This window comes from Elephas maximus, chromosome 7, assembly GCF_024166365.1.
Source record: "Elephas maximus indicus isolate mEleMax1 chromosome 7, mEleMax1 primary haplotype, whole genome shotgun sequence".
NCBI classification, from domain to species: Eukaryota; Metazoa; Chordata; class Mammalia; order Proboscidea; family Elephantidae; genus Elephas; species Elephas maximus.
In genome coordinates, this window is record NC_064825.1 from 50,623,885 (window position 1) to 50,695,973 (window position 72,089).

The 72,089-nt window shown below is 39.6% G+C and overlaps 1 long non-coding RNA gene across 1 annotated transcript; it reads right to left on the minus strand.

Annotated features, from left to right (window-relative positions):
* Positions 1-26,949: 26,949 nt before the first annotated feature.
* LOC126079406 (uncharacterized) lies at positions 26,950-47,265 on the minus strand. Its single transcript, XR_007518208.1, has 3 exons — positions 47,189-47,265; positions 28,868-28,988; positions 26,950-27,146 (listed from the first exon to the last, which is right to left on the minus strand). It is a non-coding gene; the product is annotated as an uncharacterized LOC126079406 (long non-coding RNA).
* Between the last annotated feature and the right edge of the window lie 24,824 nt (positions 47,266-72,089).

The following is a 72,089-nucleotide window of genomic DNA, read 5'->3' on the forward strand; positions in this document are numbered from 1 at the left end:
TAATTGTAAGCCAGATAACAGAACAGTTTTCCTGGGAGGGCTTTGTAAAAATTGGCTGCATAAAATCTACCTGAGATCCTTAAAGGTGTCTGGTCATGTGTGATTCTCAGGGAATCATTTTTAAAATATGCCATTCTAGTCAAAGCTTGATGATATAACCAGCTTTCCCAATTATGTCCTCTTAACCATGATGACAGATTCTTATTCAACTTATGTTTATAACTACATTGCCAAGAAAATATGAATACTCATTAAGCGTTTTCCATTTCTGGAGTAATCAGGCAGAGAGAAAAAGATATATGTCTAATAAATTCTTCTGAGAAGTTATTTAAGATAAAAGAAAGAGATTCCTTATATCTGGAAATGAGAACATTGAATATTAGCAATACTGCAGACAAAACCCATACTAATCCCTCAGATCACCCAGGCCTATGTAACTGTTTTCTGTTGCCCTCCATCTTGGGTTTGCAATCTTGTGAATCCATTAGCTCCTCCACCATAGTTCTGAAAATCAAGTGCCTCTACCAGTGCATAGTATCTCATTTGGAACCTTTATTATGCTAATGAGAACATATCCCTGTAGAGCTTGTCTTAAACTTAATCACTTTGAGATAGAAAGAGCAGCATGGACACAGACAGGAGTGAGCACCAAAGGAGGAAAGATAGATGCCATGTGGAAATCTCCAAGGAAAGACGAATGCCAGAGCTAGAGAAGCTGAGACAAGGATTTTCCTCCAGGATGTATAGAGAGGGAGACTTCCCCTCGAGCCGATTCTCTGAATTTACACTTTTAGTCTCCAAAACAGTGAGGGAATAAATTTGAATTTATTAAGGCCACACTCTTGTACTATTTCTGTTATAGCAACACTAAGAATCTAAGATACTAGTGCAACTACTTAAGTATAAACTCCTCATTTGGCATTCAAGACTCCCCCCAAATTGGCCTTCATCATCTACCCCCGAGTACTCCTATTACTTTAACCAACGTCATGTTTATATCTCTCTCAGCATGGGCTGCATATTTCCCCGTGTATACTTTTAAAAACCTCTAAATGGCTTCCTATGATCTGGGCCTGACAGAATCCCGCCCATCTTCTAGGGAAGGTTTTTCTGCTTCTGGCAGTATTGGCATTCTGGGCCACAGGGTTCTTTGTAGTGGGCCAAAATCATATGCATTGTATGATGTTTAGCAGCATCCTTGGCCTCCTTTATCTGTTGTTGTTAGGTGCTGACAAGTCAGTTCTGATACGTAGTGACTTTATGTACAACACAATCAAACACTGCCCAGTCCTGTGCCATCCTCAAATCATTGCTATGTTTGAGCCCACTGTTGCAGTCACCGTGTGATTTCCTCTCATTGAGAGTCTTCATTTTGTATGCTGACCTACCACCTTTTCAAGCATGATGCCCTTCTTCAGGGACTGGTCCCTCCTGATAACATGTCCAAAGTACTTCAGATGAAATCTCACCAAACTTGCTTGTAAGGTTGTAGTACTTTCTTCCAAGACAGGTTTGTTCATTCTCTCCCTCTACTGGATAGCAGTAATAAGCCCTCTCCCTAGTTGTGACGAACAGAAATGTCTCAAGACATTGCCAAATTCTCACCCCAAGTTGAGAATCTCTGTTCTAGTCCCATCCCAAACGACATCTTGATAAAAACTTTTTGGTACAATTCTCTCCTCTCCCTACTTAAAATATTTTCTGTGGTTTTTTATTTTCCTTTGTATTTGAATCATACTGTGCCTTATTATTATCGTTATATTTGACCACGAATTCTTTTCACTTTCTTTTACTTGTGTTTTTGTACTTTGGAGTCCAAGGTGTGCAATTTAAAAAGAAACCAAAAGAAAAATACCTTAGGCTCTGCAGTCAAACACCTGTGCATTAGAACCTCGGAGCTTATTCAGTGTATGACCCTGGATAGGGTATTTAATCTCTCTTATCCTGTTTTCACAAGTAAAAAGAGGATAAAATGTTCAAGTGGAGATGAATTAGGTATTAATTTTAAGCACAGCACCTGTCAGAAGCTGGCAACTGGAAGCAGTTTAACAGAGAGATTTGAGTCGGGCCTTGGGGTTTTGATCAGCGGATCCCTCCCTATGCCCTGGGAAGATGTTGCTCATCCCTGTGTCTCTAAGCCAGGTATGGAGCAGTGGAGATTAGAAATTGTGAGGAAGGGGTGTTTGTGCTTACGGGTCAGGTTGGGGAGTGGTGGGTAGAGGTTGCAGTTAGATGCTGGCCTCAGGCATGTGAAGAGCTGTTTCCTGGAGGTCTAGGCTCCTCTTCCATGCCAGCCACCTTCCCAGTCATTCTCCAGAACTGTGGCCCTGAAATGTGTTCACTGTACGTTATCATCAGCCATAGCCTGGAGTCACAACAACTATAGGCTATGGAGACAAAAAACTGGGCTAACCAGATATAATGTCTCAGAACCTCCTCTTTTCTGTCAAACGGGGGTGAGATACATGTCTATTAAAGAAAATTCACACCCTCCCCTATTTAAACTTAACGCTTGCCCTTCCCATAATCTAAAAACTTATGATTACAACATAAGCTTTGGGAATAATTTAAAAGACTGGATATATTGTAACTAGCCCACAGAATGCAGACACACAAACTTAATAAAACAATCCAAGATAAAGCACTAATTTTAATAACCTAGATCTTGCTGATTAAGTGAATGACAACAATTAATTTTAAATTTCACTTTAGGAAAATTCCTCACAACTTATACTGTGTATAAGCTGATCAAAATTGTAATGTGAAGAGCTCATGTCATTGCAGGAGTGGTTTGTATTTGGAAATGTTTTTTGGGCCTAATATAATCTTTTAAGTCTAACTGACTTATTGATCAGGTTTTTAAAATAATATTTTACTAAGTTTTTGGTGCAAGTTTACACAGCAAGTTAGGTTCCCATTCGAAATTGTGCAGAAATTGTTCAGTGGAATTAGTTATACTTATCACAATATGTCAGCAATTTCTTTAATTGTGTTCTGTTCAATTTCAAGTACTCCTGTTTCTCTGCCCCCTAATCTTTTCATCTTTCTTTTTGAGTAATTGATGACATTTGGTCTCATGCTGATGGTTGTTAAGTACAGCACCCGTCTTATGGCTAATATCCTTTATTTTGTGTACCACTCTGCTATTTCACTACAAGGTGATCTCAGAGGACAGGCTCGGCTCTAGGTTTAAAGAGTGTCTCAGGGAGTTCTCTCTTCTCTACTCTTCCAGTTTGTCTGTTTTTTTTACTTTTTTATTTTTATCTTTTAATAAGAATTGTAGTTCTGCTCCACTTTTTTCTCCCATTGTATCTGGGACCTGCTACTGTGGCTCCTGTCAGAATGGTCAGTGGTTATAGCTGGACACAATTTAGTTCTTCTGCTCTCAAGGTACATGAGGTCATGGCTCTGTAAACTTGTTTCATCTCTGAGCTTTTGGTTACCTTCTTACTCTGTTGCTCCTGGTGAGTAAGACACTTAGATATGTCTTAGATGACCAGTTTCAAGCTTTTAACACCCCAGAGAGTACTCGTTTCTCTGTGATGTAGCTCATGATTTTGTGAACTGCGCTATGCCAATTGACTGATCTATCCCATGAGATGATGGTCCTAAACTTTCAAACTCAGAAAACCAATCTTGGAAACTGTTTGATTATGTCTGTGAAGTATCTGTATTAGTGTCTTCAATGAATATTTGTACCTGAACCCACATATTTCTATGAACATGTACCTATAGAGATAGGTCTATCTATTCTCACCTATGTGCACACCTGTATCTACCTGTATACCAATATGCTTGTATCATCTATATGTGCTCAAACACTCAATTTTTCTTTCTTCTGTGCTCATTGCATCGATGTTCCTTACCACTTTTCCAATAATCAAAAAATAGTAAAAATAACAAGTCTCTTACCTAATGCTTAGTTTCTCCTCCCTCCCCCCCTCCCTGGTAACCCCTAATGAACTTTGGTCTCTCTCTATATATCTATTCTTGTCTTCTTATAAAAGAGGAATCAAACAAAGCTTATGCTTCTATGCTTGACTTATTTCACTTAGCATTATACCCTCCAAATCCATTCATTTTATAATGTTTTGCAGACTCATCATTATTCTTTAGGTTGCATAGAATTCCATTGTATGTATTTACCACAGTTTGCTTATCCATACATCCATTGATGGGCACTTCAGTTGTTTCCATTTATTTCCTATTGTGAATGAAATGATAATGAACATATGTGTGCATATATCTGTTTGTGTCATTGTTTTTCAGTCTCTAGGGTCGGAATCCACTCAACAGCAACAGGTTTGGTTTCAATTTGGTTAGGGTTATAACTAGGAGTGGGATTGCTAATTTTGTGTTGAAATAGTCCTAGTTTTGAGAAAATGCCATGCCATTTTCCAAAATGACTGTAATGGTATCTTTGGCTGGGTTCTCTAGATAAGCAAAACCAGTAAAGTGTATAAATATGTACATAGAGAGATTTATATCAAGGAAACAGTTCAAGTGATTGTAGAGGCTGGAGCATCCCAAGTCCATGTGTCATGGATTGGATTGTGTCCCCCCAAAAAGGTGTCAACTTGGTTAGGCCATGATTCCCAGTATTCTGTGTTTGTCCTCCATTTTGTGATTGTAATTTCATGTTAAAGAGGATTAGGGTGGGACTGTAACACCACCCTTATTTAGGTCACCTCCGTGAGCCAAAGTAAAGGGAGTTTCCCTGGTGTGGAGCCTGTACCACCTTCTAACTCTCAAGAGATAAAAGAAAGGGAAGCAAGCAGAGAGTTGGGGACCATATACCACCAATAAAGAAACACCAGGAGCAGAGAGTGTCCTTTGGACCCAGGGTCCCTGGCACCTGAGAAGCTCCTCAGTTAGGGGAAGATTGAGGACAAGGACCTTCCTCCAGAGCTGACAAAGAGAGAAAGGCTTCTGCTGGAGCTGACACCCAGATTTTGGACTTTTAGCCTACTTTACTGTGAAGGAATAAATTTCTGTTTGTTAAAGCCATCTACTTGTGGCATTTCTGCTATAGCAGCACTAGATGATTAAGACACCATGGATCAGGATAGAGGTTTCTCTGGATTTATGTAGCTGCAGGAACTGGCAAACCCAAGATCAGCAGGTCAGAGAGCAGGTCTCCTGCTCTCAGGCTGGAGATGGATGAATCTGAAGATCTGCAGATAACCTGATAGCTTATGTCCCAAGAGCCAGAGGTCAGATGAACAGGAGGCAGCTGCAGGATCCAGAGTGAGCAAAAAAGCTAGAACATCTGCTTATATTTGGATGTAGGCCACACCCCCAAGGAAACTCCCTTTCAACTCACTGGCTAGTCACAGCAGATTCTATCATGGGAGTGATCACATATAAACACTGAGAATCATGGCCCAGTCAAATTGACACAATCTTAATGATCACAGTCTACCCCTTGTCAACATGGCACAGGTAAACATATCCTTAAACCATACATAATCTCTGAATAAAGACAATGATAAATCATACTTGCCCCTAAGATGATACAACTAACACAAACACAAATAAAAATGCACTAGCAGTTTTACATCTTATATTTTATAAGTGAAGAAAAAAATATTTGATGCATACATGGTGACAGGGAAAATGGTAAAACCAGTGAATTCTTTGAGCATGGGACCATTGCCACACTTCATTTGCTGTGAAGTGTGTCCCTTGATCTGAGGCAATGCTGTGTGGTATACTATGTTGGTGGATAAGAATTCTGTAAGTCCACGAATGGTAGTTTTGACAGAAGCATTGTGGGCAGGGAAGGAAAATCCATATCCAGAGTAAATACCTATTCCAGTAAGGACAAAACACTGCCCTTTCCATGAACAAAGTGGTCCAATGTAATCAACTTGCCACCAAGTTGCTGGCTGATCTCCTCAAGAGATGGTGCCATATCAGCAAATTAGTGTTGCTTTCTGTTGCTGGCAGATTGGGCACTTAGGGGTGACTGTAGCCAAGTTAGCCTTGGTGAATGGAAGTCTATATTGCTGGGCCCATGCATAACCTCCAGCCCTGCCACCATGGACACTTCGTTCATGAGCCCATTGAGCAATGATAGGAGTAGCTGGGAAAAGAAGATGACTGGTTTCCACAGAACATGTTATTCTATCCACTTGATTGTTGAAATCATCCGCTGCTGAGGTCACCCTTTGGTGAGCATTCACATGAGACACAAATACCTTCACTTCTTTGGCCCATTCAGAGAGGTGTATTCACATACCACTTCCCCATAAATCCTTGGCTCCCATTTTCCAATCATGTTCTTTCCAAGTCCCTGATCATCCAGTCGGACCATTGGGCACAGCCCATGAATTAGTAAATAATCACCATCCGGCCAGTCCTTGTTCCAAATGAAGTGAATAACCAGGTGCACTGCTTGAAGTTCTGCCCATTAAGAGGATTTTCCTTCACCACTGTCCTTCAGGGAAGTCCCAGAAAGGGGGTGTAATGTTATTGCTGTGCACTTTCAAGTGGTGCCTGAGTATTGCACAGAGCCATCTGTAACCAGGCAGGGGTTTTCTCTTCCTCAGTCAACTTATAATAACGATCTCCCCATGAGGCCATAGGTGCACACATGGAGATGGAAGGTAATGTGACAGGAGTTGGGACCATGGGCTTTTAGGTCACTTCCTCATGCAACTTGTACCTTCAGGTCCTGCTCAGGCCTGATCTCATATATACCACTTGAATTTAATGATGGAGTGCTGCTGTGCATGTTCAAATTTATGACTCTGTTATTCAGACAACACCCAGTTTATGATGGGCAGAACAGGCTGCATGGTGAGTTGGTTTCCCATAGTTAAGTGTTCAGTCTCTACTAAGGCCAGGTAACAAGCCAAAAGCTGTTTCTCAAAAGGAGAATAGTTATCTGCAGAGCATGGCAGGGATTTGCTCTAAAATTTGCACTGAGATTTCACCAATAGAGGCCTGCCAAAGACTCCAAACAGCATCTCTATTTGCCACTAACACTACAAGCACCATTGGATCAGCTGGATCATATGGCCCAAGTGGCAGAGTGGCTTGTACAGCAGCCCGGACCTGTTGCAGAGCATTCTCTTGTTTTGGGCCCCACTCAAAACTAACAGCCTTTTGAGTCACCTGATAAATAGGCTGGGGTGGCACACCCAAATGAGGAATGTGTTGCCTCCAAAATCCAAAGAGGCACACTAGATGTTGCACCTCTTTTTTAGTTGTGGGAGTAGCCAGTTGCAATCACTTATCCTTCAGTTTAGAAGGAATATCTCAACATGCCCCACACCACTGGACCCCTGCAAATTTCACTGAGGTGGAATGTGCCTGATTTTTATGGGATTAATTCCCCACCGTCTAGCACACAAATGTTTTACCAATAAGTCCAGAGTCATTGATACCTCTTCCTTACTAGGTCCAATCAGCATAATGTCATCAATGTAATGGACCAGTGTGACGTCCAGTGGAGGGGAAAAGTGATCAAATTCCCTTTGGACTAAATTATGACTTGAAGCTGGAGAGATGATGTAGCGCTGAGGTAAGCAAGTGAAGGAGTACTGCTGTCCTTGCCAGCTGAAAGCAAACTGCTCCTGATGGTCCTTTGAAAGAAATACGGAGAAAAAGGCATTAGCCTGATCAATAGCTGCATACCAGGTACCAAGACCTGTATTAATTTGGTCAAGCAATGCAACTACATCCGGAACAGCAACTGCAATTGGAGTCACCACCTGATTAAGTTTTCGATTATCTACTGTCATTCTCAAAGATCCATCTGTGTTTTCATAGGCCAAATAGGTGAGTTGAATTGGGATGTTGTGGGGATCACCACCTCTGCATACTTCAAATGGCACTAATCTCTGCAATCACTCCAGGGATGTGGTTTTTTTTTTTTTTGGTTTACTATTTTCCTAGGTATACGCAGTTCTAATGGCTTCCATTTGGCCTTTCCTGCTGTAATAGCCCTTACTCTATTTGTCAGGGATCCCATGTGGTGGTTCTACCAGTTGCCGCGTATATCTATTTCAATTATGCATTCTGGAACTGGGTAAATCGCTGCCAGATGGGTTCAGTGACCCAATGAACCTTCTATGGGTTGGACTTGAGCCAAGACTCCATTAATGCCCTGACCTCCACATGCCCTAACTCTGACTGGTGGGCCAGAATGACTTTGGTTCTCCTGGATTAGTGTCACTCCAAGCCAATATCCAGTGTTGTTGTTGTTGTTAGGTGCCCTGAAATCAGTTCCGATTCACAGGAACCCTATGTATCACAGAACAAAACATTGTCTGGTCCTGGACCATCCTCACAATCATTGTTATGCTTGAGCCCATTGTTGCAGTCACTGTGTCAATCCATCTCTTTGAAGGTCTTCCTCTTTTTCACTGACCCTGTAGTTTACCAAGCCTGATGCCCTCCAAGAATGATATCTTCTTACACCATGTCTAAAGTATGCAAGACTCAATCTCGCCATCCTTGCTTCTAAGGAGCATTCTGGATGCACTTCTTCCAAGACAGATTTGTTCCCTTTTTTTGACAGTCCGTGGCATACTTAATATTCTTCGCCAGCATCACAATTCAAAGGTGTCAATTCTTCTTTGGTCTTACTTATTCATTATCCAGTTTTCACATGCATATTATGCAATTGAAAATACCCTAGCTTGGGTCAGGCACACCTTAGTCTTCAATGTGATATCTTTGCTTTCAACACTTTAAAGAGGTCCTTTGTAGCAGATTTGCCCAATGCAATGTGTCCTATTATTTCCTGACTGTTGCTCAGATGGCTCTTGATTGCGGATCCAAGAAAAATGAAATCCTTAACAACTTCAACCTTTTCTCCATTTATCATGTTGTGGCTTATTTGTCCAGTTGTGAGGATTTTTGATTTCTTTATGTAGAGATGCAATCCATACTGAAGGCTGTTGTCTTTAATCTTCATCAGGACGTGCCTCAAGCCCTCTTCTCTTTCAGCAAGCAAGGTTGTGTCATCTTCATAATGCATGTTGTTAATGAGTCTTCCTCCAATCCTGATGTCCCATTCGTCTTCATATACTCCAGCTTCTCAGATCTTTTCCTCAGTATACAGATTGGGTAAGGTGAAAGGATATACCCTAATGCACACCTTTCCTGACTTGAAACCAATCAGTACCCCTTGTTCTGTCTGAATAACTCCCCCTTGATCTACCTACAGTTCCACATGAGCACAATTAAGTGTTCTGGAATTTCCATTCTTTGCAATGTTATCCATAATTTGTTATGACCCACACAGTCGAATGCCTTCCCATAATCAATAACACACCGGTAAACATCCTTCTGGTATTCTCTGCTTTAAGCCAGGATCCATCTGATATCAGCAATGATATCCCTGGCTCCTCATCTTCTTCTGAATCTGCCCTGAATTTATGGCAGTTCCCTGTTGATATACTGCTGCAGCTGCTTTTAAATGATCTTCAGCGAAATTTTGCTTGCATGTGATATTAATGACATTGGTGGATATTTTCTGCATTCGGTTGGGTTACCTTTCCTGGGAATAGGCATAAATATGGATCTTTTCCAGTCAATTAGCCAGGTAGCTGTCTTTCAAATTTCTTGGCATAGAGGAGTGAGCAGTTCCAGTCATGTGTCTGTAGCATCTCAATTGATATTTTGTCAATTCCTGGAGAATTGTTTTTCAACAATGCCTTCAGTGCAGCTTGACTTCTTCCTTCAGTACCATCAGTTCCTGATCACATGCTATCCCCTGAAATGTATGAACATCGACTAATTCTTTTTGGTATAACGACACTATGTATTCCTTCTATCTTGTTTTGATTCTTCCTGTGTTGTTTAATATTTCCCCTGTAGAATCCTTCAATATTGAAATTTGACTCTTGAATTTTTTCTTCAGTTCTTTTAGCTTGAGAAATGCCAAGCATTTTCTTTCCTTTTGGTTTTCTATATCCAGGTCTCTGTATGGGTACTTGTCATTAGAATATTTTATTTTGAAATATTCTGTTCAGCTCTTTTACTTCATCATTTCTTCCTTTTGCTTTAGCTACTCAACCTTAAAGAGCAGGTTTCAGTGTCTTCTCACACCCATTTGGTGTTTTCTTTCTTTTTAATGACCTCTTGTTTTCTTCACATATGATGTTCTGGATGTCATTTGACAACTGGCCTGTCGTTGGTCATTAGCCAATATAGATGTAAAAATTCTCAAAAAAAAAAAAAATTCTAGCTAATAGAATTCAACATCATACAAATAATAATAATAATACACCTCAATCAAGTAGGGTTCATACCAGGTATGCAAGGATGATTCAACATTAGAAAATCAAAGTAACCACATGAATAAAATAAAAGATAAGAATCATCTCAATCAATGTAGAAAGGCACTTGATAATGTCCAATACACATTCTGGAGAAAAACTCTCAATAAAATAATAATAAAAGGGTAATTCCTCAACATTATAAAGGCATTTGTACAGAACCAACAACCAACATCATTCTCAATGGAGAGAGGCTGAAAAGATGCCCCTGGAGAACAAGAACAAGACAAAGATATCCTTTATCATCACTTCTACTTAATATTGGGCTGGAAGTCTTAACTAGAGCAATAAGGCTAGAAAAAGAAATAAAGTGCATTCAAATTGGTGAGGAAGAAGTAAAACTATCCTTATTTGTGAATGATAAGATATGATACGTACAGAACCCAAAAGATTCTACAAGAAAATTGTTGGAACTAATAGATTCAGCAGACTAGCAGGATACAAGATAAACATAAAAAAATCAGTTGGATTCCTATACACCTGTAAAGAGAACTACAAAAAGGAAATCAGGAAAGCAATGTTATTTATAATAGTCCCTAAAAAAGTAAAATACTTAAGAATAAATCTAACCAGGACTGTAAAAGTCCTATACAAAGAAAACTATCACTACTACATGAAACCAAAAGAGACCTACATAAATGGAAAATCATGCCATGCTCATGGATAGGTAGACTCGACATGGTGAAAATGTCAATTCCACCTAAAGCAATCTACAAATACAGTGCAATCTTGACCCAAATACCAATGATGTTCTTTGACTAGATGGAAAAACTAATCATTACTTTTATATGGAAAGGAGAAAGGCCCTGGATAAATTAAGCACTACTGAAGAAGAATAAGTAGGAGAACCCACACTACCTGACTTCAGAACCTACTATACAACTATGACAATCAAAAGATCCTGGTACTGGAACAACAGACATATTGACCAATGGAACAGAATCAAAAACCCAGATGTAAATCCATCCACCTAAGGCTACCCGACCTTCAACAAAGGCCCAAAGCCAATTAAATGGTGATAAGACAGTCTTTTTAACAAATGTTCCTGGAAAAACTGAGTGTCCATCTTTAAGAAAATGAAACAGGACCCAGGATCCATACCTCCTGCTATATACAAAAACTAATTTGAAATGGATCGAAGACCTAAATATAAAATCAGAAACTATAAAGATTGTAGAAGAAACCATAGGGTCAATGCTAGAGGCCATAATATAAAGCATTAATAGCTTACAAACCATAACTAACAATACACCAACCCAGAAGATAAACTAGATAACTGGGATCTTCTAAAAATTAAAAACCTATGCTCATAAAAGACTTAACTAAAACTGTTAAAAGAGACCTACAGACTAGAAAAAAAATTCACTATGACATTTCCAACAAAGGTCTAATATCTGTAGTATATACAAAAGTCCTACACCTCAACAACAAAAAAGACAATCCACTTAAGAAATGGGCAAAGGGTATGAACAGACACTTCACCAAAGACGTTCAGGCAGCTAACAGACACATGAGGAAATGCCATTAGCCATTAGAAAAATGCAAATCAAAATTGCAATGAGATACTGTCTCACCCCAAAAGTACCAGCACAAATTAAAAAAAAGAAAAGAACAAATGTTGGAAAGGTTGCTAGGAGTTTGGAACTCCTAGGCACTGATGGAGAAATTGTAAAATGGTAGAACCATTTTGGATAAGTATATACCAAAAAAAGACAAACCCGTTGCCATTGAGTTAATTCTGACTCAAAGAGACCCTACAGTATCGAGTAGAACTGCTCCATAGGGTTTCCAAGGAGCGCCTGGTGGATTCCAACTGCTGATCTTTTGGTTAGCAGCTGTAGCTCTTAACAACTACACCAGCAAGGTTTACGGGAAAATGATACAGCACTTCCTTAAAAAGCTAGAAATAGAAATACCATAAAATCCAGCAATCATACTCCTAGGAATATATCCTAGAGAAATAAAAACCACCGTATGAATAGGCATATGCACCCTCATGTTCACTGCAACATTATCCACGATAGCAAAAAGAAGGAAATAACCTAAATGCCCATCAACAAATGAATGGATATTGGAAGTATGGAACATACACACAATAGCGTACTACCTAAGATAAACAATGCTGAATCTGCAAAATATCTCACAACATGGATGAATCTGAAGGGCATTATGCTGAGTGAAATAAGTCAACCACAAAAGGATAAACACTGTTTGAGATGACTATTATAAAAACTTATGAGAAGGTTTATACACAGAAAGCAACAATCTTTGATGGTTATGAGGTAGCAGAGTGGTGTAGAGGAAACAACACTAACTAGGCAATAGGTAAGTGGTAACTTTGATGAAGGGTAAGACAGTACACAATACTGGGAAAGTCAGCACAACTTGATCATGGCAAAGTCATAGAAGCTACATAGACATATCCGAAGTCCTGTGGGACTGAATTACTGGCCTGAAGACTGGGGCCATGGTCTCAACAGACATCTAGCTCAATTGCCGTAAAGTAGTTTATGAAGAAAATACTTCGTGTCTTACTTTGGTGAGTAACCTCTTGGCCATGTAAAGCTTTTGAGCAGCTGCCTAAAATAACTTCACTTGTTCTGCCCCGTCTGGAGCAAGGCAGAATGAAGAAAGCCAAAGACACAAGGGAAAGATTAGTCCAAAGGACTAATGGACCACAACTACCACATCCTCCTCTAGACTGAGTCCAGCACAACTAGATGGTGCCCAGCTACCACCACTGATTGCTCTGACAGGGATCACAACAGAAGGTCCCGGACAGAGCTGGGGAAAAATATAGAACAAACTTCAAACTCCCAAAAAAAGACACTTACTCAACTGAGAGAGACTGGAGAAACTGTAAGATTATGGTCCCCAGGCACCCTTTTAACTCAGTATTTAAGTCACTCCTCAGGTTCACCCTTCAGTCAAACATTAGACAGGCCCATAAAACAAACAGTGCTACATGTAGCTCAGCCATGTAAAAAAAGAAAAAAAAGCCATGTATACGAGGGTAAATGGGCAGATCAGCACCGGGGCAAGCATGAGAAGGCTGGAAGCAACCTGGAAGCTGGACAAATAGAAGTGGGGATCCCAAGGTTAAGAATGGGAAAATGTTGATAAGTTACAGGGTTGGCAACCAATGTTACAAAATAATATTGTATTAATTATTTAATGAGAAACTAATTTGCTCTGTAATCTTTCATATAAAGCAGAATAAAAAATTAAAAAAAAACACATAGTCTAATAAATTGTTATGAGAAATAGTTTAAGATGAAAGATTCCTTTTATCTGGAAATGAGAACACTGAATATTAGAAATACTATAAACAAAACCCACAGTAATCTTCCAGAACCCAGACGTGCATGTAATTATTTTCTGTTGCACTCCATCTTGGATTTGTAGTCTTGTGAACCAATTAGGTTCTCCACCACAGTTCTGAAAACCAAGAACCTCTACCAATGCATATTACCTTTGTTGGGAATCTTTGTTATGCTAATTAGAACACATCCCTGTAGAGTGTGTCTTAAATTTAATGGCTTTTGAGATATAAAGGGCAGCATAAGCACAGAGACAAGTGAGCACAAAAGGAGGAAAGATGATGCCATGTGAAAATATCCAAGAAGAAGGAATGCCAGAGCTAGAGAAGCTGAGACAAGGATTTTCCTCCAGGGTGGATACAGAGGGAACCCTTCTGTAGAACCAGTTCCCTGAATTTAGACTTTTAGTCTCCAAAAGAGTAAGGAGATAAATTTCCGTTTATTAAAGCCACCCACTTGTAGTATTTCTATTAGAGCAGCACTAAGAAACTAAGGTACTGCTACAACTAATTAAGTACAATCTCCTCTGTTTGACATTCAAGACTTTGCTCAAATTTGGCTTCATCCTCTACTCCAGTACTCCCACTACTTTAACCAATGCCAGTTTTATTTCATTCTCAGAACGCACTGCACTTTTCCCTATTTATACCTCTAGAAACCTCTAAATCGTTTCCTCTGGTTTGGTCCTGACAGAATCCTACCCTTCTTCTAGATCAGCATTTGTCTACCTTGGCATTCTTGGCATTCCAGGTCATATGATTCTTTATTGTGGGCAGGTGGTCTGTGCACTGTATGATGTTTAGCAGCATCCCAGGTCTCCTTTCGCATTTGTTAGGTGCCGTGGAGTCAGTTCTGTTGTTGTTGTTGTTAGGTGCTGTCCAGTTGGTTCCAACTCATAGTGACCCTGTGCACAAGAGAAGGAAACAATGCCCAGGTATGCACCAACCTCAAAATTGTTGCTAGGATTGAACCCATTGTTGCAACCACTGTGTCAATCCATCTCATTGAGGGTCTTGCTCTTTTTCAGTGACCCTTAACCGAGTATGATGTCCTTCTCCAGGGACTGATCCCTCCTGATAACACGTACAAAGTATGTGAGACGTCGTCTTGCCATCCTTGCTTCTAAGGTGGTACTTCTTTCAAAACAGATTTGTTCATTCTTTTTGGCAGTTCATGGTATATTCAATATTTCTTTGCCAACACGACAGTTCAAAGGCAGATCTTCTTCCTTCTTCCTTAGTCATTATCCAGTTTTGGCATGCATATGAGGTGACTGAAAACAGCACGGCTTGGGTTAGGTGCATGTTAGCCTTCAAGGTGACATCTTTGTTTTTTTAACACTTTAAAGAGGTCTTTCACAGCCAATTTGCTCAGTGCAATGGGTCTTTAGATTTCTTGGCTTCTTCCATGAGTGTTGATTGTAGATCCAAGTAAAATGAAATCCTTGACAACCTCAATCTTTTCTCCGTTTATCATGTGTTTTGCTTATTGGACCAGTTGTGAGGATTTTTGTTTTCTTTAAGTTCAGGTGCAATCCATACGGAAGGCTGTGGTTTTTGATCTTCATCAGTAAGTGCCTCAAGCCCTCTTCCCTTTCAGCAAGCAGGGTTGTGTTATCTGCATAATGCAGGTTGTTAATGAGTCTTCCTGCAATTCTGATGTCCCGTTCTTCTTCATACAGTCCAGCTTCCCAGACACATAGCTCTGACACATAGCAACTCTATGTACAACAGAACAAAATACTGCCAAGTCCTGTGCCATCCTCAAAATCGTTAGTATGTGTGAGCCCATTGTTGCAGCCACGGCTCAATTCATCTCATTGAGGGTCTTCCCCTTTTTAACTGAACCATTACCTTTCTAAGCTTGATGTCCTTCTCCAGGGACTGGTCCCTCTTGATAACATGTTCTAAGTACATGCATGAGAGGAAATATCACCATCCTCAATTCTAAGGTGCATTTTGAATTTAGTTCTCCCAAGACAGATTTGTTCATTCTCTCCAGTAGGTAGCCATTACAAACTCTCTCCCAATTGTGACAACTAAAAATGTCTCCATACATTGGCAATAATCCCCTGGGGTGGTATCACACCCAGTTGAGAATCACTCTTCCAGTCACCTCCCAAATAAAACCTTTACAAAAAATTTTAGATACGGTCCTTTCCTCTCCCTATGTACAATGTTTTCTTCTTTTTTTTTTTTTTTTAATTTACTCTACCTTAGGGTTGCTATGAGTTGGAACTGCCTCAATGGCACTGGGTTTGTTATTGGGTTTACCTTGTAATTGAATCATATACTGCTGTATTATTGTCATTATTTGTGACCAGGAATCCTTTTCATTTCCCTTTAGAAGGTGTTTGTGTCCTTTGGAGACTGTAGTGTGCAATTTAAAAAGTCACCAGATAAAAAAAATACCTCAGGTGCATTAGACCCTCAGAGCTTATTCACTGTATGACTCTGGATGGGGTATGTAATCTCTCTTATCCTTTTTTCACTTGTAAAAAGAAGATAAAATGTTAAAGTGAAGATTAATTTGGTAATAATTTTAAGCACAGTACCTGTCAAAAGTTGGCAACTGAAAACAGTTTACCAGAGAGAATAGAGTTGGGCCTTGGGGTTTTTAACAAAGTCCACCCTACGCTCTTAGAAAAAAAAAAAAAAAAAAAAACGCTCTTAGAAGACGATGCTTATCCCTGTGTCTCTGAGCCAAGTGAAAAGCAGCTGAGATTAGACCTTGTGAGGAAGGGGTGTGTGCATTTACAGGTCAGGGTGGGGGTGGTGGATAGAGGCTGCAGTTAGGTGCTGGCCTAAGGCACATGAAGAGGAGTTTCCTGGAGGTCTAGACTCCTGTTCCATGCCAGCCACCTTTCTAGTCATTCCTCAGAGCTGAGCCCCTGAAATGTGTCCAGTGTACATTATCACCTCCCATAGCATGGAGTCACAAGAACTATGGAATATTGAGTCAAAATAAACTGGGGGAATAAGATATAATTTCTCAGAACCTCCTCTTCTCTTCTGCAAAATAGGGGTGATAACAGATGTCTATTAAAGACAATTGACCCCAACCCATTTATATTTACCTCTTAAACTTTCCCAGAAACTAACAACTTGTGATGAAGACAAAAGTTGTGGGGAAAGTTTAAATAATTAGATAAACCATAACTAGCCCACAGAATGCAGACACACAAACTTAATAAACCAGTCCTTGTAAAGCCCCACTTTTAATAGCCCGTATCATGTTGATAAGTGAATAACAATCATTCATTTAAAATTTTCTTTTTAGAAAATATCCTATTTGTACTGTATATAAGCTGATCAAAACTGTAATGTGAAGAGCTCATCTCATTGAAAGAATATTCTGTGTTTGGGGAAAGTTTTTGGACTCAAGAAAACTTTTTAACTCTAACTGAGCTATTGATCAGATTTTTTAAAATAATATTTTAGAGTTTTTGGTGAAAGTTTACAAAGCGAGGTAGGTTCCCAGTTGGCAATGTCTGCACAAGTTGTTGAGTGACATAAGTTACATTAAGCATAATGTGTCACATTTTCTTTCACTGTGTTTTGTTTGTTCCATTTTCAGTAGCATGTTTCCTTGCCTCCTCATCTTCTTATCTTTGCCTTTGAGTAATTGTTGACCTTCGGGTCTCCTACTGATTGTGGTTAAGTAGAGCACCCATCTTACAGGTAATGTCCTTTATTCTGTGGACCACTCTGCTATTTTGCTAAAAGGTGATCCCAGAGCATAGGCTCAGTTCTAAGTTTAAAGAATATCTCAGGGCAATAGTCTCAGGGAGTCCTCTGCTCTCTACTGTTCCATTTTGTCTGACTTTTAATTAAGAATTTGAGCGCTGCTTCACATTTTTCTCCCACTCTATCTGGGACTCCAGTCAGAACAGTCAGTGGTGGTAGCCAGGAACAAGTTAGTTCTTCTGTTCTCAGGGTAGAAGTATTTCTGGCTCCTAAAGACTTGTTTCTTCTCTGACCCGTTGGTTAACATTTTACTCTTTGCTTCTGGCAAGTAGAGACCCGTAGATATGTTTTACATGGCAGCTCACAAGGTTTCAAGATCCCAGATGCTACTCACTTCACTAGGATGCTGATCAAGTTTTTTGTGAACTGTGTTATGCCATTTGGCTGAGTTGTCCCATGAGACAATAATCCTAAGTTTTCAAACCCAGGAAACCAATCTTGGAAGGTGTTTGGTTATGTCTGTGAAGGATCTGTGTTTGTGTCTTCAGTGCATATAGGTGTCTGCACCCACATATTTGTATTTACATGCAGTGGTTATGTGTTCGATTGCTAATCAAAAGGTAAAAAAAAAAAAAAAAAAAGTAGGCTGTTCAAATCCACCAGCTGCTCCTTGGAAACCCTATGGGGTAGTTCTATTCTACCCATAGGGTTACTCTGAGTCAGAATAGACTGGACGGCAATGTGTTTTTCGGAGGTTATATACCTAGCAGTGGGATTGGTAGATCATTGGGTAGATCTGTTTCCTATTTTAAGAAAGCACCATAGTGTTTTCCTTGGTTTTTGTACTATTGTATAGTCACATCAACAAAGGATCAGTGTTCCGATCTCCCCACCTCCAGGCAACATTTGTTGTTTTTACGTGCTTTTTTTTTCCTATCAGTGCCATGTCAGTAGGGGTAAATAATAGCACCATTTTTTTTTTTTTTATGGTTAATGATCATGAATATCTTTTCATAAGTTTGTTAACTGCTTAGATGTTCTCTTTGGTGAAGGTTCTGTTCATGTTCTTTGCCCATTTTGTGATTGGGTTCTTTGTCTTTTTGTTGTTGAGTTGTTGCAATTATTTTTAGATTTTACACTTTTATGTTGATCGGGTTTTTATACTGACATGTCTCACAGTGTGGTTGTAAATGGGAATCTATAAAAGTACTATATGCATAACATATAAATTAAGTGTATTTGATAATACCTGCAAAACTTAATCCTTCAAAGGAAGGGAAACCTCAATTACTCATTACTATTCTTTGTTAAATACCTGCTTTGTTCCTGGCATTGTGTTGAGTATGTTAACCTACATTATCTCATTGAAATCTCAGAAGGCTAAAACATAGCAAGTGATGGTGTTGTTGTCATTTGTTCCTGTGGAGTGGTTCTGACCTAGTGTCACCTTATGTATAACATTGTCTGAGGACATATTTTCCAACTACCAATGCTTCTTCTTTGTTCCCTACTTTCACATTGCAATCACCAATAATTATCAATGCATCCTGATTGTATTTTTGATTAATTTCCAACTGCAGAAGTTGGTAAAAATCTTCAATTTCTGTACCTTTGGCCTTAGCGGGTGGTGTGTAAATTTGAATAGCAGTCACATTAACTGGTTTCCTTGTAGGCGTGTGGATATTATCCTATCACTGACAGTGTTGTACTTCAGGATAGCTCTTGAAACGCTCCTTTTTGATAATGAATGCAATTCCATTCTTCTTCAAACTGTCTTTCCCAGCGTAGTAGACTATATATATGATTGTCTGATTCAAAATGGCCAATAGCAGTCCATTTCAGCTCATCAGTGCATACGGTATCAAAGTTTATGCATTCCATTTCATTACTGACGATTTCCCATTTTCCTGGATTCCTACTTCATATGTTCCACATCCTGATTTTTAATCAATGTTTGCAGCTATTTCTTCTCATTTTGAGTCATGCCATGTAAGCAAATGTAGGTCCTGAAAGCTTGACTCCTTCCATATCATTAAGGTTAACTCTACTTTGATGAGGTAGCTTTTCTCATGTCATCGTTTGAGTGCTTTCCAACCCAGGGGGCTCATATTCTGGCCCCACATCAGACAGTGTTTCAAAGGTATCCATAAAGTTTTCACTGGCTAATTCTTTTTAGAATTAAACTGCTGGGTCCTTCTTCCTACTCTCTCTAAGTCTGGAAACTCAGCTGAAACCTGTCCACCATGGGTGACCCTGTTGGTATTTGACCACCGGTGGCATAACTTCCAGCATCACAGCAAAACGCAAGCCCCCACAGTATGAGAAACTGACAGATGCGTGGGGGAGTAGGGGGTGGAACCAGACAGTTTTTTCCTAGTCTAGGTTCCTCCAAATTCTCTAGTAGAGGGTGGAACAAGACAATTTGGAGGAACCTAACCTAGAAACAAGGAATGGTCTTTCAGTTCTTTTCTGTTCTCTCTGACTGGTCTGGAGACCCTGGTGGAGTAGTGGTTAAGACCTATGGCTGCTAACCAAAAGGTTGGCTGTTTGAATCCACCAATCACTCCTTGGAAACCCTATGGGGCATTTCTACTCTGTTCTGTAGGAACTATGAATTGGAGTCAACTCTACGGCAATGAGTTTGTTTTTTGTTTCTTTTTTTATGGCTAGTCTGGCTCCACTTCAGCTTAAATTATGAATGGGGCTTCCTGGACACCATGTGGGTTTCATGAAATTTAAGGAAAGAATTTTGGATGTAGAATGGACCAAGTGTTTCAGACTGTACCTCTTCAGTGGTGAGGAAGCAATGCCTGCTGAACAAGCCATGACAAGAAAATGCAATGGGAACTCCTCTAGGAAACTTGCTCTGACTACTCTGAGTTTCAGGTGATTAGATAAAATTTACATGTGCACAAAGCGTTTATTTAAAAACTAAGCAATTCTCTGGATACCTTTATTCATCTTCAACAGTCACTCTTAACTACTTTAGGAATTTTTCTGGCTTTTGTCTCTATGAAATTATAAATTTACATTGGTATTTCTAATTCATCAAGTTTAGACATAATCTATAGACTTACTAATAAGATAGATGAGGATTCAACTCTCTTGCACATTTCCTTCCCCCTCCTTCCATGTTCTGAATACAGTCATTACACAATATAAGTAAACCAGAACTCACTCATCAATTCAGATATTGGTTGAATGACTCAGGGGATTGTTAAAGAGAGAAACTGAGGACAAGAGAAATTGATAGATTTCTGTAAGTAAAAAAATTGACCGATGTAGAATGCACCCAAGAACACACAAAAGGAATAAGGAGACACAGTGATTATCAAATTCTACAAATCTCTTTATGTGACATGACTTCTGGTGACTACAAACTTGCTTAAATTTTACCTTGTACAAAAATTTAACTTTTCCCTGTTTGCCTTGGCTTTTGTTCTTTTCCATGAGGAACTATACTTGGAAATTCTGAAGTAGCTAAGCTGTCTTTTTTATTTGAAATTCCCTGACAACACCTGAGAATTTGTGCAAATGAATAGAGGCTGACCAGGCCACAAACACCACCTGGTAGCCAATACCAACTAACCTCAGGAAGGCCAGGAAGCATGATTCAAATTAATCATGTTAAGTTTAGCTCTTTTACTTAAATTTCTTTTGTATTTCCTCTCTTTTCTCTTTAAAAACTTGCTTTATCTGGCCTAAGATGCGTCTCCCTATTTGTATGAGCAGAGAGGTCTCCCTGTGTGCACATGGATTAATAAACACCACATGCTTTCTTTGTGCTACTGTTACTATTTTGTGTTGGGCTATCTAAAAGTGGTATTTGTCATAAAAAAGTGAATTATACCATAGGACACAGGTTTAGGCTCCTTCAGCCTGTTGTTGAAGCCAGTCTCACAGACAGGCTAGTCTGACATTCTTACCAGGCCAGCTTCAACTTCGATAAAGTTTGTTGTGGGTCACCTATTAAACTGGGTGTGTTTCACCTTCTGCTTTGTTTTTCTCGTGAGAGTTTAGCTTTGATCCAGAGAGAGCTTCCTCTCTGGTTTTCCACTTGTCAGAGGAAACAGACTGTCAGATCTGCATTTGGAATTGGCAATCATGAAGAGAAAACTCTGGTGGCATAGTGGTTAAGTGCTATGGCTGCTAACCAAAAGGTCTGCAATTCATATCCACCAGGCATTCCTTGGAAACTCTATGGGGCAGTTCTACTCTGTCCTATAGGGTTGCTATGAGTTAGAATCAACTTAACAGCAATGGGTTTGGTTTTTTTGTTTTTGTTTTTGTACTATAAAGATGTGGCCCCGGGAACAAGATGCGCAAGTCTCACATTCCTAGCAAACTTGCCAGCCTTCATAGAGTCCTTTAAGTCTCAGTTCTCTCCTATTTCTGGAAAAAGTTCTGTTTTTAACATGTTGCCTCATTCCTAATTCATGTACCTATCTTTCTAAATGGTATAACTTAACCAAGGATAATTTGGTCCTGTAATGGTTACTTTGGAGATTTTTCAAGATTGGTAAAGTGGTCGATTTAAGCAGTCCACTAGATATAAGGGGATCCCTCACATCTCCAAGATATTGGGGTGCTTATTTTGGTTGGTACAGTGTGGCTTCTAAAAGTCAGAACAATTCCAAAATTGACTCTCTAAAAGATCCTTTAAAACACGCAGAAGAGAGGGTTAAATCTCCAACTTCAGGAGAAGTGGCTTTTACTTTCTGCGCCCATATGTATAGATATATAAAAAAAATGTATATAGGTGTATGTTATATGTGTTTCTTGGTCATCTAGTGCTGCTATAACAGAAATAGGACAAGTGGATGGCTTTAACAAAGAGAAGTTTATTTTCCCACAGTAAAGTAGGCTAAAATCCAAATTCAGGTGTCAGCTCCAGGGGAAGGCTTTCTCTCTCTGTCTGGCTTCTTATTAATCTTCCTCTGGACTAGGAGCTTCTTTGAGCAGAAACCCTGGTCCAAAGGGGGAGCTCCACTCCTGGCACTGCTTTCTTGGTGGTATGAGGTCCCTCTGTCTCTCTGCTAGCTTCTTTCTTTTTTACCTCAAGAGATTGCCTCAAAGCACAATCCAATCTTGTAGATTGAGCTCTGCCTCACTAACACAACCGCAGCTCATCCTCCCTCATTAACATCATAGAGTCAGGATTTACACTATATAGGAAAATCACACAATACCTGGAATCATGGCTCAGTCCAATTGATATACATATTTTGGGGGGAACATAATTCAATCCATAACAGTGTGTATATGTCATATTTTTCTACCACTGGATGGTATTACCAATTAGATTATAATACCCTTTCAAGAAGTTGTATTTTGATTGATTTGAAGATAAATGACTAGTTAAAAAATTGAATAGTGCCACTATTATCAGAAATTAGTGAAAGTGAATTTGTCACCACAAACATTTCTACAGCAATTATGTTTTTAGTGTAACAGTTTAAACATGATTTTCAAGCTCTTTTGCTAGATTAAATGTTAGATTTAGGCTAGATTAGGTAAGGTGTACAAGATGGATTCTGTCAAAACCAGAGAGCAACTTTCGTTCTCATGTAAAATATCTAGCCAATCTAGAATGAGAAAAAAGTAAGCGTGGAGCAAAGCTCTATGTTTATAAAAAGTAATAGAAGGTTTGTGGTAAAGCACGGTTCTTATAGTCAAATCTAACTAAGACTTGCTAGGATTTTTGGAAACCTTTAGCATCAAATAACATGCAAAGCTGGAATTTGGTTTTATCTTCTGTAAAATAACAAAATTTTCCTTAGTAACTGGGTTGTGCTTAGAAAGACCTTTTAAAAGCTTCTCTTTATCTTCTATAAATGTGCTTTAACTTCTAGGCAAAGTTCATGATATTATGTTGACTTTATCATGTTCTCGATTGCTTAAGAAATACAAATATCGTTATTGTGTCTTTGGTTATATAGATATCCTAGCATTGTTTCTCTATGACCCGAGATTCTATTTAACTAAATGAAAAATGTCTCAAAATCTAATCTTAAATCATATCTTTATACCTAAAACTTGTCTTTTGGCATTTCCCAGTAGACCCCCAGAAAAGTCTCAACAGATTTGTTTTCTTTCTATTTGTAAACAGAGAGGTTCTAAAAATTATTAGATGTATTCGAAATGTAATGATTCACTTGGAGAGTATCATCAAATTAGAAGAATGCCTTACAAAATTTGGGGACTTGAAGAAGAGAGGAACGAATTCAAATCTGTTGGTACTGCAGATGAAATCTGGTAACAAGTTCTTGGCTTGGCTTCCTAGCTTTGAAGAGACTTTTACAAAGTTAGTCTGCAATTTCTTATGAAAACATTCAGCAAAGCAAACTTAAGAGGCCTGCCTATACGATAAATTCCCACTCTTGCAGCATCTGTGTTAAGTATTTACGAGCAACCCAATTGTTATGGATTGAACCGAGTCTAGCCTGGAAGGAGCTTGAGTGGCACAAGCATTTTTTATCTGCTGCTAATCACAAGGTTGACAGTTCCAACCTACTCAGTGGTATAATAGAACAAAAGGCCTGGTGATCTGCTTCCTTAAACATTATAGCCAAGAAAACCCTATGGAGTAGTTGTACTTTGTAACACATGGGGTTGTCATGAGAAGGTAGCTGACTGACAGCAGCTAAAAACATCTAGTCTGGAATGCAACATGGAAGGTAAAACACCTTGCTCCTATTTTGTGTTCAGGTCTGTATTTTGCCACAGTCAAGGTACATATGCATTTCTCTGAACTTCATTTTATTATGAGCTTCAAATATCTTTACTCCCATCATATGTTAGAGAAGTACTGCTGTGATGTATGGAATTTGAGGCCAGTGTGATCCAGAGTCAGGAAGCGATTCTCACAAATACTTTGGCTGGGTAAGGCAGATATGTTTCTCCATTTTAAAGCTGGTTCAATTGAGACAGAAGAAGCCATGAAAGAATGTGGTTGCCTTGGCTGGCCAGGAAGGTGATCAGAACCAGAAATGCTGGTAGGAGCCAGGGTCATGACTGCCTTCTGGCAAGGGATGTACACCCTCCACCTGGACTCCCATTGGCTGTCCCTCCTAGCCTGGGTTTATAAAGCAGCAATTCTGAGTGTGTGAGACACCTTCAGGCTCTATTCTGCCTTCTGCTTCTCCTTGGCGTTGGGTTCTGAGATGGGTAAGTGCTTCCTACTGCTGCTGCTGGGCCTCTCCTTGCTGTTGGGCTTACTGCAAGGTAAGCTTCCGGGGGCATGCTGAAGGATAGTGCGGGTTGGGTGTAGGTGTGCAGAACCCACACTGGCAGCTCTTGATTGTTGTTCCATGGGGAAGTGAGAAATGACGTACAAGAATGGTCCTGATCTTCCCTTTCGAGACGGTTTTCGCAGCCTTCATCCTACCCCCACTTGTTTTCTACCTCCTAGGCCTCCACTCTCCTTTGCTTCCTCCTTCACTTTTGGCCCCAAAATGCTCCTCTGCATTTCTTCCTCCTTTCTCCTCTAATTTACTTCAAGCTCAACTTACCTCCCACACTAATATTGTCCTAGTGAAGTCACTGGACCAACACTCCAATCTGATATGTAAAGGAAATAACATTTATTGAAAGAACGAAGTGTAGTAGAGCATGCATCCAGTTTGGCTGTAACGGTAAGCTCTTTCTTACAGGAAAATCAGAGTTATTTAACAAATCCAGTGAGTACAGATAACAGGTTCACATGAAAGCAATCGCAAGATAGGAGGTGAGATTTACAAGGGTAGCAATTAACTAAAATTTTCTTTACACTGGAGTTTAGTGTAACGCTAATCTCTCATAAGTGATACTATTTAACGAAGGCTATTCTTCTAAAATGAAAAATATAAAGAATTTTGACATGGAAGTTTAATCATATATTTACAGCTGGGCCAACTTAACCGGAATCTTTGGATACAGAACTGACATTAGTTAAGAATGTGTAAATAAACCCTGCTTATTTAGCTGAGAGAAAAAGAAATAAGGTCCAGACGTTTGCTGAGGAACTTCTTCTGAGGTACTTAAAACCACATGTGTATCTAGAGGCACAAATTTTGCTTTACCAGCTCAATGTAGCTTTTTCTAAGACCAGCTACAGGAATACTCCTAATGAACACAACTGAGGTTTGTTTTTCAGACAGCAAACTTTAACAGAAGCCTAATGGTTATCAGGAGTGTAGAATTAAAACCCTTAGTTTAATTTCAGAATGGAGTGCTTCATTTTAGTCCTGAAATCCCCTGAAACAGACCTACGTGCACCTGAAAATTGAAAAGTTCCTCACATAGTATTAATTCATGATACTCTCAAATTCTTCAAGCTTCCTTTCTAAGAGCTGTAAATTTGAGTTGAAAGGGATCTAGGGAAGTTTTTTGTGTGTGATGAGGACAGATAATGGGGGTTGTTCTGAAAGGACTGAGAGAAGGATTCCAGGGTCAGGGCACTTGAGGTCTGGGGGAGCTGCAGTGTAGGCCATGATTTTCTCCCTTCTGGAAAACAGTGCATTTCAGGAAGGCTGAATACTTGTGAGTATAGAAAATCTGTCTGTGCTGAGGCACAAGCCTTGCCCCACAGGCACAGGTGCCTCCTCTCCACAAAGGCCCTTGGTGCAGGCCCCGCAAAGATGCAAGAGAGGCTCCACTGCTTGAAGCCAACCACAGAGAAATGAAATCACTCTTTTAGCACAATAACTAATGCCGATGCGTGTGGGGACCTGACCATTGTTCATATCAGACGTGGGCGTCGTGGTGGGCACCATCTCCTGAAAGAGCCTCATTGTGCTGTTTTTGGCATTCCAGCTCTACGTTGTTTCCGGTGCTTTAGTGTCAGACCTGATGGGAGTTGCATACATCGGAGAACCACCTGTAATGCCAAGAAAAATGAGGAGTGCTTTCTGATGAAGTACTATAATAGTACGTGGTAAATGAGAAGCCCTCTTGGCCTGACCGTTACCAAATTTTCAAGATGATGGCTCTCTCAGGAGCCCTGGGAGCTTGAGCAGAGAGTGAGAAAGAGTTTTTTTCCCTGCTAAAGAATTGGAACAGGGCCCTGTGGTTCTGGTGCAGTGTTGCCACCAGAATACCTAAAAGGGACCAGTATACCTAAAAGCAGAAAAAGGATTTGCTAAAGGATCTCTGGGCCCTAGGGTTCTTCCTCCCACCACCTGTGGAGCTCTGTTCTTTCTTAGTCTCCTTCTTTTGCTTTGTTCCTCCCTTCTGTATAATTTATTTTCAATTTGTTGAGGCTCGTTTTATGACCACTGGTATAGATTGAAATATGTCCCCCCAATATATGTGATATAAATCCTAACCTCTATGCCTGTGGTTATAATTACTTTTGAGAACTGGTTGTCTTTGTTATGTTAATGAGCCAGGGCATAGGGAATGTCTCGAGTCATTCTTTTTTGAGATATAGAAGAAATTAGAAAATCAATCCAGATGCTATTAGATTTTGAGAGATGACAGGAATTGGGCTGTAAATATTCCACTGGGGCATATTCGTGGTTGGGCTTTCAGGTAAGGATGGCTCAGTAGGAAGGATTTAGCGTTTGGGGAGGTCGACTCAGGGGTCCACCTCAGTCATCTCAGTCCCTTCCCACCAAGCAGCAGCCTGCTGTTTAACCTCACTCATTGAATCACTGATTCTTCCTCTTCCAATAAAAGTTTATTACTCACCTCTTAGATGGCAATCTTTGCCTACCTGGAGAGGACACGCAAAGGCAAAAAATAAGGATTCCCTTTCCTTTTCTTTCTTCTTCTCCAGATTACAGACTCTTCCGTGGATACCAAAACTGTAGGTACAACTGCACCAACATGGCCATGTCCCAAGGAATTTTTCAAATGATTACTTCATGCTGCAAAGAAAACGATCTCTGTAACAGAATGTAAAACCTTGGAACTTGATCCCAAGCTTTGGTTCTCCAGCTCAGCCCATCTCATTTCTCATGTGTAAGCCTCGATGGACCAGGCTCTCTTTCTCCATCATTGTCTAAGCCCTGAAATCTACTCCTTCCCAGCTACAAGTGCTCAGATTTTAAGAGCTCAACCCAACTGATGGGGGCTTTCTCTCTCCCACCACCTGTGGAGCTCTGTCATTTCTCAGATTCTGGTCTCCTTCATTTGCTTTGTTCCTCCCTTCTGTATAAGTCATTTTAAATTTGTTGAGTCTGGTTTTGTGGTCACTGGTATGGATTGAAATATGTCCCCCCCAAATATGTGTTATAAATCCTAACCTTTATGCCTGAGTTACAATCCCCTTTGAGAATGGGTTGTCTTTGTTATGTTAATGAGCCTGGATTACTGTAGGATATGTTTTGAGTCATTCTCCTTTTAGATACAGAAGAAATTAAAAACGCAAGTGGAGATTAGATGATGTAAGACAGATGCCAGGGCACATGGAGATTTCCAAGGCATCAGGAAGCAGAAGCTGAAGAGACAAGAGAACTAAGAGAGAGAGAAACCCTTCCCCTTGAGTTAGCCCTCTGACTTTGGATTTCTAACCTTCAAAACTGGGCAAAAATAAATTTTTGCTTGTTAAAGCCATCCCCTTGTGGTATTTCTGTTATAGAAGCACCAGATAACTAACACACCTACCGCATAGTCTATCTTCATGAATGTTCCAGAGCAGTTGAATGGAATGGATATTTTACTACTGCTGTGTATTCTACAGATGCCAATTAGGACTCTTTTTTTTTTATCTGACAAAGTATTTAGATATTTCATCTAGTGATTTTTTTTTGTCAGCTTGTTCTGTTGATTACTGCGAGAAGAGTTTTGAAATCTGTGGCAATTATTATGAATTGATCTATTTCTTTGTTTCCATTGGTGTTGCTTTATGGATTTTGAAATTGTTTGTGCGTAAAACATTCAGGATCATTATGTATTTTTGGTGGATAGACATTTTTGTAATTAAGTAATATCCCTCTTGGTAACCCTGGTGGTGTAGTGGTTAAGTGCTACAGCTGCTAACAAAAAATCGGTCTTTGTAGTTGCTGTTATTTCTTTCAGTGCACTATGGACTTCAAATTCTTTTAGTGGTGTGTTGCTGTTGTGGTGTGCTTGTCAGGGTGTCAGGGGTGCTGGAGGATTTTTCTTTGCGTTCATCTCTTCATTAGGTTTCAGTCATCCCTGCATGGCTGCACCACAGAAGAGGTTCTCTCCAGGATACTGCTCCACTCTCAGCAGCATACTTCTTTAGTTTACTATTTAGTGCTAAGCTCATGGTTGAGACAGTGAATTCTCTGTTGTCTTGATTCGACCTCAGTTGAACAGATAGTAAAGTGAATGAGAAGAATTTATCAAAGAAATGTGATCTGAATAAAATGTTTTCCTTACATGAAATGAGATATAAGTCTTCAAATAGAAAGGGTCTCTGAAATGTCTAGTAAGATCAATAAAAAAGACCCCACTCACACGTATCATTGTGAAAATTCAGGGTGCCAAGTATAAAGAAAAGTACTCTACTTTCCTAGAGAGAAAAAAACACTAAAATGCAAGCTTGTTGCCATCAAGGTGATTATGACACATAGCAATAGCATGTGTTCCAGAGTAAAACTGCTTCATATGTTTTTCTCACCCGTATTTCTATGGAAGCAGGTTGCCAGGCCTTTCTTCTGCAGCACCACTTGGTGGATTCAAACCATCAACCTTTAGGTTACCAGGTGAGCACAAACATTTGTGCCACAGAGGGATCTTTCCTAGAGAGACAGAACAGATAAATGTAAAGAAATGAGAATAAAGTCAACATTGTTCTCAGTATCAACCCTGGAATCTGACATCACTGGAGTAATGCCATTATCATTCTCATGGTGTCTTGCTGATTTCATATGACACAGGAAAGTGTCATTGATTGACACTAAAAATGTGTGTCAACTTGGCTAGTCCATGATTCTCAGTATTATGTAAATGTCCTCCATTTTGTGATCTAATGTAATTGTCCTCCATATTGTTGTACAATATTCCTCCATTTTATCTATAGTAAATTCTAAACCTGTATATGTTGATAGGACATAATTAGTGTGGAGAGCATTCACACAATGGAATATTAGGCATTGATAAAGAAGGTGATGAATCTCTGAAACATTTCATTACATGGGGGGATCTGGAAGGCATTATGCTGAATGAAATTAGTTGCAAAAGGACAAATATTGTATAACACCACTGTTATAAGAATTTGAAAAATAGTTTAAACACAGAAGAAAATATTCTTTGATGGTTATGAGAGGGGGGAGGGAGGGAGGTTAGGAGAGGGGTATTCACTAATTAGATAGTAGATAAGAACTACTTTAGGTGATGGGAAAGACAACACACAAAACAGGCAAGGTCAGCACAAATGAACTGAACCAAAAGGAAAGAAGTTTCCTGAATAAACTGAATGCTTCGAAAGGCCAGCATAGCAGGGGCAGATGTTTGGGGACCATGGTTTCAGGGGACATTTAAGTCAAATGTCATAATAAAATCTATTAAGAAAACATTCTATATCCCACTTTGGAGAGTGGTGTCTGGGGTCTTGAACTCCAGCAAGCAGCCATCTAAGATGCATTAATTGGTCTCAACTCACCTGGATCAAAGGAGAATGAAGAACACCAAGTACACAAGGAAGTTATAAGCCCAAGAGAAAAAAAGGGCCACACAGACCAGAGACTACATCAGCCTGAGGACAGAAGAACTAGATGGTGCCTGGCTACAACCGATGACTGCTGTGACAGGGAGCACAACAGAGAACCCCTTTGGGAGCAGGAAAGCAGTGGGATGCAGACCCCAAATTCTTGTAAAAAGACCAGACTTAATGGTCTGACTGAGACCAGAAGGACCCCAGTGGTCACGGGCCCCAGACCTCCTGTTGGCCCAGAACAGCAAACATTCCCAAAGCAAATTCTTCAGATATGGATTGGACTGGACAATGGGTTGGAGGGGGATGATGGTGAGGAATGAACTTCTTGGATCAAGCAAACACTTGAGACTATGTGCCTAGAGGGGTGATGAGAGAGCAGAGGGGGTTAGAAGCTGGCGTCATGGACACGAAAAGAGAATGGAGGGAGGGAGCTGGCTGTCTCATTGGGAGGAGAACAACTGGGAGTACGTAGCAAGGTGTATATAATTTTTGTGTGAGAGGCTGACTTGATTTGTAAACTTTCACATAAAACACAATAAAAATTAAAAAGAAGATATTAATCTTGAAAATAACATACTTATCTGGGAAGCAAGTACATAACGGTAAGACTAAAACTGCGATAATTGAATCATTAAGGAGGTTGTTGCTATTTGGTGTTTTCAAGTTCTTTTTTGATTCATAGAGACCCCATGTGGGAGAGAAGAACTGCCCCATAGTGTTTTCTAGGCTGTAATTTTTACAGGAACAGAATACCAGTTTTTCTCTGGCAGAGCTGTGGAGTGGGTAGCACTGGCCAAGGTTTTGGTCGGCAGCCAAGTGCTTAACTGTTGGACTACGAGGGCTCCTAATTAAAGGTTTAGATGAGAGGTAACTGACTTAGGTGAGCAGAAAAAAGAAAAAAACCTAATAATGCTTCAGATCACTCAGGCCTGTGCAATTAAATTATGTTTCACTGCATCTTGGGTTAGCATTAATGTGAACCCATCAACATCTCCAACATAGTACTGAATATCAAGTGCCTCTACCTCTGGATATTATCTCATCTGGGGATAGGGTTATCTTCATAATGTAATGAGAACATGTCCCTACAGATATTGTCTTAAACCTAATCAGTTTTGAGATATAAAGAGCAGAATAGACACAAGGGAAATGAACTAAAAAGGAGGAAAGATAGATGCAATGAGGAAATGTCCAAAGAAGGAAAAGCACTAGAGATAGAGAAGCTAAGACAAGGATTTTCTGTCAGGGTGGGTAGAGAAGGAGTCTTCCCCTAGAGCTGACACCCTGAATTTAGACTTCTAATTTCAAAACAGTGAAGAAATCAATTTCAATTTATTAAAGCCACCCTCTTATACTAGTTCTGTTATAGCAACACTAAGAAACTAAGATACTACTGCAGCTAATTATGTACCAACTGCTCAGTTGGGCATTCAAGACTTTCCCCAAATTGACCCTCATCTTCTACCCTAGTGCTCCCAGCACATGAACCAATACCACGTTTACTTCTCCCTCAGAACACATTGCACTTTCCCATCTTTCTACCTCTAGAACCTGTAAATGGCTTCCTAGGATCTGAACCTGTCATGGTCCTACCCATATTCTAGTTCAGGGTTTCTCTACCTTAGGAGTATTGGTATTCTGGGCAGGATGGTTCTTAGATGTGGGTCAACATCCTCTGCATTTTACTATGTTTAGGAGCATCCTTGGCCTCCATTCAGTAGGTAGCAGTAATAAACTCTATCCCGAGTTATGACAACCAGAAATGTCTCCAGACATTGCCAAATACTTCCTGGGGTGAGATCACCCTTAGATGAGAGCCACTGTTCTAGTCTTATCTCAAAAGACACCTGCATAAAAAATTTTTTTGATACACCTCTTCCCTCTACCTAACTAAAATATTTCTTCTTCTTCTTCTTTATTCTCCCCTATATGTTTAAATGGAAACCCTGGTGATGTAGTGGTTAAATACCACAGCTGCTAACCAAGAGGTCGGCAGTTCAAATCCACCAGGTGCTCATTGAAAACTCTATGGGGAAGTTCTACTCTGTCCTATAGGGCTGCTATGAGTCAGGATCGACCCGATGGCAGTGGGTTGGTTGGTTGGTATAACATTAAATCATATTCTCCCTCACTACATGTCTCCCCTGCTATTCCAAAGAACAGTGAACTTACGAAAATTTTCTTAAGTCCTAGTGGTGTAAAGTAAAGAAGTAATTACCTTTAATTTCCATGGGAACATTTTTCAAACTTCCTAGACCACAAGAAAATATCCTACCAATCATGCCAAATAACACATAAAACCTGAATGGGAACTGTGAAGATTCTATTCACGTCCTTTCCACATTTTGTGAGTGGGCTGTTTGTCTTTTGTTATTGTGTTGTTGTAGTTTTTTTTAATGCATTTTAGAGATAAGGCCCTTATATTGGTCAGATTTTAATATTGACATAACTAATAGTTTTTTACTAAAGGGCTGTAAAAATTACCATATACAAAGCCTATAAATTAAGTATATGTGATAGTATCCATAAAACTTAAACGTCCAAGGCAAGGGAAACCTTAATAATTCATTTGTAGTCTTCATTATACACCTACTGTGCACCCAACAATATGCTGAGTCTGTTTACCAACATTGCGACCCTATAGCACAGAGTAGAACTGCCGCTTAGAGTTTCCAAGGAGCGCCTGGTGGATTCGAACTGCTAACCTCTTGGTTAGCAGCCGTAGCACTTAACCACTGTGCAACCAAGGTTTCTCTCCAGGGTAAGGGAAACCTGAATAATTTATAACTAGTCTTCTTTAAACACCTACTGTGTACCCACCATTGTGTTGACTATGTTTACCTGCATTGTCTCATTTAAACCTTAGAAGCCTAAAGCAGCACCTGATGACGTTGTACTTAATTGCTATGGAGTGGTTCTGACTCAGTCTCACCTTATATATAACAGAATAACACATTGCCCACTCCTGCACAATCATCTTGATCATGAGTAGTTTGTGTCCATTGTCATAGCAATTAGTGCAATCCATCTCATAGAAAGGTTTCCTTGCCTCTTTCGTAGCAGTTCCTCTTTCCTGATGACATGACCAAAGAAAACAAATTGAAATGTCATCATTCCCTCTTCTTAGAAACATTCTGGTTGTACACCTCCTAAGCCTGACTTGTTCCCTCTTATGGCAGTCCATGATATAAGCAATATTCATCACCAACACCAGATTTTGAATGCATCAATTCTTCTGTCTTCCTTTTTCATCATTCATATTCCACATGCTTATGAAGCAATTAAAAAGACCAAAACTTGGGGCCACTTTCACAAATGAGAACACGGAGCATTACAGATGGTAAACTCTTGCCCATAAACGTGTAGAACAATATTCAAATGCAAATCTTTCCTTTATGACTTAATGCCTGGAAAGCCACAAGACAGTAGGATATGGAACCAGCCAACTGAAGGAAACTAGAACAGAGACAAAGAATACTTTTTCAGTTATTTTCTTTCCTCTATGGCTGGTCAGCCTCCAAGTCAGCACAAAGTATGAGTGGGTCCTCTTAGTAGCCACATGAGCTTCATGGACTTGAAGAAAGTATTTTGGATGTAGAAGGGACCAGTAGTGTCAGCTTGTACCCCTTCAGAGGTGAGGATAGAATGTCTGTTAACAAGCCATGAGAAGCAAATGAAACGGGAACTTCTCTATGAAGCTTGCCCTAAGTTCTCTGAGTTTCAGGTGAGTAGATAAGATCCAAATGTGCCCTTAGTGCTTATTAAAATCTCAGCAGCCCTCTGGACACCTTCGCTCATCTTCTATAACAACTCTGAACAGTATTAAGATTTTTATACTGTGATTTACCTCTATGAAATAGTAATTTGAAATTCCTTATTTCTGACCCATCAGTTTTAGCCATTCTCTATGGCCTTACTGCTGTGATAGATGAGGATTCGGCTCTCTTGCACATTTTCCTTCCTTTCCTTCCATGTTCTCAATAGTCATTACCAGCTACATGGTAAAGCAATATTCACGCATGAATTCAGTTATCGACTCAATGACTCTGGGGATTGTTAAAAGAGACAAACTGAGGACCAGAGAAACTGACAACAGATTTCTCTAAGTACATTGTGAAATTCACAAAGGTCACCGACCAATGTGGAATGCACCTGAGAACACGTAAACAGTAAGAAGACACAGTGGAGGTAGTGATTACCCAATTGTATAAATTCCTTATTTTTGAGGTGACTTTGTTAACTGCAAATTTACCTATAGTTTACGGTGTGAAAACAGAATAGTTGCAAGAGCATTTATTATGATTATATTGGCACACTCAGCTATGAAGAAAAGAGCAAAGGGCCGGCAACATATTTTACACTGAAGCCAAAGACAAGTTCGGATTCTCCCTCAGTTAGATCGAATGGGGCTCGATTAGTTTCTGCTGTAGTTAAGATAAATCCTATTATCTCTAGTGGTTCTAAGGGGAAAATTAGTCATAGTGTTCCTGGGTGATGGTGACAGCAATTCATGTGAAAATGTGAAGGACCCATTTATTAGTATTACTGAAAGGATAATGATTGCTAGAGAGACTTCATAGGAAAGAGTTTGGGCTACTGCTGGTAGGGCTCCAATTACCGCATATTTGGAGTTTGGTGCTCAATCTGATCATAGGATAGAGTATACAGCTAGGCTTGATATTTAAGTTAATTAAAGGGTAAAGCATTGGAAGGGGGACACATATGGTTACAGCTAGTGTTAGGGCTAGAATGGGGGCAATAATAAGTATGAGTTTTGAGGAGGTTAGGGGACACAGAGGTTCTTTAATGAATAATTTAATTTTGTCTGCGATAGTTTGGAGGAGACCATATGGTCCAACAAAGCCAGGGCCTTTGCAAAGTTGTACGTGCCCTAGAACTTTTCCTTCGATTAGGGTGAGAAAGTCTACTGCTAGTAAAATGGGGATAATTAATGAGAAGAGATTAATTAAGAACACTGTTAAGAAGAAGAGTTGAACCTCTGTTTAAAAATGTTTAAGTTTTACGCCATAACCAGGCTCTGCCATCCTAACAAGGCCTGGTCTTGGGCAGGGTAAATTTACTTATCTAAACTGAGATTAATTCATAAATTTAATTGAGGGCACTTTCGTAGAGTTGGCCCCATTTCTCTTATCCTTTCTTACTGGGAGAAATTGTCTATAGGTAGGAACTGACCTGGATTACTCCATCTGAACTCAGATCACGTAGGACTTTAGTCCTCGAACAAATGAGCCTTTAATAGTGGCTGCATCACTAGGATGTCCTGATCCAACATCAAAAGGCCGCAAACCCTACTACTGATAAAAAAAAAAAAAGAAAATTAGAGACTCTAAAAAAAAAAAAAAAAATTTTTTTTTTTTTTCTAAAATAGGATTGTACTGTTATCCCTAGGGTAACTTGTTCCATTGATCAAGTATTGGGTTATTATGGGCTTTATAAATTTTGACTGGTTATGTCTAGATTATAACATCATTCAGAGGTCAGTTTATCTTCTGAGGTCACCCCAACCAAAATTTTTAATTTGTTGCCATGCCTCATTATGCCTTGTAGGCTAGTGAAATTATAGCTGAATTAATTTATTTAAGCTCCATAGGTTCTTCTCGTCCTCTCTATATATTCTCGCCTCTTCACAAGAAGGTCAATTTCACTGATTAGAAGTAAGAGACACTTAAACCTTCGTGTGGCCATTCATACAAGTCCCCATTTAAGGAACAAATGATTATGCTACCTTTGCATGGTCAGAGTACCGCAGCTGTTTAACATTTGTCACTGGGCGTGCAGTGCCTCAAATCCTAAGAATGCTAGAGGTGATATTTTTGGTAAACAGGTGGGGTTTGGTATTTGGGGAGTTTCTTTTACTTCTTTTAATCATTCCCTTGAAGCACACCTGTGTTGGGTTAACAATGACTGTAATAAAGAATTTGTTTATGGATCTAATTAAGGGATTGTTAACTATCAGTGGGCATCCGATCTGATATAAGCTTGTACAGGGAGAAATAATTCTTGTTACTTATATTAACATTATTTCTTCTATTTATATCGATTAGTCCAGTGTTATATCTAGGAGGTGGTCAGTTAATTTTTGGTATTTTTAATGTAAGCAGTTTTTGAGCTTTAATGCTTTCTTAATTGATGGCTGCCTTTAGGCCAACTATGAAATTATCGTTTGGTTTTTTACTTTCTGGTTAAGGTTGTATCCTGAATCAAAAGAGCTGTACCTCTTTTGAATAGCTCTAAAATTTATGTTAGGATTACTTTATTTCTTTTAGTGAATTTTAGTTAGAACTAAAATGCTATCCTAGACAACCAGCTATCGCCAGGCTCGGCTAGCTTTTCACATCTACCTATAAATCTTCTCACCATTTTGCCACATATATGAGTTAGACCCACAGACTTGTCATAGGTAGCTCATCTGGTTTCAGTCTTTCTGGCTACAGTTCTCTCTGTCAGATTATTCTAGTTAATTCATTATGCAAAAGGTACAAGGGTTAATCTTTGCTGTTTTGTACTATAAATTTGTCTTTCATCATTCCCTTGTGGTACTGTCCCTGTAATGCCGAAGTAAAATTTCTATCTCCTATACCTTTATTTGGTAAATAAATGTTTTAATTTAGGGTGCTATGTAAGTTGAGTGTAGGGTTTGTCGGGCTAGGTTTGGTTCCAAGTGGTCAGTATAGGATGAAATCTTCTGGGTGTAGGCCAGACACTTTGTACTAAGCTACACTTTGAGTTATCCAAGCACACTTTCCAGTATGCTTACCTGTTACTGCTTGTCTCCTCTCATACTTGTTTAGGCTTATCGTATGATTCCATAGTAAAAACATTTGAGGAGGGTGAGGGGTGGTATGTGCATGTTTCATGGCTTAATTCGATTAAGCTCTCTGTTCTTGATTTACTACTAAATACTCCTTCAGTCATTATTTCATAATGATATTCGTTAGTATATTCTGAGGTAGAAAATGTAGCCCATCTTGGACCACCACACAGGCTACACCTTGACCTAACTTTTTTTGTGACAACTATTGAGCTTACTTTAGCACCCTTTAAGGGTTTGCTGAAGATGGTGGTGTATACACTGAATTAGCAAGTGGTGGTAAGGTTTATCAGGGATAATCGATTATGGCAACAGGCTCCCCTAGGTGGATATAAGCACTGCCAAGTCTTTCAGTTTTAAACTTTAGCTAGTAGTTCTCTGGTGAATAAATTTGTTGGTAGTTATCAAGGTTTAGGGCTAAGCATAGTGGAGAATCTAATCCCTGTTTGTGTCTTAGCTATCGTGTATTCAGAGTCGTTAAAGTCACTTGCGTTGATTATCTTCACTTTATCATCAGCTTTTTACAGCTCAGGTAGAATTTAACTTTATTTTATCTTGCTCTTAAACATGTTTTACGCCATTGTTTATTAATTTGGGTTAATCCTATGACCGCGGTGGCTGGCACGAAATTGACCATCCCTTTGTAGTACAACTTAGTCTAACTTTCGTTAATAGATAAATTTTTGTCGCTGCTGTATCCCGTGGGGACGTGGTGGAGCAAGGCGTTATGAGCTACGTTGGTGTGTGCTTGATATCAGCTCCTTCTGATAATGATCTGAAGGTCATTCTCACTGGTGGGCGGATACTTGCATGTATAAATTTACTAACAACAAATAAAAAGGCTACGACCAAACCTTTATGTTTATGGAGTTGGGGTAACTCACCTAGGTGTTTTCAGCACCTTGCTTTTGTTTTAAGCTATGTTAACAGGGAGAGAAGTGTGCCTAAGACATCTTAGAAATAGGAGCTGGGTGAGGTAGAAGCTATTTTGAAGCAAATCTTAAAGTTTGTACGTTTAGATCTGGGGACAGAGCTCTTCAAAAGAAAATAAATTATTTAAAGTGGCACATTAGTATAAGAGGTGAAAATAGTTATTTCAGTTGGTTGGTGACTGAACTTGTTTATTTACCCTTGCTCTTAATTTCATCTATTCTATAATCTTGGTTTGGGGGTTTGACAAGATAAAAAAATATGCTTATAGAAACTGAGTTAAGAGTAATCGGGGGGGGGGGCGTAGGGGAGTTTACATTAAATAGTTGCATAGTAGTTTTATGTATACTTATGTATATGCGCTGGGAATTTAGATTTAAAAAATTCTATGTCCTCGAACATTGACTAAATAGCACCGTATATCTACATGCCACAGTGTAATAGTTTAAGCTCAGCTACAAATTGCTTGACTGTGTTAGGGCCTCAGACAGCCATAGCTGAGTCACAGCATCCCCCAAATTAAAAAGATACCAAATGCATGACACCACAGTTATGATCGTGGGCTGATTAGTCATTAGTCCATCGAGATGTCTTATTTGAGGGGAAAGAGTGGGTGATTTTAGGTGAGATGGCCCTGAAGAAAGAACCAGATGTCAGGTATAGATTCAGTATAGAAATCCCCACGATTGATGGGTCCGGAGGGGGAAGACGAGCATGATTTGGGTGGGTTGCTGGTTTCTCGGAGGTAGGTGATTGAGAGACAGGCTTGGGAGGTGGTAAGCATGGTGACTAGAGCTTTCTCAGAGATATGCTATGTATGACCAAGGACTTAGATGTACTATGCAATTCTAGAGAATACATGGGAGTGTAATAGTCATGGTTACAATAGATTAATGGGTAGTTATCATACTTAGACCATTAACATGAATGGTATGTCCTTGCTTATACGCATGGGGTAAACAGCATAATGCACATTTATGCATAGTATAGGGTATGCAAGATTAAACACAAATAATACTATATGTGGGGGAATACACGTAATGCATGACGTACATAGTGAATACTTATATAAGCAGGGAATAGTTTAAAGAGAATTTGAACTTTGGGTGCTGATGGTGAGGAGACAGGCTTCTTCCCTGAATATCCTTAGAAGATGAGTTTTCATTTATGATTTACAAGACCATTGTAATTTGTTATATTCTAAGGGCATTCATTTGAGCAGGTTATTTTCAATTAGTCCAGCAATTGGTATAAGGTTAAGATGACAGAGAAGAATAAAACTGAGTCCAGTTGGCCAGTGATGACATAAGGATGTTCTACTAACTGCCCACCGATTAGTGTACGTGTGATTAAGCCTGCTACTAGAATACAGAATAGGATTTGGTTAAGTGGTCGAAATGCTGTGGTTCGCTGTTTAGATGTGTGCAGTAATGGCATAAGTGCTAAAATAAGAATGGAGAATACTAGGGCTAGAACTCCTAATATGTTTGGGATAGATCATAGGACAGCTTAAGCATGTAAAAAGTACCATTCAGGTTTGATATGGGCTGGAATGCTTAGTGGATAAGCTGACATGTAATCATCAGGGTCCCCTAATATGTCTCGAGAGAATAGGGCTAGGATAAGCAGTAAAAGGATGAGGAAAAAAATCCTAAAATGTCTTTAATAGTTTAGTAGGGGTGAATGAAATTTTGTCTGAGCCTATGGAGTTTTTAGAGCCTGTTTTGTGAAGGAAAAGTAGATGGACTGCTGCTAGCATGGTTACAATGAATGGGAGGATAAAGTGGAAGGCAAAGAACTGGGTTAGGGTTGCTTTGTCTACTGAAAAGCCTCCTCAGACTCATTTGACTAGGTTTGTACCCATGTATGGGGCTGCTAAGAGAAAGTTTATAATTACAGTTGCACCTCAGAATGATATTTGTCCTCATGGAAGTACATAGCTTTAAAGGCAGTGGCTATAACTGTGAATAATAGGATAATGCCAATATTTCAAGTTTCTGAGTTGAAATAAGAGCAGTAGTAAATGCATTGTCCCATGTGTGCATATAGGCAGATGAAGAATATGGATGCTCCATTGGTGCGTAAATATTGGATAATTCAGCCATAGTTTACATCTCGGCAAATAAGAGTGACAGATGAGAATGCGGTTGTTGTTTCTGACGTGTAGTGTATGGCTAAGAATAGTCCTGTTAAGATTTCATCAGGCACGCTCCCAGGAGTGAGCCGAAGTTTCTTCATGCTGAGATGTTTGATGGAGCCAGGAGGTCAATGAAGGAGTGATTGATAATTTTGATTAGTGGGTGGGATTTTCGAATGTTGGTCATTAAGTGCTCTTGTAGTTGAAATGCAACGGTGATTTTTCAGGTCATTAGTCGTGGTTATAGCCCCTGTAAGAATAATGATATATGTCGTTTTTATTATAAGTGTGCTTCTTGTGGTGGGATTAATTGGATTTTCTTCTAAGACTTTTTCTTTTTATGGGGGATTGGGTTTCATTGTGAGTGGCAGGCTAGGGTGTGGAATTTTGTAAGCTTCAGAGGGTCTTTTCTGGGGTCTGTAGAGTTTTTAGTATATTTTGGTGGGATGATGATGGTTTTTGGTTATACTACCACTGTGGCCACTGAGGAGTAGCTTGAGGAATGGGAGTCAATGTTGTAGTTTTGAGTGCATTACTTGTGGGGTTATTAATAGAAAGGCTTGTGATTAATAGGTGGTGAGGGGTTTGAGTTAGTGGGTAGTGATTCAAATAACATAGAGAACTGAATAATTTTTAACAGTGAAGAAATTGGGTTTATTCGTGAAGATTACTGTGGTGGGTCATCATGATATGATTATGGGTGTTGACTAGTAATGATAGCTGGGTGGGGGTTGTCCATTGGTGTTTTCATTATAATTGAGAATACTTGAGGATGTTACAGAATGATAAATAGGCCTGAGACTATGAATAGTAGAAATGAAAGAAAATATAGTTTGAGTACACCTTTTTGATTTCACACAAGAATGGCGGCTGTATTTGTATAAAGGCTAGGTTTTTGGGAATAGTTTTTTCTAATCAGATTAGGTCTATAATTATTGATGATAGCTTTTGGCTTATATGAAGGCTGAGGTGAGATCAAGATTGGTGAATGATCATTGGGTAATACCCTAGTGTGTTTGAGAATTTATGTGGGAAGCGTAGAAAATCGAATTTTAGATTATATGTTATGGAGTTTAGTTCTATAGCTAGTATGAATCCTAGTCAGGTAACTGCTAAGGCTATAAATCTTAGAGAGTTAGGCACGGTTATTTGTGGTACTGTGGGTGGGACGATGTTTACTGAGATAATAAAACCAGCGAAAATACTGCCGAGCATTAGTCGTTTGATGGTACTAATTAGGAAGGGGTTGCTTTCACTAATTTGGATTAGTGCGGAGCATCGTGGTTGTCCAATCAGGCAAAAAAGATGATTCGGGTGCTGTAGATTGCTGTTATGGAGGTGGCTATAAGGGTAATTGATAGGGCTCTGGTGTTGGTATAAGGCGTGTTTGCCGCTTCAATGACAAGGTCTTTTGAGTAGAAGCCTGTCAGGAATGGAATGCCCGTTATGCTAGGCTACCGATGACGAGAGCCGCTGTAGAAAAAGGTATGGTTTTATAGAGTCCCCCTATTTTGCAGATATCTTATTCATCGTTTAGGCTGTGAATGATAGAACTGGAGCATAGAAATAATATTACTTTAAAAAATGCCTGTGTGCAGATGTGGAGGAAGGCTACTGGGGTTGGTTAATTCCAATGGTGAGTATCATTAGGCCTAGTTGGCTGGAGGTGGAGAATTTGATAATTTTTTAATGTCCTTTTGTGTAAGGGTACAGAGGGCTGTGAGTAGGGTGGTGATGGCACCTAGACATAGTGTTAGGGTTTGAATGGAGGGATTATTTTCTGTAAGTGGATGGAAGCAGATGAGGAGAAATACTGCTACTACTATTGTGCTGAATGAAGTAGGGGTCATACTGGTTTGGAAGCTGATGGAAGTCACAGGTGAGCCCTGAATTGGGCTGATTTTCCTGTTGCAGCTAGTAAAAGGCCTAGGAGAGGGAGTAGGTCTTCTTTTAGGTCAGTTAGGAATATTTGCTGGAGTCCTTATGACTTTGAGTGGAGCAGAAATCAGGCTATTTTTATGACGAAGCCTACGTCTCCGTTGTGCTTTTAAAGGACTGCCTGTAGGGCTGCCGTGATAGCGTCCGCTGGTCCTACCATCAGCCAATTAATATGAAAGATATGACGCCAACCCCTTCTCAGCCAACAAATAATTGGAATAAGTTGTTAGCAGTTACTAGAGTTATTATAGCGATTAAGAATAGTAGTAGCTATTTGAAGAATTGGTTAATAAAGAGGTCTGAGTATATATATCATAGAGAAAATTCCATAATTGATCATGTAACAAAAAGTGCAACAGAAATGAACACCAAGGAGAAATAGTCTAGTTTAAAGCTTTAGGAGGAGTTTTAGAGCGTGGTTATTGAATGTCAGTTAGAGATTAGAGCTTCTTGGTTTCATTGAACGAATATTAGGGCTGGAATTATACTGGTTATGAAACTATAATATACAGTTATTTGCACATAGTGGGTAAAGTGTTTTGTAGACTTCTGATGTTGTTATTCTGATGGAAAGAGTTAGAATGATAAGTGATGTTAGGGTGAAAGTAGAGAATGTATTAATTACTTTTATTTGGAGTTGCACCAATTTTTCGGGTCCTAAAAAAAAAAAAGAAATTTTTTTTTTTAAGACCAATAAAAAAAAGTAGTTTTTTTTTTTTTTTTAAGACCAACGGATAACTTCCATCCTCGGCAAGTTGAGAAAGCCATATTTTTAAGTATGGTATAAGGAATTGATTTCTCAGTAATCAAAGAGGTTTTAGCTTTTGTTAATAGATTCACAATCTAATGTTTTAATTAAACCGTGTTTACAGTATACGAATCCCAGGATAATTTGGGGATTTTGAGATAGGAGTAGAAGGGGAATGAGATGGAGGGTTATTAGGGCATTTTCTCTGGTAAATGAGGGTTTGATGGCTTTGGCGTGGTGTGGAATTTCTCCTCACTGAATTATAATTAATATGTAAAGTGTGTACAGTGTGGTAATTAGTATGCTGAATCCTATGAGGAGAATAGTAAAATCAAATCATGAAAATGATGCTAGGATGATAAATACTTCTCTGATTAAGTTAATTGAGGGTGGTAGTGCTAGGTTTCTTAGTGTGGCCAAGAGTATCACATGGCTACTAGCGGCAGGAGGGTTTGTAGACCTCGTGCTAAAATTATAGTTCGGCTGTGGATATGTTTGTACTTACAGTTAGCTAAGCAGAAAAGTATAGAGGAGGTGAGACCATGAGCAATTATTAGGGCAGTGACTCCTATAAAACTTCATGGTGTTTGAGTGAAAATAGTGATGACTACTAGGGCTATATGGCTGACTGAAGAGCCGGTGACAAGGGATTTTAGGTCTGTTTATCATAGACAGATAGACTGGTTGTAATTATACCCCATAGTGACAATATAAGGAGTGGATGCGATATAAATTGTGTTAGGAGGTGTAGAAGAATTGTAATTCGTAATATGCCATACCCTCCCAGTTTTAGTTTTAGCAGCTAGGACTAGGGAGCCTGTAATAGGAGCTTCTATATGAGCTTTGGGCTACATGAGCTTTGAGAATAGAAATCTAGTCGAGTCTTAACTCCTGAATTAAGGACTGCAAGATTTTACCTCACATCAACTGAACACAAACCATACTCTTTAATTAAGCTAGGTCCTCCTAGATATCTAGGCTAGATTTCTAGTCTAGACTTCTAGTCTCAAAATAGGGAAGAAATAAATTTCAGTTTATTAAAGCCATCCTCTTGTACTTGTCCTGTTTTAGGAACACTAAGAAACTAAGATACTATTGCAGCTAATTAAGTACCAACTGCTTATTTGGGCATTCAAGACTTCCCCACACTGAGCCTCATCTTCTACCCTAGTTCTCCCAGTACTTTAACCAATACCGGGTTTATATCTCCCTCAGAACACATTGCACTTTTCCATCTTTTTACCTCTAGAAATCTGTAAATGCCTTCGTATAATCAGGGCCTTTCATGATGCTACCCATCTTCTAGTTCAGTGTTTCTCCACCTTAGCACTATTGGTATTCTGGGCCAGACGGTTCTTAGTTGTATGTCAACATCATGTGCATTGTATTATTTTTAGCAGCATTTGTGGCCCCTATTCACAAGATAGCAGTAATAAATCCTCTCCCCAATTGTGACAACTAGAAATGTCTCCAGACATTGCCAAATGCCTCCTTGGGTGAGATCACGCCTAGTCGAGAGCCACTTTTCTAGTGTCATCACAAATAACACCTCCATGAATTTTTTTTTTTTTTGGTACAACTCTTGCTTCTAACTATCTAAAATATTTTTTCTTTACTTTTTTACTCTCCCCTATAACGATAAATCATATTCTCCCTTACTACAGGTCTCCCCTGCTTTTCCAAAGGAGAGTGATCTTATGAAAATTTTCCTAAGTTGAAGTGGTGTAAAGTGAGGAAGTAATTACCATTCATTTACATGGGAACATTTTTTGAGCTTCCCAGACCACAAATAAAAACTTAGTAATCTTGCCAAATAGCACAGAAAATCTGGATGGGAACTGTAAAGGTTCTGTTCACATCCTTTGCACATTTTGTGATTGGGTTGCTTGTCTTTTTGTAGTTGTGTTGTGGTTTTTTTTTTTTCCACATTTTAGAGATTAGACCCTTAAATGGATCAGATTTTTATATTGACATGGCTCACAGTTTTGTAGTAAAGGGTTCTATAAATTACTAAGTATAAAGCCTATATATTAAGTATATACGATAAACCAAAAAAAAAAAAAACAAACTGACTATCTTTGAGTCGATTCCAACTCAAAGCGACCCTATAGCACAGAGTAGAACTGTCCCATAGAGTTTCCATGGAGTGCCGGGTGGATTCGAACTGCTGACCTTTTGGTTAGCAGCCATAACACTTAACCACTATGCCACCAGGGGAAGGGAAACCTTAATAATTCATTAGTAGTCTTCATTATACACCTACTGTGTACCCAGCACTATGTTGAGTACGGTTACCTACATTGTCTCATTTAAACCTCAGAAGCCTAAAACAGCAACTGATGATGTTGTCATTAGTTGCTATGGAGTGGTTCTGACTCAGCGTGACCTTATATATAACAGAATAACACATTGTCCAGTCCTGCTCAATCTTCTTGATCATGAGTAGTTTGTGTCCATTGTTGTAGCAATGAGCACAATCCAGCTCATGGAAGGTTTTTCTTGCCTCTTTGCTACTGGTTAGTTTTTCCTGATAATATAACCAAAGGAAGCACATTGAATTATCCTCATTCTGGCTTCTTAGGAACATTCTGGTTGTATTTCTTCTAAGACTGATTTGTACCCTTTTATGGCAGTCATTGATGTAAGCAATATTCATCACCAACACCACACTTTGAATGCATCAATTCTTCTTCTGTCTTCCTTTTTCATGATCCATATTCCACATGCTTATGAGGCGATTAAAAAGACCAAGACTTGGGGCCTTTTTTACAAATGAGGACACAGAGGGTAAACCTGTTGCCCAAGTTCACACAGCCATAAATGTGTAGAACAATATTCAAATGCAAATGTTTCCTTTCTGACTTAATGCCTGGAAAGCCAAAGTATAGTAGGATGTGGAAACAGGCAATTGGGGAAACTAGAACAGACACCAAGAATACTTTTTCAGTTATTTTCTTTCCTCTATGGCTGGGCTAGCTCCAAGTCAGCACATAGCATGAGTGGGGCCTCTTATTAGCCATGTGAGCTTCAGGGACAAAAGGAAAGAACTTCAGATGTAGAGGGGAGCAGTAGTTTCAGCCTGTGCCCCTTCAGAGGTGAGGATGGAATGCCTGTTGAACAAGTCTTGAGAAGCAAATGAAATAGGAACCTCTCTATGAAGCTTGCCCTAAATTCTCTGAGTTCCAGTGTGTAGATAAGTTCCAAATGTGCACATAGTGCTTATTAAAGTCTCAGCAATCTTCTGGATACCTTTGCTCATTTTCAACAACCACTCTCAACTCATGAGGAATTTTACTATGATTTACCTCTATGAAATAGTAAAATGAAATCCATTATTTCTGACTCATCAATTTTAGCCATTCTCTATGGCCTTACTGCTATGATAGATGAGGATTCAGCTCTCTTGCACATTTTCCTTCCTTTCCTTCCATGTTCTCAATAGTCATTTCTGGATATATGGTAAAGCGCTATTCACCCATGAATTCAGTTATCAACTGAATGACTCTGGGGTTTGTTAAAAGAGAGAAACTGAGGACCAGAGAAACTGATGACAGATTTCTCTAAGTACATTGTGAAATTCACAAAGGTCACTGCCCAATGTGGAATGCACCTGAGAACACGTAAAGAGGAAGGAGGAGACACAGTGAAGACAGTGACTATCAAATTGTGCAAATTCCTTTTTTGTGAGGTGGGTTCGTTTACTGCAAATTTGCTTAAAATTTACCATGTGGACATAATTTAACTTTACCCAATGTAATTTGGCTTTTGTTCTTTGTCCTGAGAAGTATTCCTTGGAAATTCTTGAGCAGCTTAGGTGACTTTCTTATCTGAAAACTTCTGACAACACCTGAGATTTTGTGCAAATAAATAGAGGCTGGTCAGGCCACAGGCCGTAGCAGGTGACCAACATTGACTAGCCTCAGGTAGGGCAAGGATCATGATTCAATTGATCATGCTAAGTTTGGCCTGTTACTAAATTTTTTCCACATTTTCTCTCTTTTCTTAAAAAAATTACTGGCAGTGGCCTAACATGAATCTTTATGTTTAACTAAATGGAGAGGTCTCCCTCTCTGGACACCTCCTAATTGATTAAAGAAACAGTATATGCTTTAATGTCTTTGTCTTACTGTTACTATTTGGTGTTGTGCTGTCTAAAAGTGTTGTTTCCCATAAAAAGAAGAAGTAGAAGTCAGAACACAGGTGCAGGAACAGCCACCCTCACAGACAGGCCAGTTAAAAGTCCCTACAAGACCAGTGTCCACGTGGACAAACCTCACTATGGGTCACATCTAAGACCACAGGAGGTTTACCTTCCATTTTGGTTTTGTCAGACAGCCTGGCTTTAATCCAGAGAAAGCCTTCTGTCTGGTTTCTACTTGTCAGAAGACAGAGAGTCTCAGGTCTGCATGTGGAGGTGGCCATCCATCTGTGTGTGCCTCGAGACACAAGATAAATAAGGCCAGAGTTTTGGAGTCAGGCTCAACTCTCTTCTTTCTCTCACAACCCACATCCTCTTCATCAATATATTCTGTCAACTTTACCTTCAGTATCTATCCAGGCCTGGTCCTATCACAACCTCCATTGCTACCTCTAGTACAGTCACCATCATCCTTCACCTGCAACGCTGCAATAGCCTCCTAATCTCCCTGCTTCCAGTCTCCCCTACCACCCATTACAGCCATAGTTTATGTTCCTCACCTGCAGCCACAGTGCCTCTTTTCAAAGATAGCCAGATCAGGTCATTCCTCTGCTGAACACCTCCCACTGGCTTCCCATTGTCCTCAGAGTGCAGCTGAAATCCTTACAGGACTCTGTCTCAAGGCAATACAAGATCTGAGGTCCCTTTACCTCTCTGATCTAATTCTTGTAACTCTCCACTCCAGTAGATCTTGGCATTCTTAGGATTCTACAAAACCCCCAGCAAATTCCTCCTTCAGAACATTTACACATCCTATTCCTTCTTCTTCAAAAACTTTCCCTAGGTAGCCCCCAAACTCATTCTCTCTTGTCCTCAGGTCTCTGATCAAATATCACCTTTCAATGACCTCTACTCCCCAAAACTGTGCTAAGATAGTATCATTTGTGCTAATCTTTGTCAGTTATACTAAGGAACCCCATGAGTGCTATTATGCCAATCTTAGCAATTTCTGTCTGATAAAGTATTAGAAAATATACCAAAACAGGGACAATTTTCAAGAGTTTCTTCCATTAAGAATTAAAAAGTGGTAACAAACATAAACACCAAAAGGCAATAAAACTTCTACATTTATGTTGTCAATATCACAGAGCATCATTAGGCAAAAATATTTAAAAAGGACTAAAGATTTATTCTTTTGCCATTTAGGCCATTTGAGGATCTCAAACTTGGTGTGGTAGCCAACTACCACATATGCCCTGAATAATCCTCACTTTATCTACAAAACACTGTTAGTAGACTTGGTTTTAGGTTTCATTTTAAAGTATGCCTTACTTGACATACCCAAAGATATATGTGGCAGGTGTGATTCCAGGAACCCTGGTGGCATAGTGTTTAAGAGCTACAGCTTCTAACCAAATACTCAGCAAGTCAAATCTGCCAGATATTCCTTGGAAAGACAATGGTGAAGTTCTGCTCTGTAATAGAGCATTGGTATGTAGTAAAATGGATGCCATGGCAACAGGGTTGGTGTTCTCTCCTTTTTTTTTTTTTTTTTAATGTGAAGAAGTTACTAAGATTTAGTGAAGAGAACTGACATAGAGAAGGAATTCTTGGAACTAGGTCAGAGAGGACCTTGGGGAAATCTGCCACCAGTTATTGGAGACTCAGACCCAGTAGGTTTCAAAATTCTGACAAAGGTATTCCTTATTTTAATGATTCAAATTACTGAAGTTAACAAAAAGACATGAATAGAACAAAGAGTAGAGGACTGCTACTGCTGGACACTGGCTCCTTGCAAAGAATCTAAAGCTTTAACAGAATTGCGTTGCAAGGAAAAGCCTTTCTGTGTTGAAATTCTCTAAAAAAATTGCTCTGAGCTTTCAGTAAGGACATTGCCTACAGGTGATGTGCAGGCCTTGTGGAGCCATCCTGCCTCCAGGCAGAAGGTGTCAGCTCACTGAGTACAACACTACTCTGAGTGTCAAGTTAGGAACAAGGGTACCAAATGCCAAGCCCAGTGAAGTGGATGACAGGGAAAGGATCAGAAAAGGCTCCACAAATGAGGGAGGATATAAGACAGACAGTATGAAAGTTGCCTATTTCAAGGATTCTTCCCTCTAACAAACAAGGTGTAAAGAAAGGAGGAATGAATCTAAACATTTGGATCCCATCCAGATTAAGGGGATAATAACTTTTCCTTGTGAAATTTATTGGATTCTTTTTTGAAAATGTTATATGAAGATACAAGCTTTTGCAAATGTTATATAGGTAGTCCCATATTTGTACCTAAAAAAAAAAATTTTTTTTTTCTCATCCTGAAAATGCATGTGAAATACAGATGTTACAATGAATTATATGTTAAACACAGTTTCCATTCCTAGGTAAATAAAAACATTATCAAAATCCATCATGTGCACCCTCTTTCCAATAATGTTTATTTTCCGCAATTTCTTTAAGTTCAATTATCTCCACATTATTTCTGCAACTATTAAAATAATCAAAAAGAAAGAAATTGAAGCATAGGGTTTCTTCTGAACACTCATTCTATATGAAAGCAGGGTGTTCAACTTTTTTTCTCTAGAAAAAACTGGTTCAAAATAGAGTAGTAACAATTGCTAAAAACTAAGTGTTTGAATTAGTTTTAATAAAAGAGTATTTGTTTTTTTTCTTGATTTAGTTAGCAATTTGCAAAAAGAAGAAGTATGAGTCTCCCAGCATGAAGAACATGATCTACAAAGATGATAGGCATGAGGCCATGAGAAGGACAAAGAAGGATACTGTTCTGTATAATAAAAGGAGAAAATTAAGGTTCCAGGAGATCTGTGGGTCCTAGGGCGTTAGAAAAAACTGAAGGTGGGAGAGCCTGGAGAGGAGTCTTAGGGGACAGTGTTAAGAAAACATAGTGGTGTAAAACTCCTCTGTTTAAACCCCAGATTTGCAAAAATCCTTGGACTCCCAAATGCCTTTTCTTCCTTTGGTGGCAAAGGGGTGAAAGCAGAAAAGGAGCTAAATTTTGTATGTGGGTGGTGCTGAGCAGAGATATGAGGGAAGCTAAACCCATTGTGGCTGAGTTGATTCCAACTCATAGCAACTCCATAGAACAGAGTAGAACTGCCCCTAGTGGCTCCAAGGTTGTAAGCCCTTATGGAAGCAGACTGCCACATCTTTCTCCTGGAGAACAGCTGCTCGGTTGTGACCTTTTGGTTAGCAGCTGAACTCATAACCACTAGCCACCAGGACTCCTTTCAAAGAAGCTAAGGAAGATGCAATGCCTGTGAGGTGAAAACACCAGGGAGAGATAAAATTAGAACCAAGAGTGACCATGCAAATATAAAGCGATGTGTACGCCCACCAGATGGATGCTGATATTCTAAATAGATCAGAACACTTCCTGGTCAGGGGCCAGCAGGACAATAGCACGAGAGCTTGGACTTGTTTGATGTTTCCATTCTGTTTCACCTGCAGATACAGGTTCCTTTTGGAGTTCGGCAGCTCTCGTAAAGGAAGCCAAGCTAGAGGACAATTGTTATCAGAAATGTGCTCTTTAGTTTGGAAATACAGAGCCAGGGCCTACAGAGAAAGATTTTAAATTCTGCTGCAATACTCTACAAAAATATGCTGAACATGCAGGCCTCTGAAGCTGAGTGGCAAGGAAGGCCAGTGAAGAATTCTCCCAGGCAACGTGAGAGCCGCTGGGCCTTCAAGGTCATAATTTCCATTGTGCACAGCAAGGCACAAACTATGAACACACTATACACACATTGCAAAGAGAAAAGGCCTATTAAATGTACTGTGACCCTAGTGACCCTTGCCAAGAGTAGCACAAGAAGATGTTGTTGAACTGGGAAACAGGTAAATGATGCATTTCTGGGAAGAATGAATATCATCTCAGCCTTGGGAATGGTAGGACAGAAAGAGTCAACATTAAGAGACTAATTTTGTAAATTAACGTGTACTTATCTGTGAAACAAGTATATAACTGTAAGATTAAAACTGCGATATTTGAAGCACTAAGCGGATTGTGGCTATTTGGTGTCTTCAAGTTGATTTTTGATTCATGGAGACGCTATGTGAGAGAGAAGAACCGCCCCAAAGTGTTTTCTAGGCTGTAATCTTTACAGGAGCAAAATGCCAGATCTTTATCTGGGGAAGGTGTGGGGCTGGTAGCATTGATCCACCTTTTGGTGAGCAGCCGAGTGCATAAACATTGCACCACCAGGACTCCTTAGTAAAGAGTTAGAGAAGATGTAACTGACGTAGATGAGCAGAAAAACAACCCCTAATAGTCTTGCAGACCACTCAGGCCTGTGTAAATAAATTATGTTTCACTGCATCTTGGGTTAGCATTAATGTGAACCCATCAACATCTCCAACATAGTACTGAATATCAAATGCCTCTACCTCTGGATATGATCTTATTTGGGTATAGGGTTATAAACATAATATTAATGAGAACATATTCCTGCAGAGCTTGTCTTAAACCTAATCACTATTGAGATATAAAGAACAGCATAGAAACAGAGGCAAGGAAACATAAAAGAGCAAAGACAGATCCCATGAGGAAATCTCCAAAGAAGGAAAAGCACTAGAGTAAGAGAAGCTGAGACAAGGATTTTCTTCCATGGTCAATAGAGAAGGAATCTTCCCCTAGAGCTTATACCCTGAATTTAGACTTCTAATCTCAAAACAGCAAAGAAATCAATTTCAGTCTATGAAAGCCACCCTCTTGTACTAGTTCTGTTTTAGCAACACTAAGAAACTAAGATACTGTTGTTGTTATTAGGTGCCACCGAGTCAGTTCCAACTCATAGCGACCCTGTGCACAACAAAATGAAACACTACCCAGTCCCAAGCCATCCTTACAACTGTTAATATGCTTGAGTTCATTGTTGCAGCCACTGTGTCAATCCACCTCATTGAGGGTCTTCCTCTTTTCCACTGACCCTGTACTCTGCCAAGCATGATGTCCTTCTCCAGGGACTGATTCCTCCTGACAACATGTCCAAAGTATGTAAGACGCAGTCTCTCCATCCTTGCCTCTAAGGAGCATACTGGCTGTACTTCTTCTAAGATGGATTTGTTCGTTCTTTTGGCAGTCCATGGGCTATGCAATTTTCTTTGCCAACACCACAATTCAAAGGCGTCAGTTCTTCTTTGGTCTTCCTTATTCATTGTCCAGCTTTCGCAATCATATGATACTATTGAAAATACCATGGCTTGGGTCAGGCACACCTTCGCCTTCAGGGTGACATCTTTGCTTTTCAACACTTTGAAGATGTCCTGTGCAGCAGATTTACCCAATGCAATGCATCTTTTGATTTCTTCATTGCTACTTCCATGGCTGTTGATTGTGGGTACAAGTAAAATGAAATCCTTGACAACTTCAGTCTTTTCTCCTTTTATCATGATGTTGCTTATTGGCCCACTTGCGAGGATTTTTGTTTTCTTTATGTTGAGGTGCAGTCCATACTGAAGGCTGTGGTCTTTGATCTTCATTAGTAAGTGCTTCAAGTCGTCTACCCTTTCAGCAAGCAAGGTTGTGCCATCTGCATAACGCAGGTTGTTAATGACTCTTCCTCCAATCCTGATGCCCCATTCTTCTTCATATAGTCCAGCTTCTCTAAGTATTTGCTCAGCATACAGATTGAATAGGTATGGTGAAAGAACACAACACTGACACGCACATTTCCTGACTTTAAACCAATCAGTATCCCCTTCTTCTGTCCAATCACCCACCTCTTGATCTATGTAAATGCTCCTCATGAGCACAATTAAATGTTCCGTAATGCCCATTCTTTGCAATGTTATCCATAATTTGTTATGATCCACACAGTCGAATGCCTTTGCATAGTCAATAAACACAGGTAAACATCCTTCTGGCATTCTCTGCTTTCAGCCAGGATCCATCTGACATCAGCAACGATTTCCCGGGTTCCACGTCCTCTTCTGTAACCAGCCTGAACTTCTGGCAGTTCCCTGTCAATATACTGCTACAGCCATTTTTGAATGATCTTCAACAAAACTTTGCTGGCGTGTGATATTAATGATATTGTTCTATAATTTCCACATTCTATGGGATCACCTTTCTTGGGAATAGGCATAAATATGGATCTCTTCCAGTCAGTTGGCCAGGAAGCTGTCTTGCGTATTTCTTGGCATAGAAAAGTGAGCACTTCCAGGGCTGCATCTGTGTGTTGAAACATCTCAACTGATATTCCATCAATTTCTGGAGCCATGTTTTTCATCAATGCCTTCATAGCAGCTTGGGCTTCTTCCTTCAGTATCATCAGTTCTTGATCATATGCCACCTCCTGACATGTTTGAACATTGACTAATTCTTTTAGGTATAATGACTCTGTGTATTCCTTCCATCTTCTTTTGATGGTTCCTATGTCATTTAATATTTTCCCAATGGAATCATTCACTATTGCAACTCAAGGCTTCAATTTTTTTTTTTTTCAGCTCTTTCAGCTTGAGAAATGCCAAGTGTGTTCTTCTCTTTTGTTTTCCATCTCCAACTCTTTGAAAATGTCGTTATAATACTTTACTTTGTCTTCTCGAGAGGGCGTTTGAAATCTTCTGTTCAGTTTTTTACTTCATCAATTCTTCCTTTTGCTTTAGCTGCTCAACCTTTGAGAGAAAGTTTCAGAGTCTCCTCTGATATCCGTTTTGGTCTTTTCTGTCTTTCCTGTCTTTTTAAAGTCCTCTTGCTCTCTTCCTGGATGATGTCCTTGATGTCATTCCACAACTTGTCTGATCTTTGGTCACTAGTGTTCAATGTGTCAAATCTATTCTTTGCATGGTCTCTATATTCAGGTGAGATATACTCAAGGTCATCTTTGGCTCTCGTGGACTTGCTCTGATTTTCTTCAGTTTCAGCTTGAACTTACACATGGCCAATTGATGGTCTGTTCTACATCAGCCCCTGGCCTTGTTCTGACTGATGATATTGAGCTTTTCCATCGTCTGTTTCCACAGGTGTAGCCAATTTGATTTCTGTTGTCCCATCTGGGGAGGTCTATGTGTATAGTCACTGTTTATGTTGGTGAAAGAAGGTATTTGCAGTGAAGAAGTCATTGGTCTTGCAAAATTCTAGCATTGAATCTCTGGCATTGTTTCTATCACCAAGGCCATAGTTTCCAACTACTGATCTTCTTTGTTTCCAACTGTCACATTCTAATCGTCAATAATTATCAATACATCTTGATTGCATGTTCAATCAATTTCAGACTGTAGCAGCTGATAAAAATCTCCTTTTTCTTCATCTTTAGCCCTAGTGGTTGGTGTCTAAATTTGAATAATAGCCCTATTAAGTGGTCTTTCTTTTAGGTGTATGGATATTATCCTATGACTGACGGCGCTGTACTTCAGGATACATCTTAAATTGTTCTTTTTGTGAAGAATGCAACACCATTCCTCTTCGACTTGTCAATCCCAGCATGGTAGACTATATGATTGTCCAATTCAAAACGGTCAATACCAGTCCATTTCAGCTCACTAGTTCCTAGGATATCGGTGTTTATGCATTCCATTTCATTTTTGATGATTTCCAATTTTCCCAGATTCATACTTCATACATTCCAGGTTCTGAATATTAATGGATGTTTGCAGCTGTTTCTTCTCATTTTGAATCGTGCCACATCAGGAAATGAAGCTCTCAAAAGCTTTCTCTATCCACATCATTAAGGTCATGTCTACTTTGAGGAGGCAGCTCTTCCCCAGTCATCTTCTGAGTACCTTCCAACCTGGGGGCCTCATCTTCCAGCACTATATCAGACAGTGTTCTGCTGCTATTCAGAAGGTTTTTACTGGCTAATGCTTTTCATGAGAAGAGTGCCAGGTCCTCCTTCCTAGTCTGCCTTAGTCTGGAAGCTCAGCTGAAACCTGTCCACCATGGGTGTCCTGGGTAGTATATGAATTCCGGTGGCATAGCTTCCAGCATCACAGCAACACGCAAGCCCGCACAGTACAACAAGCTGACAGACACCTGGGGGAAGATACTAGTGCAGCTAATTAAGTACCAGCTGCTCAGTTGGGCATTCAAGACTTTCCCCAAATTGAGCCTCATCTTCTCCCCTAGTTCTCCCAGTACTTTAACCAATACCAGGTTTATGTATCACTCAGGACACATTGCACTTTCCCATCTTTCTACCTCTAGAAATCTGTAAATGCCTTCCTATAATCAGTGCCTTTCATGATGCTACCCATCTTCTAGTTCAGGGTTTCTCCACCTTAACACTATTGGTATTCTCGGCCAGATGGTTCTTAGTTATGGATCAACATCAAGGGCATTGTATTATGTTTAGCACCATTTCTGGCCTCCATTCACTAGACAAAAAATAATAAATCCTCTCCCCAGTTGTGACAACCAGAAATGCCTTCAGACATTAACAAATGCTCCCTGGGGTGAGATCATGCCAGTTGTCAACCACTGTTCTAGTCTCATCCGAAATGACACCTCCATGAAATTTTTTTTTTGATACAGCTCTTGCCTTTACCTATCTAAAATATTTTTTCTTTATTTTTTACTCTCCGTATAACATTAAATCATATTCCCCCTTTCTACAACTCTCCCCTGCTATTCCAAAGAAGTGCAATCTTAGGAAAATTTTCTCAACTTGAAGTGGTGTAAAGTGACGAAGTAAATTACCATTCATTTACACGGGAACATTTTTTAAGCTTCCCAGACCACAAAAAAATAACTTACCATTCATGCCAAATAACACAGAAAACCTGAATGGGAACTGCGAAGGTTCTATTCATGCCCTTTGCACATTTTGTGATTGGGTTGTTTGTCTTTTTGTAGTTGCAATGTTCTGGGCTTTTTTATACATTTTACAGATTAGACTTTTATATTGATCAGATATTTATATTGACTTGCCTCACAGTTTTGTAGTAAAGGGGCCTATAAATTACTATGTACAAAACCTATAAATTACATATATATGATAAAAATATATATATATATGATAGTATCTGTAAAACTTGAACCTCCAAAGGACCAGAAAACTTAATAATTCATTGCTAGCCTTCATTAAACACCTACCATGTACCCAGCATTGCATTGACTATGTTTACCTGCATTGTCTCATTTAAACCTCAGAAGACTAAAGCAGCAGCTGATGATGTTGTCGTTAGTTGCTATGAAGTTGTTCTGACTCAGGCTGACCTTATATAACAGAGTAACACATTGTCCAGTTCTGCACTATCATCCTGATCATTAGTAATTTGTGTCCATTGTCATAGTAACTAGCACAAACCATTTCATGGAAAAGTTTCTTTGCCTTTTTCCTACCAGTTGGTCTTCCTGTTGATGTGACCAAAGGAAGCAAACTGAAGTGTCATCATTCTGGCTTCTTAGGAACATTCTGGTTGTATTCCTCCTAAGACTGACTTGTTCCCTCTTATGGCAGTCAATGATGTAAACAATATTCATCACCAACACCACACTTTGAATGCATCAATTCTTCTTCTGTCTTCCTTTTTCATTATCCATATTCCACATGCTTATGAGGTGATTAAAAAGACCATGACTTAGGGCCCCTTTTACAAATGAGGACACAGAGGATCATAGAGGGAAAACTTCTTGCCCAAGTTCAAACAGCCATAAATGTGTAGAACAATAATCAAATGCAGATCTTTCTTTCTGACTTAATGCCTGGGAAGCCACAGTATAGTAGGCTGTGGAACCAGGCAATTGGAGGAAACTAGAACAGACACAAAGAATACTTTTTCAGTTATTTTCTTTCCTCTATGGCTGCTCTAGCTCCAAGTCAGCACAAAGTATAGGTGGGGCCTCTTAGTAGCCATGTGAGCTTCAGGGGCATGAGGAAAGAATTTTGGATGTAGAAGGGATCAGTAGTTTCAGCCTGTACCCCTTCAGAGGTGAGGATGGAATGCCTGTTGAACAAGCCATGAGAAGGAAATGAAATGGGAACTTATCTATGAAGCTTGCCCTAAATTCTCTGAGTTTTAGGTGAGGAGATCAGATCCAAATGTACACATAGTGCCTATTAATATCTCAGCAGTTCCCTGGGTACCTTAGCTTATCTTCTACAACCACTCTCAACTCTATTAGGATGTTTACTGTGATTGTTGTAGATTTTCTTGTTGTTGGGTGCCAAGGAGTCAGTTTCAACTCATGGTGAGCCTATGCACAACAGAACGAAACACTGCCCTGTCCTAGCCCATCCTTACAATCATTGTTATGCTTGAGCTCATTGTTGCAGCCACAGTGTCAGTCCACCTCATTGAGGGTCTTCCTCTTTTCCACTGACCCTGTACTCTGCTAGGCATGATGTCCTTTTCCAGGAACTGATCCCTCCTGACAACATGTCCAAAGTATATAAAACGGAGTTTCGCGATCCTTGTTTCTAAGGAGCATTCTGGCTGTACCTCTTCTAAGACAGATTTGTTCCTTCTTTTGGCAGTCCATGTTATATTCAATATTCTTAGCCAACACCACAATTTAAAGGCGTCAATTCTTCTTTGGTCTTCCTTATTCATAGTCCAGCTTTCACATGCATATGATTCGATGGAAAATACCATGGCTTGGATAAGGTGTACCTTAGTCTTCAAGATGACATGTTTGCTCTTCAACACTTTAAAGTGGTCCTTTGCAGCAGATTTACCCAATGCAGTGCGTCTTTTGATTTCTTGACTGTTGCTTTCATGGCTGTTGATAGTGGATAAAAGTAAAATGAAATCCTTGACAACTTCAGTCTTCTCTCCATTTATCGTGATGTTGCTCATTGGTCCACTTGTGAGGATTTTTTGTTTTTTATTTACGTTGAGGTGCAATCCATTCTGAAGGCTGTGGTCTTTGATCTTCATTAGTAAGTGCTTCAAGTCCTTTTCACTTTCAGCATAATGCAGGTTGATAATGCCTCTTGCTCCAATCCTGATGCCCCATTCTTCTTCATATAGTCCAGCTTCTCAGATTATTTGCTCAGCATAAAGATTGAATAGGTATGGTGAAATAATATAACCCTGATGCACACCTTTCCTGACTTTAAACCAATCAGTATCCCCTTGTTCTGTCCAAACAACTGCTTCTTGATCTATGTAAATGTTCCTCATGAGCACAATTAAGTGTTCTGGAATTCCCATTCTTCGCAATGTTATCCATAATTTGTTATGTTCTACACAGTGGAATGCCTTTGCATAGTGAATAAAACACAGATAAACATCCTCTTGGTATTCTCTGCTTTCAGCCAGGATCCATTTGACATCAGCAATGATATCCCTGGTTCCGTGTCCTCTTCTGAAACCAGCCTGAATTTCTGGGAGTTCCCTGTCAATATATTGCTGCAGCTGTTTTTGAATGATCTTCAGCAAAATTTTGCTTGCGTGTGATATTAATGATATTGTTCTATAATTTCCACATTCAGTGGGATCACCTTTCTTGGGAATAGGCATAAATATAGATCTCTTCCAGTCAGTTGGCCAGGAAGCTGTCTTCCATATTTCTTGGCATAGACAAGTGAGCACCTCCAGGGCTCCATCTGTTTGTTGAAACATCTCAGTTGATATTCCATCAACTCCTGGAGCATGGTTTTCGCCAGTGCCTTCAGAGCAGCTTGGACTTTGTCCTTCAGTACCATTGGTTCCTGATCATATGCCACCTCTTGAATGGTTGAACATCAACTAATTCTTTTTTGTATAACAACTCTGTGTATTCCTTCCATCTTCTTTTGATGCTTCCTGTGTACTTTAAGATTTTCCCAATGGAATCCTTCACTACTGCAACTTGAGGCTTGAATTTTTTTCAATTCTTTCAGCATGAGAAACGCTGAGTGTGTTCTTCCCTTTTGGTTTTCCCTCTGCAGCTCTTTGCACAAGTAATTATAATATTTTCCTTTGTCTTGTTGAGACAGGCTTTGAAATCTTCTGTTCAGTTCTTTCACTTCATCAATTCTTCCTTTTGCTTTAGCTGCTCGACGTTCAAAGCCAAGTTTCAGAGTCTCCTCTGACATACATCTTGGTCTTTTCTTTCTTTTCTGTCTTTTCAATGACCTCTTCCTTTCCTCATGTACGATGTCTTTCACAACTTGTCTGGTCTTCGGTCACTAGTGTTCAATGCATCAAATCTATTCTTCAGATGGTCTCTAAATTCAGGTGGCATATACTCAAGGTCATATTTTGGCTCTCGTGGACTTGCTTTGATTTTCTTCAGTTTCAGCTTGTATTTGCATATGAGCAATTGATGGTCTGTTCCACAGTCAGCACCTGGTCTTGTTCTGACTGATGATATTGAGCTTTTCCATCGTCTCTTTCCACAGATGTAGTCAATTTGATTTCTGTGTTCCATCTGGTGAGGTCCCTGTATACAGTCACCATTTATGTTGGTGAAAGAAGGTATTTGCGATGAAGAAGTCGTTGGTCTTGCAAAATTCTAGCATTCGATCTCTGGCATTGTTTCTATCACCAAGGTCATGTTTTCCAAGTATTGATCCTTCTTCTCTGTTTCCAACTTTTGCATTCCAGTCACCAGTAATTATCAATGCATCTTGATTGCCTGTTTGATCAACTTCAGACTGCAGGACCTGATAAAAATCTTCTTTTTCTTCATCTTTGGCCCTAGTGTTTGGTGTTTAAGTTTGAATAACAGTCGTATTATCTGGTTTCCTTGTTGGCGTATGGATATCATCCTATCACTGACAGCATTGTACTTCAGGATACATCTTGAAACGTTCTTTGTGACAATGACTCCAACACCATTCCTCTTCGAGTTTCATTCCTAGTGTAGTAGGCTATATGATTGTCTGATTCAAAATGGCCAATTCCAGTCCATTTCAGCTCACTAATGCCTGCGGTATTGATGTTTATGCCTTAAATATCATTTTTGATGATTTTCAATTTTCCCAGATTCATACATCATACATTCCAGGATCTGATTATTAATGGATGTTTGCAGCTGTTTCTTCTCATTTTGAATCGTGCCACATCAGGAAATGAAGCTCTCAAAAGCTTTCTCTATCCACATCATTAAGGTCATGTCTACTTTGAGGAGGCAGCTCTTCCCCAGTCATCTTCTGAGTACCTTCCAACCTGGGGGCCTCATCTTCCAGCACTATATCAGACAGTGTTCTGCTGCTATTCAGAAGGTTTTTACTGGCTAATGCTTTTCATGAGAAGAGTGCCAGGTCCTCCTTCCTAGTCTGCCTTAGTCTGGAAGCTCAGCTGAAACCTGTCCACCATGGGTGTCCTGGGTAGTATATGAATTCCGGTGGCATAGCTTCCAGCATCACAGCAACACGCAAGCCCGCACAGTACAACAAGCTGACAGACACCTGGGGGAAGATACTAGTGCAGCTAATTAAGTACCAGCTGCTCAGTTGGGCATTCAAGACTTTCCCCAAATTGAGCCTCATCTTCTCCCCTAGTTCTCCCAGTACTTTAACCAATACCAGGTTTATGTATCACTCAGGACACATTGCACTTTCCCATCTTTCTACCTCTAGAAATCTGTAAATGCCTTCCTATAATCAGTGCCTTTCATGATGCTACCCATCTTCTAGTTCAGGGTTTCTCCACCTTAACACTATTGGTATTCTCGGCCAGATGGTTCTTAGTTATGGATCAACATCAAGGGCATTGTATTATGTTTAGCACCATTTCTGGCCTCCATTCACTAGACAAAAAATAATAAATCCTCTCCCCAGTTGTGACAACCAGAAATGCCTTCAGACATTAACAAATGCTCCCTGGGGTGAGATCATGCCAGTTGTCAACCACTGTTCTAGTCTCATCCGAAATGACACCTCCATGAAATTTTTTTTTGATACAGCTCTTGCCCTTACCTATCTAAAATATTTTTTCTTTATTTTTTACTCTCCCTATAACATTAAATCATATTCCCCCTTTCTACAACTCTCCCCTGCTATTCCAAAGAAGTGCAATCTTAGGAAAATTTTCTCAACTTGAAGTGGTGTAAAGTGACGAAGTAAATTACCATTCATTTACATGGGAACATTTTTTAAGCTTCCCAGACCACAAAAAAATAACTTACCATTCATGCCAAATAACACAGAAAACCTGAATGGGAACTGCGAAGGTTCTATTCATGCCCTTTGCACATTTTGTGATTGGGTTGTTTGTCTTTTTGTAGTTGCAATGTTCTGGGCTTTTTTATACATTTTACAGATTAGACTTTTATATTGATCAGATATTTATATTGACTTGCCTCACAGTTTTGTAGTAAAGGGGCCTATAAATTACTATGTACAAAACCTATAAATTACATATATATGATAAAAATATATATATATATGATAGTATCTGTAAAACTTGAACCTCCAAAGGACCAGAAAACTTAATAATTCATTGCTAGCCTTCATTAAACACCTACCATGTACCCAGCATTGCATTGACTATGTTTACCTGCATTGTCTCATTTAAACCTCAGAAGACTAAAGCAGCAGCTGATGATGTTGTCGTTAGTTGCTATGAAGTTGTTCTGACTCAGGCTGACCTTATATAACAGAGTAACACATTGTCCAGTTCTGCACTATCATCCTGATCATTAGTAATTTGTGTCCATTGTCATAGTAACTAGCACAAACCATTTCATGGAAAAGTTTCTTTGCCTTTTTCCTACCAGTTGGTCTTCCTGTTGATGTGACCAAAGGAAGCAAACTGAAGTGTCATCATTCTGGCTTCTTAGGAACATTCTGGTTGTATTCCTCCTAAGACTGACTTGTTCCCTCTTATGGCAGTCAATGATGTAAACAATATTCATCACCAACACCACACTTTGAATGCATCAATTCTTCTTCTGTCTTCCTTTTTCATTATCCATATTCCACATGCTTATGAGGTGATTAAAAAGACCATGACTTAGGGCCCCTTTTACAAATGAGGACGCAGAGGATCATAGAGGGAAAACTTCTTGCCCAAGTTCAAACAGCCATAAATGTGTAGAACAATAATCAAATGCAGATCTTTCTTTCTGACTTAATGCCTGGGAAGCCACAGTATAGTAGGCTGTGGAACCAGGCAATTGGAGGAAACTAGAACAGACACAAAGAATACTTTTTCAGTTATTTTCTTTCCTCTATGGCTGCTCTAGCTCCAAGTCAGCACAAAGTATAGGTGGGGCCTCTTAGTAGCCATGTGAGCTTCAGGGGCATGAGGAAAGAATTTTGGATGTAGAAGGGATCAGTAGTTTCAGCCTGTACCCCTTCAGAGGTGAGGATGGAATGCCTGTTGAACAAGCCATGAGAAGGAAATGAAATGGGAACTTATCTATGAAGCTTGCCCTAAATTCTCTGAGTTTTAGGTGAGGAGATCAGATCCAAATGTACACATAGTGCCTATTATTATCTCAGCAGTTCTCTGGGTACCTTAGCTTATCTTCTACAACCACTCTCAACTCTATTAGGATGTTTACTGTGATTGTTGTAGATTTTCTTGTTGTTGGGTGCCAAGGAGTCAGTTTCAACTCATGGTGAGCCTATGCACAACAGAACGAAACACTGCCCTGTCCTAGCCCATCCTTACAATCATTGTTATGCTTGAGCTCATTGTTGCAGCCACAGTGTCAGTCCACCTCATTGAGGGTCTTCCTCTTTTCCACTGACCCTGTACTCTGCTAGGCATGATGTCCTTTTCCAGGAACTGATCCCTCCTGACAACATGTCCAAAGTATATAAAACGGAGTTTCGCGATCCTTGTTTCTAAGGAGCATTCTGGCTGTACTTCTTCTAAGACAGATTTGTTCGTTCTTTTGGCAGTCCATGTTATATTCAATATTCTTAGCCAACACCACAATTTAAAGGCGTCAATTCTTCTTTGGTCTTCCTTATTCATTGTCCAGCTTTCACATGCATATGATTCGATGGAAAATACCATGGCTTGGATAAGGTGTACCTTAGTCTTCAAGATGACATGTTTGCTCTTCAACACTTTAAAGTGGTCCTTTGCAGCAGATTTACCCAATGCAGTGCGTCTTTTGATTTCTTGACTGTTGCTTTCATGGCTGTTGATAGTGGATAAAAGTAAAATGAAATCCTTGACAACTTCAGTCTTCTCTCCATTTATCGTGATGTTGCTCATTGGTCCACTTGTGAGGATTTTTTGTTTTTTATTTACGTTGAGGTGCAATCCATTCTGAAGGCTGTGGTCTTTGATCTTCATTAGTAAGTGCTTCAAGTCCTTTTCACTTTCAGCATAATGCAGGTTGATAATGCCTCTTGCTCCAATCCTGATGCCCCATTCTTCTTCATATAGTCCAGCTTCTCAGATTATTTGCTCAGCATAAAGATTGAATAGGTATGGTGAAATAATATAACCCTGATGCACACCTTTCCTGACTTTAAACCAATCAGTATCCCCTTGTTCTGTCCAAACAACTGCCTCTTGATCTATGTAAAAATTCCTCATGAGCACAATTAAGTGTTCTGGAATTCCCATTCTTCGCAATGTTATCCATAATTTGTTATGTTCTACACAGTGGAATGCCTTTGCATAGTGAATAAAACACAGATAAACATCCTCTTGGTATTCTCTGCTTTCAGCCAGGATCCATTTGACATCAGCAATGATATCCCTGGTTCCGTGTCCTCTTCTGAAACCAGCCTGAATTTCTGGGAGTTCCCTGTCAATATATTGCTGCAGCTGTTTTTGAATGATCTTCAGCAAAATTTTGCTTGCGTGTGATATTAATGATATTGTTCTATAATTTCCACATTCAGTGGGATCACCTTTCTTGGGAATAGGCATAAATATAGATCTCTTCCAGTCAGTTGGCCAGGAAGCTGTCTTCCATATTTCTTGGCATAGACAAGTGAGCACCTCCAGGGCTCCATCTGTTTGTTGAAACATCTCAGTTGATATTCCATCAACTCCTGGAGCATGGTTTTCGCCAGTGCCTTCAGAGCAGCTTGGACTTTGTCCTTCAGTACCATTGGTTCCTGATCATATGCCACCTCTTGAATGGTTGAACATCAACTAATTCTTTTTTGTATAACAACTCTGTGTATTCCTTCCATCTTCTTTTGATGCTTCCTGTGTACTTTAAGATTTTCCCAATGGAATCCTTCACTACTGCAACTTGAGGCTTGAATTTTTTTCAATTCTTTCAGCATGAGAAACGCTGAGTGTGTTCTTCCCTTTTGGTTTTCCCTCTGCAGCTCTTTGCACAAGTAATTATAATATTTTCCTTTGTCTTGTTGAGACAGGCTTTGAAATCTTCTGTTCAGTTCTTTCACTTCATCAATTCTTCCTTTTGCTTTAGCTGCTCGACGTTCAAAGCCAAGTTTCAGAGTCTCCTCTGACATACATCTTGGTCTTTTCTTTCTTTTCTGTCTTTTCAATGACCTCTTCCTTTCCTCATGTACGATGTCTTTCACAACTTGTCTGGTCTTCGGTCACTAGTGTTCAATGCATCAAATCTATTCTTCAGATGGTCTCTAAATTCAGGTGGCATATACTCAAGGTCATATTTTGGCTCTCGTGGACTTGCTTTGATTTTCTTCAGTTTCAGCTTGTATTTGCATATGAGCAATTGATGGTCTGTTCCACAGTCAGCACCTGGTCTTGTTCTGACTGATGATATTGAGCTTTTCCATCGTCTCTTTCCACAGATGTAGTCAATTTGATTTCTGTGTGTTCCATCTGGTGAGGTCCCTGTATACAGTCACCATTTATGTTGGTGAAAGAAGGTATTTGCGATGAAGAAGTCGTTGGTCTTGCAAAATTCTAGCATTCGATCTCTGGCATTGTTTCTATCACCAAGGTCATGTTTTCCAAGTATTGATCCTTCTTCTCTGTTTCCAACTTTTGCATTCCAGTCACCAGTAATTATCAATGCATCTTGATTGCCTGTTTGATCAACTTCAGACTGCAGGACCTGATAAAAATCTTCTTTTTCTTCATCTTTGGCCCTAGTGTTTGGTGTTTAAGTTTGAATAACAGTCGTATTATCTGGTTTCCTTGTTGGCGTATGGATATTATCCTATCACTGACAGCATTGTACTTCAGGATACATCTTGAAACGTTCTTTGTGACAATGACTCCAACACCATTCCTCTTCGAGTTTCATTCCTAGTGTAGTAGGCTATATGATTGTCTGATTCAAAATGGCCAATTCCAGTCCATTTCAGCTCACTAATGCCTGCGGTATTGATGTTTATGCCTTAAATATCATTTTTGATGATTTTCAATTTTCCCAGATTCATACATCATACATTCCAGGATCTGATTATTAATGGATGTTTGCAGCTGTTTCTTCTCATTTTGAGTCATGGCACATCAGCAAATGAAGGTCTCAAAAGCTTTACTCCATCCCTGTCATTAAGGTTGACTCTAATTTGAAGTGGCAGCTCTTCCCCAGTCATCTTTTGAGTGTCTTCCAACCTGGGGGGCTCATCTTCCAGCACTATATCAGACAATGTTCTGATGCTATTCATAAGGTTTTCACTGGCTAATGCTCTTCAGAAGTAGACTAATGGGTCCTTCTTCCTAGTCTGTCTTAGTCTGGAAGCTCAGCTGAATCCTTTCCTCCATGGGTGACCCTGGTGGTATCTAAATACTGGTGGCGTAGCTTCCAGCATCACAGCAACACACAAGCCGCCACAGTATGACAAACTGACAGAAACCTGGGGATTACTGTTATTAAGCTCTAAGTAGTACGTTTAAATCCATTAATTTTGACTCATCAATATTAGCCATTCTCTATGGCCTTACTGCTATGATAGATGAGGATTCAGCTGTCTTGCACTTTTTCCTTCCTTTCCTTCCATGTTTTCGATAGTCATTACTGGATATATGGTAAAGTGATATTCACTCATCAATACAGATATCAACTGAATGACTCTGGGAATTATTAAAAGATGGAAACTGAGGACCAGAGAAACTGACAGCTTTCTTTAAGTACATCAGAAATTCACAAAGGCCACTGGCCAATGTGGAATGCACCTGAGAACACGTAAACAGGAAGGAGACACAGTGGAGACAGTGACTACCCAATTGTATAAATTCCATTTTTGTGAGGTGACTTTGTTAACTGCAAATTTGCTTAAAGTTTACCTTGTAGAAAAAATTTAACTTTACCAATGTAATTTGGCTTTTGTTCTTTTTCTTGAGAAATAATCCTTGGAATTTCTTGAGCAGTTTAGGTGACGTTATTATTGAAAGCTTCTGACAACACATGATAATTTCCGCAAACCAATAGAGGCTGGCCAGGCCACAAGCAGGAGCAGGTGACCAACATTGACTAAACTCAGGAAGGGCAGGGAGCATGATTCAAAGTAATCATTTATTAAGGTTAACCTGTTACTTAACTTTCTTCCACATTCTCTCTCTTTTCTCCTTAACAAAATTGCCGTAAGTGGCCTAAGATCAGTCTTGCTGTTTGACTAAACACAGAAGTCTCCCTCTAGGCACACCTCTTAACTGATTAAAAAAACAGTATATGTTTTAATGTCTTTGTGCGACTGTTACTGTTTGGTGTTGTGCTGTCTAAAAGTGATGTTTCCCATCAAAAGGAGAACCATAAGTTAGAACACAGGTGTAGGAACCATCAGCATTTTGTGAGAGCAAGCCTCACAGACAGGCCAGGTAAGGGTCCTTACCAGAGCAGTTTCCACTTCTACCAGCTTCACTGTGGGTCACATATAAAAGCACAGGAGGTTCACCTTCCATTTTGATTTTGTCAGAGAGCTTGTCTTTGATCCAGAGAAAGCCTTCTCACAGGTTTCCACTTGTCAGAGGACACAGAGTGTCAGTTCTGCATGTGGAGGCAGCCATCCAGAGACACAAGATACATAAGGCCAGAGTTTTGGAGTCAGACTGGGCTACCTTCTTTTCAACCTGTGTCCTCTCCCTTAATAAGTTTGTCAATCTTACCTTCAGAATCTATCCAGGCCTGGCTCTATCACAACCTCCAGTGCTATCCATGGTATAGTCACCATCATCCTTCACCTGCAACACTGCGATAGCCTCCTAGTCTCCCTGCTTCCAGGCTCCCTTACCACCCATTACAACCATAGTTTATGCTCCTCATCTGCAGCCACAGTGCTTCTTTTTAAAGATAGCCAGATCAGGTCATTCCTCTGCTGAACACCTCTCCTTGGCTTCCCATTGTCCTCAGAGTGCAGCTGAAATTCTTGCAGGGGTCTGTCTCGAGGCAATAGAAGATCTGGGGTCTCTTTACCTCTCTGATCTAATTTTTGGCTCTCTCCACTCCAGCAGGTCTTGGCTTCTTAAGATTTTTCAAAACCCCCAGCAAAATCCTTCTTCAGAACATTTATACTTCCTGTATCCTATGCTTTGAAAACTTTCCCTAGGTAGCCTCCAACCTCACTCCCTCCTGTCCTCAGGTCTCTGATCAAATATCGCCTTTCAATGACCTCTACTCCCCAAAACTGTGGTAAGATAGCATCATTAAAACTATTTTAGTTTTTTTTTTTTGTCAGTTATACTAAGGAATTCCATGAGTGCCATTATGTCAATCTTAGCAATGTTTCTCTGATAAAGTATTAGGTAATATACCAAAACAAGGACAATTTTCAAGAGTTTCTTTCATTAAGAATTAAAAAGTGGCAATAAATATAAACACCAAGAGGCAACAAAACTTGCACATTTATGCTATCAATATCACAGAGCATCATTAGGCAAAAATAATTTAAAAAGACTAAAAATTCACTGTACTCTTTTGCTACTTTGGGCCATTTTAAGGATCTCATAACTTGGTTTGGTAGCAAACCACTGCATAGGCCTCCAAAAAGCCTCACCTTATCTACAGAACATAGTTTGTGGGCTTGGTTTTAGGTTTCATTTTAAAGTATGCCCTAGTTGACATACCCAAGCATACACGTGGCTGGTGGGATTTCCAGGAACCCTGGTGGCATAGTGTTTAAGAGCTACAGCTACTAACCAAATGGTCAGCAATTCAAATCCACCAGATGTTCCTTGGAAACACTATGGGGCAGTTGACAATGGGTTTGGTGTTCTTTTTATTTTCCTTTGTGAGGAAGTTACTGAGATTTAGTGAAGAAAACCTACAGAGAGAAGGAATCCTTGGATCTAGGTCAGAGAGGGCCTGGGGGAAATCTGTCACCAGTTATTGGAGACTCAGACCCTGTAGGTTTCAAAATTCTGACAAAGGTACCCTTTATTTTAATGTTTCAAATGTCTGAGGTTAATAAACAGACATGAACAGAAGAAAGAGTGGGGGATTGTTCATGACAGACACTGTCACCTTGGAAAGAATCTAAAGCTTTAAAAGACCTGCTTTGCTTTGGTCTCTATGTATTTGCCTCTTCTGTGTATTTCATATAAGTGGGTTTATACAAGATTTATCCTTTGTGTCTGACTAATTACACTCAGTGGGATGTTTTCGAGGTTCACCCATGTCATCCCACGTACCAGGGCTTCATTTCTTTTTGTGGCTTATCCATTGTATGGATAGAACACATTTTGTCTATCCATACATCCACACAGGTTTTTTTTTTTTCTTTTAGTCAACGATTTTGAGAATAGTTTACAACGCGATAAAGTGCACACATTCTAAGGGTACAGTTTGATGAACTATGATAAATGTATCACCTGAATAACTAGCACCCTCGTAAGATGGAGAATATTTTTGTCTCCCACAAATTTCCTTTATGGCCCTTAGTAATCAATTTCCCCAAGCCCCACCCGAAGTGACCTCTGATTAGATGTTATCAAAAGAGACTAGTTTTGCTGGTTCTGGAATTTTATATAAATAGCATCATCCAATATGTACTTTTCTGAGCCTGGCTTCTTTGACTCAATCTGTCTGTGCGATTCATCCACGCTGTTGTGCTCAGTGTCCCCCATGTTGAAGGGAGGGTTCCACAGAGGTGTGGCACGATCTGACTGACATTTAGAAATCAGTTTTAGATTGACCAAGGCCCAAGAGTATGGGATTTGTCCCTAAAAAATGTTCATTAAAAAATGGAGTATAATCATACAATGGAATGTTGCTCGGCAATAAGAAGACATGAGGCATGCCACATGTCATAACATCGATGAACCTTGAAAACATTGGGATAAATGAAAGAAGCCAGTCACAAAGGACCACATCGCATGATTCCGTTTATAGAGAATGTCCAGCATAGGCAAATCCATAGGGACAGAAAATAAATCATTTATTGCCCGGGCAGTGTTAATGGTTGCCCAATATAATGAACAGAATCAAGTCACTGTGGGCGTTGAGGGGAAATGGGGAGGGACTGCTAATAGGTACAAGGTTTCTTTCTGAGGTGATGGAAATGTTCTAACATTGGTTGTGATGATGGTTGCTCAACTCTTTGAATATACTACAAACCATTGAATTGTGTACTTTAAATAAGTGAATTCTACGGTACATGGATAATATCTCAATAAAGTTGTTCTAGAAAAAAATCCACCTCCCAGCCACCACGGGCAGGAAAAAAGAAAAAAAAGAGGAGACTTGCTTTGCAAGGAAAAGCCTTCCTATGTTGAAATTCTCTTAAGAAATTGCTCTGAGCTTTCAGTATGTAAACTGCCCACAGCTGATGTACAGGCCTTGTGGCGCCATCTGGCCTTCAGGCAGAAGGTGTCAGCTCACTGAGCACAGCACTACTCTGAGTGCCAAGTTAGGAACAGGGGTACGGAGTACAAAACACAGTGAAGTATGGACTGCATGGAAAGGATTAGGAGAGGATCCACAGACCAGGAAGGATATAAGACAGAGTATGAAAGTTGCCTACTTCAAGGATTCTGCTCTCTGACAAACAAGATGTAAAGAAAGAAGGAGAGAACCTAAACGTGTGGGTTCCATCTATATAAAGGGGATAATAGTTTCTCCTTGTGTAATTTATTGGATTCTTTTGTGGAAATGTTATTTGATGATCTAAGTGCTATTGCAAATGTTATATAGGTAGTCCCATAGCTCTTTACCTTCTCTCATCCCGAAAATGCATGTGAAATACCAATGTTAGAATGAGCTTATATGTTGAACACAGTTTCCATTCCTAGGTAAATGAAAATATTATCAAAATCCATCTTGTATACACCATTTTCAAGAATGTTTATTTTCCACACATTAAGCAATTTCTTTAAATTCAATTATCTCCACATTTTTCTGCAACTATTGAAATAATCAAAACCAAAGAAATTGAAGCATAAGGTTTCTTTTGAGCACTCATTCTACATGCAAGCAATGTGATAATTTTTTTCCCTAAAAACAAGTGGCTCAATATAGAGTAGTTACAATTGCTAAAAACTAAAGAATTGAATGAGTTTACAAAACTAGTATTTGATTTTTTTCATGATTTAATAAACAATTAGCAAATAGAAGAAATACGAGTCTCCCAGCACGAAGACCATGATCTATGATTATGGTAGGGCCAGGGCCATGAGAAGGACAAGGAAGGATACTGTTCTGCATAATAAAAGGAGAAAATTAAGGTTCCACTAGATGTGTGGTTCCTAGGGCTTCAGAGAAAACTGAAGGTTGGAGAGACTGGAGAGAAGTCTTGAGGGGAAGGTGGTAAGAGAACATGGTGGTGTAAAGCCCCTCTGTTTAAACCCCAGATTTGCAAAACCCCTTGGACTCCCAAATGCCTTTTCTTACTTTGGTGGAAAGGGATGAAAGCCGAAAAGGAGCTAAATTTTGTATGTGGGTGGTGCTGAGCAGAGATATGAGGGAAGCTAAACCCATTGTGGATGAGTTGATTCCAACTCAAAGCAACTCCATAGGACAGAGTAGAACTGACCCCCAGTGTCTCCAAAGCTGTAAGTCTTTATGCGAGCAGACTGCCACATCTTTCTCCTGAAGAACAGCTGCTGGGTTGTGACCTTTCGGTTAGCAGCCAAAATCACAACCACTGTGCCACCAAGACTCCTTTCAGAGAAGCTAAGGAAGAGGCAATGCCTGTGAGGTAAAGAGACCAGGAAGAGACAGAATTAGAATGAAGAGCTAACGTACAAATATAAAGTGTTGCATATGCCCACCTGATAGATGCCGATACTCTAAATAACTCAGCAACTTTCCTGGCCAGGGGTGAGCAGGTCAATAGCAATACAGCTTGCACTTGTTTGAGGTTTCCATTCCATTCCACCTGCATATACAGGTTCCCTTGGTGTTGGGCAGCTCCCATAAAGGGAGCCCAACTAGAGGTAAGATGTTACAGGAAATGTGTTGTTTACTTAGAAAGTACGTAGCCAGGGCCTGGGGAGAAAAATTTTAAATTGTACTGCACCACTCTACAAAAAGTGCTGAACATGCAGGCCTCTGATGCTGAGAAGCAAGGAAGGATGGCGAAGAAGTCTCCAAGGCAATGTGAGAGCCCCTGGGCCTTCTAAGTCAAAACTTCCATTATGTACACATATGCACACACTGTAATCACTTTACTCATACATAGCAAAGAGAAAAATCCTCTTAAATGTGCTGCTATGACCCTAGTGACACCAAGAGTAGCCCAAGAAGGTGCTGTTTAATTGGGAAACAGAAAAAGATGCATTTCTGGGAAAGAATGAATATGATCTCAGCCTTGGGAAGGGTAGGACAGGAAAAGTCAACATTAAGATATTAATTTTGTAAAACAGAAAGTATTTATCTGTGAAACAAGCACATAACTGTAAGATTAAAACTGCATTATTTGAAGCATCAAGGGGGGTTGTTGCTATTTGCTGCCTTCAAGTTGTTTTTTGATTCATAGAGACCACGTGTAAAGAAGAAGAAATGTCCCATAGTGTTTTCTAGGCTGTAACATTTACAGGAGCAGAACAGGTGTTCTTTCTGTGGTGGAGCTGTGGGGCGGGTACCGTTGGCCAAGCTTTTGGTTTGCTGCCCAGTGCATAAGCGTTGGAACACAAGGGCTCCTTATCAAAGGGTCAGAGGAGAGGTAACTGGTTTAGCAGAGTAGAAGAAAATAAATCTAAGTGCCCATAGAGGGTGATAGTGGCAAGAATCATGCTGACGTACCTATTAACTGCCAGAAGAAGGCAGGGGTTATATGGATTGCTCCACCAAAAAGATTGCCTATAAGAATAGATAATAAAAAGTAAGAACCTCAGGTCCCCCCTCTCTACTGAGTTCAGACTCATGTACAGCTACCTGCTCCCCAAGTCATACATTTACATACCAACTCCACCCTTAATCCCTTAGGGGAAGGGAGGTATATTCTTTGTGGAAATTAAACCAGATAGGCTTGGGGCAGGGAGCACTTTGGGCAAAGACCACTAACACAGGGTTAGGGAGTAGAGATGAAGAAGATGCCAGACTGAAACCTGGAGGAGTAAGTAAAAGTCTAAATGTTGAACGGTGAGACCTCTGTGTTGCTTCTCTTTTCTGCTTCCAGAAGGCTGATCAGCCTCTGCCAAACCCTCTCTATTAAGAAAGAGATCAGAAAATCCTTCTCTGGGAAAGTTGGATGATTCTAGAAAAAGAACTAGATATTTCGACTTTTGAAAACCAAAGAAGGGTTTGTTTGCCCACTTGACCCCCATTATCTAAACTGAAGTTTT